Source organism: Lathyrus oleraceus, chromosome 5 (assembly GCF_024323335.1).
Source record: "Lathyrus oleraceus cultivar Zhongwan6 chromosome 5, CAAS_Psat_ZW6_1.0, whole genome shotgun sequence".
Taxonomy (NCBI): domain Eukaryota; kingdom Viridiplantae; phylum Streptophyta; class Magnoliopsida; order Fabales; family Fabaceae; genus Lathyrus; species Lathyrus oleraceus.
In genome coordinates, this window is record NC_066583.1 from 554,274,100 (window position 1) to 554,346,188 (window position 72,089).

At 36.5% G+C, this 72,089-nt stretch overlaps 4 protein-coding genes and 2 pseudogenes across 5 annotated transcripts; 4 read left to right on the plus strand and 2 right to left on the minus strand.

Annotated features, from left to right (window-relative positions):
• Positions 1-12,630: 12,630 nt before the first annotated feature.
• Positions 12,631-14,606, plus strand: LOC127082015 (uncharacterized; annotated as a pseudogene).
• Positions 14,607-15,323: 717 nt separating this feature from the next.
• On the minus strand, positions 15,324-16,285 carry LOC127086335 (uncharacterized). Its single transcript, XM_051027092.1, has 3 exons — positions 16,028-16,285; positions 15,777-15,871; positions 15,324-15,682 (listed from the first exon to the last, which is right to left on the minus strand). Exons 1-3 carry the CDS (start codon positions 16,265-16,267, stop codon positions 15,577-15,579), a joined length of 441 nt encoding a protein of 146 aa, XP_050883049.1. The 5' UTR covers positions 16,268-16,285; the 3' UTR covers positions 15,324-15,576.
• A 10,322-nt stretch (positions 16,286-26,607) lies between these two features.
• On the plus strand, positions 26,608-29,007 carry LOC127082016 (uncharacterized; annotated as a pseudogene).
• Positions 28,060-30,263, minus strand: LOC127086334 (uncharacterized). Its single transcript, XM_051027091.1, has 3 exons — positions 30,006-30,263; positions 29,755-29,849; positions 28,060-29,660 (listed from the first exon to the last, which is right to left on the minus strand). Exons 1-3 carry the CDS (start codon positions 30,243-30,245, stop codon positions 29,555-29,557), a joined length of 441 nt encoding a protein of 146 aa, XP_050883048.1. The 5' UTR covers positions 30,246-30,263; the 3' UTR covers positions 28,060-29,554.
• A 14,252-nt stretch (positions 30,264-44,515) lies between these two features.
• Positions 44,516-45,536, plus strand: LOC127086336 (uncharacterized). The gene is made up of 2 exons (XM_051027093.1): positions 44,516-44,766; positions 44,882-45,536. Exon 2 carries the CDS (start codon positions 44,955-44,957, stop codon positions 45,387-45,389), a length of 435 nt encoding a protein of 144 aa, XP_050883050.1. The 5' UTR covers positions 44,516-44,766; positions 44,882-44,954; the 3' UTR covers positions 45,390-45,536.
• A 14,749-nt stretch (positions 45,537-60,285) lies between these two features.
• On the plus strand, positions 60,286-61,186 carry LOC127086337 (cytochrome c oxidase copper chaperone 1). Of its 2 annotated transcripts, none has more exons than XM_051027094.1 (2): positions 60,286-60,579; positions 60,702-61,186. In XM_051027094.1, the coding sequence occupies exon 2, from the start codon at positions 60,712-60,714 to the stop codon at positions 60,970-60,972; it is 261 nt and encodes an 86-aa protein (XP_050883051.1). In that variant the 5' UTR covers positions 60,286-60,579; positions 60,702-60,711; the 3' UTR covers positions 60,973-61,186. The 2 variants fall into 2 exon arrangements, with proteins under 2 accessions (XP_050883051.1, XP_050883052.1); XM_051027095.1 differs by having other exon boundaries at positions 60,419-60,579; positions 60,699-61,186.
• Positions 61,187-72,089: the final 10,903 nt, after the last annotated feature.

Genomic DNA, 72,089 nt, shown 5'->3' on the forward strand with positions numbered 1-72,089 from the left:
TTGCTCGCTAGGCGAGCCAAATCCTTCGCCTAGCGAACTCTTCGCTACACCACTCGCCTAGCGAAGTTTGCGAATACCAGAAATTTTGGGCTTCATTCTGAGCCCAGTAGGTCGCAAAAACTATTATAAATACCAAGACCTCATTCAGAAAAAGGGGAGACAGTAGACGGTGCACAGAGGAGAAACACAAACCCACACAGACAACAAACCCTGGAGGCTAACCAAGAGAATTCAGAGCAACCCTAAAGGAAACCCTGAAGGAAACTCATCTGCACAAAGGTTACCTCCGCCCAACTCAATCCGGCACCAACCCTAAGAGTGATCTGCCAATTCAACGTTGCAATTCAATTGCAAACAGGTTTGCCTTACCACTACCGCTTTATGCTCCCAATTTACATGTGACACAATGATTGAACTTATAAATATATCTTAGTTTTTGCATGTGGATTTAAGTATGCATGGATGCCTTGAATGTTTAACCATGTAATTTCTGTAATGGATGCCATAGGGTTTGGAGCTTGCTGAAATCGTACTGTTATTAAAATCAAAACCCGCAGCCGTTCGCTAGCACATCGCTAAGCGAACATGCAGCGAGTGTTCGCCAAGCCTTCGCTAGGCGAGGCAGTAGCGAACATGACAGTCGCTAATTTTTTTCTGTTCTGTTCTGTGTTTATCTGACATGTCCTATCATAGCTGTGTATTATTTGCCTGACATTATTACTGTTGCGATTCCTTTGTTCGGTGCAACTATTGATTGCACCCCATTTGGTATTCTGACCTGTTTGCTGAATTTTGTGAGGGCTCACATATTCCCGAAGAAGGTAGCTTGCTAGGTATTCCACTTTATTTGTGGGATACCCTTATGGAGATTCATCCTAATTATCTAACTGATTACAAATGTTGCCTTTGAATATATGATATTGGCCCTCTCTTTGTTGCCTTACGGTATTACGGTTATGTCCCGCGAATGTGGGGATACACTTAGCAAAGACCCTTCAATGAAATCATCATGTCCCTGTAAGATAAATCATAGTCCCTCGGATGTTGCCTGCGAATATATGATTTTGTCCCTCGATGACCCTCCGTGGTAGCCTATGGTTAAATGATGGTCGTCCCTTCGAATGCTAAGGTATCCTTACAAACGTTGCCTTCAATGACCAATCGACGACCCTACGATGTCCCTTTACATCCAAAGGATAAGACTACTTACTTCTCAATAGTAAGGACAGTTTTACCCTCCTAAGGATAGGAAATACCCACAAAGACCTTGGGTAGGTATAACTCTTAAATGCTGACTCACAACTTAAAACACTTTTCACACCTCACACTTTGCAAAACATCTATTAGAAAATCACCACTTGGTATACATTCGTACTAGAATCATTGCCAAGTTATATTTTTCTAAACAGCTTTCAAAATTAAACGAGATAAATACTTTGTATACATTCGTACAAGAATCATTACAAAGTTAAACTCTCTTTTCAAAATATTTTCTAAACAGTTCTCAAACACTTTTTTTTCAGACAAGAAAAACATAAGTGATTAAGCAATTAAGAGCCCATGGATAACCATGGATACAAAGGGTGCTAACACCTTCCCTTTGTATAATGTACCTCCCGAACCCAAAATCTAATCAAGGTTTTTCCTGTTCTTTTCCGCCTTTCCTTATTGGATAAAAGAAAAGTCGGTGGCGACTCTTGCTATCCGCGACATTTGCTTTCCAAAGCAAAAACACACGAAGTCAGTTCACCGTATGACAGACAAGCCATTTTACCCGCTCAATTAAACTGTGAAAAGAAGTTAGTTGAGGAAGTTATTGAATGTTTACAAAATTAACAGAATTTATGTTTGTAATATTTGAGTTTTTAATGATATTTTCTTAAGCCATTTGAACTTGAGTCTTAATATTTTATGCATGTCAGTACGTTGCATATGCATGTTAGAAGCTTGATAATTATTTTAATTTTTTAACATGAGCTTAATGGTGAATATCAACATGATACATAGTTGGAAAATAATTAAAACACTTATTTCATAATAGTTGAGTTTCAGTAAAAAAAACAATAGTAAAAAACATTCAATTCTAGAAGCTCTTTTGAAACATTAGTTCTAGGAAGCAACAACAATGAATAAAAACAAAACATAAACTAAACTGGAGCTTTGCTTTCATTATAACACACTTGCAATTAAAAATTTATGTAGATTTTTAGCATATCATCAACCACTTTCTTTATCTCTTCATTATCTTTTCTCTTTGGCTCATCTTCAACCTCAGGTTCAAAATCCATCATCTCATTAGCAACACCTTCAATCTCATGTTCAAAATCAAATATCTCATTAGCAACAAATGTGACACCTTCAACCTCCTGTCCAAAATCTAGCATCTTAATAGCAACACCATCAACCTGTCCAACATCATGTTGAGAGTTCACTTCTCCCTCAGAGTCATTTTGATGGAAGTCATCCACTTCATCTTCTTCAAATGAATCTTCAACAACACAAAGTAGTAGATCCTCTGAATCAGATTCAATACCTAAATCAAAAGATGGCATTTCTTCTTTCATTTTTATGAAAAAGAAAATGAATAATAGAGATAGGAGTACGAACAGTAACTTCACATTTATAAATAAACTCACTAGAAAAATTAATGATACACCACCCATTTTTCAATAAATACTAACCAATCACATTAGTTGTTAATATTAAAATCTTGAGTATTTCAACGGTTTTCAAAAAATACTCCTATTTCTAGTGTCTGCACATTAAAAACTGACTCACTAAATGCAAAGGATAGTATTTGGTATAGTGTCATTAATTATGAGTTAAAAAGTCACTTTTGCTTATATTTTGATCACAATTATAATGATCAATTTTTGCTTATAATATGGGACGGAGGGAGTACCTTTAACCACAATTGAAAACAAAAATCATGGTGATATACAAGGTCAATCACATTATTATCATGACAAGTGGCAAATTATTGGTGCTGGAATTCAAATCATTTCACTCCATGTACATTTCACTATGGTTGTTACATATGACCGTTGTAACATATCCTTTAGTAAGTGCCCCAAAAAAATACCCAAAAATAAACTTTTACCAAGGTTAACACGATGATCATTGTAAAATTGGTGTTATAAAATGTCTATTTTGTAGTAGTGATGGGTTGACTCACACATACTTGAGGTTAACACATATTTCTTTCATTTTTCCAAACTTATAATTTTGCTAAAAAAAATATGTTTTTTTATATTATTTCCTTTTTACGCGTGCGTGCGCACACACACACACACATCTTTCTCTCTCTCTCTCTCTCTCTCTCTCTCTCTCTCTCTCTCTCTCTCTATATATATATATATATATATATATATATATATATATATATATATATATATATGTGTGTGTGTGTGTGTGTGTGTGTGTGTGTAATTTTTGTGCGTCATCTTCAATCTTTTTCTACACATACACACAAAAATTATACATAATCATTTTTATTGGGTGTCATCTAGATATAGGATTGATAAGGTTCAATTTAGGATATTTGTAATCAAATTGAATTGATAATTCTTTGGGGGTTTCATTGATAAAACTAGTTAGGGTTTTTCCTCCAAGATCAAGGGTGAGTTAGGGGTTTTGGCACAAGATTTTGCAATTTCGCTTTAGTCAAGTGAAAGCTTTGAAGAAAGGAGTTTTCTTTCAAAGGAGTAGTGGTAACCAGAGGACCAATTGGAAGTCCTGGGTCACTTGATCTTGCTTAAGATCAAGGGAGGCTAAGAAGATAGAATCAACATCAAACATATAGTTTGAGGGTTTTTATTGCTATTTTTTTCTCTTGTATACTACTTTTGCAAAAGTTAATTCAATATCTCAATTCTATTTGGAATTGGGGGCAGACGTACCCATAATGAAAATAATTGGGGAACTGCCTAAATAAATCCTTGTGTTCTCTCTCTCTCTCTCTCTCTCTCTCTCTCTCTCTCTCTCACATACACACACACACACACACACACACACACACACACACACATACACACACACACACATACACACACACACACACACACACGCGCGCGCGCATATACACATATACACATACATACTCACCCACTCTCTTTACAATTTGATATTTCATTGGGAATTGATTACAAAGTGTTATTTATTCAAACGTTATTTTGGAAAACATATTGATTTTTTCTCATCATTATTATACATTTTGTTACAGTTTATACGCATTCTGATTCTTTCGATAACGGTTCAGGATAGACGAGTGTCGATCCGAAATTGTTTTCGTTTGACATATTAAATAAATTTTTAAAACTGATTTTAAATTAAAGAAAAATTTATTTGCGATCTATTCACCCCCTCTAGACTGTTGCCCTCGTCTAATAAAATATAGCTACTCAATAATTAAAAAATATGAATATTAATTTTATATATTATTTTTTTGAGTGTGTTGATGTGATGTGGATGAAACATTGTTTTGTCTGTGATGTGCTATTATTATGTATGGTCACGATGTGAATCAAATTAATTATGTTGATGTGATGTGGATGAAACTTTATGTGATTTATCATTATTATGTGTAGTCGCAATATGAATCATATAAATTGTGTTGGTTAAAAGTCTATTAAAAATATTGAAATCAATTATGGTTGGAGATGAATGATTAAGTGAAATGAAATTTAGAATGATGTGCTTTAATGAGACTTTGTGGAAGGTATTTGTCTTTCATGGCATATGCATATTTTTCATGTGTGACGGGTTACTATAGTGGTGTGTTTTCATTTTATCATTATCATGGCAAGGTATGACATATGCCTTTTTGCATGGTGCCTTAGTGGAAAATTATTTTCCCAATTGATATGAGATGAATTCTATGTGGCGCCTTAATGGCAGACTGATTATATCTGAATCATTTAGATTTAGGACCATGCATATTCAAACGTAAAGATATTTGTAAAATAATTATTTTTGTGAATTTGATTTCTCTTAAACTATTATGTTTTGTATGATTTGTTTTATAATATCATATTGTGTGTCTTTTTTGATTTGATATGGATGATGGAAGATTGACCTCTTACAAATAATATATTAGGTACTAATGAGTTCAAGATGTGAAGCCACAAGAATAAAATATTGCATGCAATTAGGGGATTCAATAAAGGGTTTTGAACTTTATAATTTCATTTGTAAGAAAGATTAGTTTAACATCAAAGCTTTATACATGTGGATTTTTAACGTGTTAAATAGTTTATTTTAATAAGAGTTAAATATGTTTGTGATCCTCTCAAATATCTCATATTTCACTTTTAGTCCTTTAAAGAATGACCATCCTAAAAATCTTCATCCACACTTTTGGTCCCTCCTGCTACAACCGTCGCTAATTCAGTCACTAAGTAGTAAATTGTCGCTAAAACCATCATTAATTTTGTTAGTAAGTTGCTGGAGGGACCAAAAGTGTGGATGAAAATATTTAGGAGGATCATTCTTTAAAGAAAATTTTGTAAGGGACTAAAAATAAAAAATGAGATATTTATGAGAACCACAAATATATTTAACCTTTTTAATAATTTTCATTTAATTATTATTTATTTTTAATTGATCATGAATGATTATTTTGTTTAAATAAACAAAAAATGGTCGCATAATATTAAGGTGATATTTATAAGTAATGTCTTAGATGAAAATTTGGGGCGTTACAAAAAAGAACTAGAGAAAGTAATTGAAGAGAAAAATAATGATGAGATTGACTATATAACAACAACAATCAAATAGAAGAGAAAACTTAAGACAAGGATGAAGATGGAGGCAATGAAGATCGATCTAAAGATAAACAAGAAGCTGAACCTGCAATTAATGAACTGTCACTTGTTCTTGTGCATGCACCCACTAAAGAGAAACAAAATGAGGAAGAAGAAATTTAGATTGAAAAAGATCAACAACAGAATTTTGATGAGGAGACTACTAGATTCCCAACATAATTCAAATCAAATGAAGCTTGGGAATAATATTAAATGGGAGAAATACTGAAAGATTCAAACCCAAATATGATGGCTATAGGTATGATGGGAAATTATTGTGAAGCTTGGGAGTCCTTGAAGACTATTGGCGTGCCAAAATATGCTGAAACACCAGAAGATGTTAAAATAGTGAAACCCAAGGTAAAATACTCAAGCAAAGGTAAGAAGAAAGTAGGACCAAATGACATGACAAAACATGTCACAATGCCCTAATAGAAGAGCAACAAATGTCCCCTACATATTGAATTGTACTACCTGATGTTGATTCGAGGAAAAGGAGACGGAATATGTTGATTTCCTCAGACCAAAATAATGAATATTCACAAGCCCCACAATCCAATGACAAGATGAACCCCTAAAAGTTAGAGGATATAAAAGGACCACTTGGAAGAAATAAAGAGAGGTTCAAAAGTTATAAGTATTAAGTGTACCTAAGAGGGGGAGGGGGTGAAATAGGTGCTTAAAAAATTTCTGGATTTTAGAGTGAGTGTTTCTATATTTTTCTGGTTTATGGTTAAGTGATGAAAGCAATAAAGTGCATAAAGTAAAGAACACTGGAAACTATACTAGTTTCCCTTACAATCTGAGAGTACATTTAGTCCCCTTACACACTGTAAGAGATTTCAATATTGTTAGAAATTTGTACAAGCATATACGTAGCCTCTATACACAATCTTATGACTAAATCACCAAGGAAAAACACCTTGTGATTTTACAACACTGGAAAAGGAAATACACTTACGTTTTTCAACCTTATTGTTTCCAACAATCCTGGACAATAAGATATTGTCGTACTCCAAAATTTGCCCTCCCCTTTTCACTTTTCATCTGACCAATGATTTGAAATTCATCGGTACTCATTCATGCCTCATTCATGTGCATTATTCATTCATGTTAATACTTTCTAACTAGCATCACGGATCCAAAAATTGGACAATGAAAACTAGGTTTTTGTATGAGGATTTGAGGATTGTTCACCATATGGAATGCAAACCCTAATTTCAGCCTCATAGTTGACTTTGGTTAACTGTTGACTTTTTGGTCAACTAGTTGACCAAAGTCAACCATCCATTTATAGGTCCATTGGATTTTGACATTGATCAATTTGCATTTGATTATATTATGCCTTGGATCTCTTAACTTATGGTTCTTAATTAATGCATTTTCGATTTATTTCAAATCATGTGCGATAACATTTTTAAATCACATTCCTAACTTTCCATACTATTCATTCAACCATCCATTTGAATTAATGTACATTTAAAATTTCTATACCAATTCAATTCTATGAATAATTCATCCAATACGTTCAAACCATTCCCATGAATAATTTTCCAAAATTTCCATTAATTCTTTATTTCCACTCAGTATAATTCACTACATTACAATCTTACAAACCAAAATTATCTTTCAATTATAAGCCAATTCATTTTTTTTACAACATTCTCATATCAACTCCAATTCATCATTTCCAATTAGACGTTGCTTTCACCTCATTCTTCGGTTTGTATTGTGTAGTGGTAGTGTAACGGATGCTAAAGTTATTCATGTGTTGAATTTCTTAGGTTGTACCTGACCCAAAAATCCTACGGGGAAGATTATATAACAAGTGCTAAGTTGTTCCTTTTGTGATTGTGATGCATTGATTGAGGAAGAGGTGAAGTCTATGCCAATGCTACTATCGGAGCCTCGTTAGAAAATATAGTAGCAAAACTGGGACAATGTTATTTGTCTCCAATTGCTACTGCAATTAAGGCATTAGAGCAAGTTGACAACTTTTTTTTAAAAGAAGAAGATGTTGGTTATGCAAGTAGTAGCATGAAGTTTTGCACAATCATGTTTTAATTATTCCCTCCTTCAATTTTCAGTTTGATTTCAAGGCCAGTACATACGCCACCAATAACCATGTCCAAAGTACATAACAAAAGCCCAAACTAACATCACTCCTTTCCATCTAACAAATAATTAACAGCTAAAGTGCAAATCCTAACACTACCAATTATACACGCCAGACTAAAATGAAGAGGAAATTAAAACCAAATTCAAGCAATTCCTCAAGCCACTCCACACCAAGTATTTCCAAAGCACAAGCATGAGTAACTCCAAATAAACATCCATGCGAATTCAAAGACCAATTAACATTTAAGCCAATTTCATTTTTAATCAAAGACTAGTTAACCAAGCATGAAATTTGAAAATTCAACAAGCATACAATTTGGTCACAAAATTCCACTAACAGTAAAATCGATTTTGCCATTCCACTGTAATTGAAAAGCAAATGACATCAAAATTAAAATCCAAGATAAATTCAAATTGAAATTAAACTCATTATTTCCATTAGTAATACTCGATAACTAATACTAACCTAACTTGTAGAGCTCGCATCAATTAATCAACACAACCATAACTAATTAATAGTCCATAATCCTACTGTAAGACCCCAATTTTGACCATAAGATACCTCATTCTATCTCATCATGTGCATTAGCTTTGGGATCACACCTTGGCATTCTCCTTACCCCTCGTTCATTGGGTTTGCATTGGGAGAGATCACCAAGCATATTTGATTGTATCATACTTTGTTTTTCATTATTTACTAACCAAAATACCAAAAATATGTCAATGTATAGTTTAACTCTTTTGTAGGTAGTATGTGTGTTCACTTATGCTCCATCAAGCTCACATATAGTGTTTGAGACCCTCAATGCAAGGAGATCAATTAAGAGATGGTTCACATTAACTTTATACATCATATATGAATCCCCATGGTCTTCACATATCATTTTGATTAAGAAATTATCAAGAGTTTGAAGTTTGTTTGCCTTGGAAACCCTAATTCATTTGGGTATCTTGTGTGACTTCTTCAACAATTGATCAAATATTTCAATGGATGATTCATATTACATCATCTTAAACATATATGATCCTCCATGAGTCCCAAAAATCAAGAGGATGTCAAGCTAGCAAGTTGGTTCATGGTGGTTGACCAGAGAAAGTCAACTGGTCAAAACTGGGGGTTCCCTGGACCCTATCTCCTACAATTTTTGTCATATGAAAATGATTCCAAAATAAATGTTACTCACAATGACATTACAAACAACTTTCATGTTCAAGTCAAGATCTAGTTTTGCTTGGAAAGTCATTTTTTATGGTGAAAGTTTATAGGTCATTTTGTTTGAACCCTAGTTAGGAGGTCAACTTCCAAAGACCATAAATTTCTCATTTTTTATGATATGAAAGCCATTAAAGTTACATGATCAAATTCAAGATGTCCTATTCAACTTTTATGTTTGGAAAAAGTTCAAATTCAACTTGCAGATGTATGTGCCAAGAGGAAATGTTATAGGTCATTTTGGGCCATTATCATTGAACAAGTGATTTTCTCAACTTATAAAATGAATAACTCCTTCATTCCAACTCCAAATGAGGTAAAATTTGTGATCAAATTGAATAAGTTTGAAAGAGATACAACTTTGATGAAGGAAGTTTTTCCAATTGAAGTCCATAACAAAAAGTTATTCAAGGTGGAAGAAGTGAACATTGACTTGGTACTTAGAAAATTTTCATTTATGTTTGATTTTCCAAACTTCCACCTCAAGATTCATCATGATCCAAGCCTTAACTGGAAAAGTGTTCAACATAAAAGTTGTTACTTTAATCTCACCTTTCTAAAAAGTCCAAAATCATCTCATTTGGATAAATATTGAAGGACTTGCGCATGGGTGTAATGCATGGTATCATTTGGAAGATTCTCATGATCAAATTCATGTCAACATTGCATGGCTTAATGCATTGCTTTCAGCATGACTTGTGCACGATTTTGGACCTTTTCCAATCATTCTTTGGGATTTGTACACGCCCATGCAAGCTCATGATACAAATTACTATTTTTGGATTTCCAATGGAAGTGTGCAAAGAGCATTTGATTTGGCTATAAATACAAGTGCTATGAGCTCAAAACTTCATCAACACCTTGCCCAAGCTTTGCCAGAACAATCCATACCCTTCATTCCATAGAATTATTGAAGATTTCAATTGAAATCGAGTTTGAATTTCACCTTCTGTTTTGAAATTCAAACTCCAAGAATTCATTGCCCCTTTCATCTCAATTGATCACTGCAAGCAAGAGGAAGAGGAATCAAGCAAATCCAAATCAAGATCAAGTGAATTTGAAGCAACTCGAAGGTGAAATTTCAGAAACTTCATCTCTTCGATTCTCTCTCAATTCTCTACTATTCTTTGTGACTGTTGGTTTGTTGAAGTCCTACCAATGTAGGCAACAAGATTGAGTTGCTTTGAGGTCAAATTGAAGCAACTCAGATCATGAACCTCAAATTTCAAATCAATATATCTTTCAATATACTTGGAATTGGAATAAATGGAGGTCAAATTCGTGCCCGTGAGCATTTTTTTCTTCAAATTAGTGTATTCATTTTCCATTTCTCATGAAGTTGAGCTTGAACCAGACCGGTGGTGATCACCAGAGAAGATGATCGGAGTTAGGGTTCCGGTGGTGCGTTGGCGAAGCCCAGACCATCTGATCTGATTCAAATGTTTTAATCTTAAGCGTTCATTGTGATTACAACGTGTACAATGCATTAACCATGGAGCATAGTGTAGGTGTTTAATTGGCTGCATTATATGGTAAAACACTAATGTCTTGACTGATGTCATGACATGTATATGTGACTACATTGTAGTTACTGCAGGACTAGCTAACACAGGATTATTGAATGCTGTGACATTCATACCTGTCAACAGATACTAAGGAACAGAAGTTCTGTTAGAACTTAGTATGCATTTGCAGTCTGGTTATCAAGGAAGAACCAGACCTGGCATAAGGCCTACTGACTGAATGTCAAACTGGATGTTGTGACATTCATCATTGACAGCAGCTACTGAAGATTAGGCAGAGTGGTGTTCTGCTATACTTCAGCATGTAACTTAGTTTGTTCTTCAAGAGAATAACAGAACTAACTTAAGGCCAAATGTGTAAATGTTAAGTTGGACACTTTGACATTTATTAATGTAAGCTGTTACTGTAGTATGGTCATTTTGATCCTGTACAGGTCAGCAAAATTGTACAGTCTGTTTTCTGGAAAAACAGACTCAGCATATGGACCTTGATGTCAAGCTGAATGTCGTGACATTCATGCCTGACAGCATATGCTAAATTGTAGGTTGTGCAGTTTTCTGTTTCAGCTTTTTCTTGGGCTATTCTTCAGGAAGTCAACAGCTTAGAGAAAATCCAGGAAACCAACAACCAAGCTACAATTAAGGAACCTAACAAATAGCCTATTTGTTAGCACACTAATATGTGGAAATTAGTTAGAATCCTATGTGGCATTATTTGTGGAGGTCTTGAGATATTTTAGGAACTAAATGTGGAGATATTTTAGGAACTAAATATGGAGATATTTTAGGAACTAAATTTGGAGATATTTTAGGAACTAAAAGATTGAAGACCTTGTTTGTAGCAGAAAGTTTCTGCTGATGTTGTAACAGCAAAGGAGAAGTTTGCTGCGATTTCTGAAGGCCCAAATCCACTTGGGTGATTAGGTTATAAATAGTTGATTGTAATCTAGTCTTTGTAAGCCTCTTAGAATGAATTTTTAGGGGTGTGTGTAAGGTAAACCTCCCAATCTGTGGGAAGGTTACCATGTGTCTCTCAGTGGTAAACCTGAGAGTGTTTGTCACTCAAAGCCTGTAGGCAAGAGTGATTATGTTCTTGAATGAAGCTGTGAAGCAAGTTCAAGGTGTTTGCACATTACATTGTATTTGTAGTGATAGGAATGGAAACTGGAGGTTTCTATCTAGGAGTTCCTAGGTATAGATTGCATTGGGTAGGTGTCATACCCCGATTTTGCTCCTGAATTTTTTTAGTTTTGTTTGGCATGCTTGGCCCAACCTAACTTTGGTTTTATATGAGGATTGGTTTTGATCCAAAGTCATGGTGTTGTGATTGTGGATACATCTATGGTCTAGGTCATCTGACAACCAAGTTTCTTGTGTTTCCAGCCACTTGCCATTCATGTTATTGGTTCATGGATACTATGCCAAAACCCTAACCTTATGGTCTTATTTCATGGTTTTGTTCATACACATTATCAGTCAAGTTATTTTCTTCTCAAGAGTCAAACATTCAAGCCAATTGTGAAAACAATCTCCAATCATTTTTTCAAACCATTCCAACCCATTTCATCCATTTTAAACCATCACATTTGATTTTACACAAAAAAATACACAAAAATTGACACTTTGACCAATTGTTGACTTTGGTCAACAGTTGACTTTTTGGTCAACTTTGACCAAAGTCAACCCAAAATCCACAAACGCAAAATTTCACCCTAACCAATAATTCATTTTTTATTTACAAAGAAAATACAAAAAAAATGCATTTTTGACCATTTGTTGACTTTGGTCAACGGTTGACTTTTTGGTCAACTTTGACCAAAGTCAACCCTCACTTGCTCTTGACTATCCAACTTGGCCTGACCCTTCTTTTCCAACACATCATCCACATTCTCATTCACTTCACTTGCACACCATGTTACTGACAAAATGCTTCAGCAAGATCTTGTTCATTTTCTTCATAATTCCTTGCTCTATTATGTCCCTTCCTATACCAGATGCAGCAATGGTTCAAACTGTCGCAACAAATTCATCTTCACAGGGAACTATCCTTGCTTTCCCTGAACAAGCTGATATTGCAAGATGTCATTTATCTCTGTCAGATGATCACTTCAACAGAATAAAAAAAAAACGCATGCAGTATCAAGTCCAATAAACATGGTGGTGATTCTTATGATAAGCTTCAGCATAGTAGATGTTGTCCTGTGCTAGCTGCTTGGTTATATTCTGCATATTCTGCTACTGCTCTTGGAACTGGTAGTGGTGATGTTCTAGCACTTGATGTTTCTGCTGGTCAATTGTCTTGGAAAATTAATGATTGTCATCCTGGAGGTGTCAGGGCCATTTCGTCTTTGGCAAATGGATCAACCTTTTATACTTCAGGTGCGGACGGAATGATATGCGCAATAGATTTCACGACAGGAAACCTGCTGGAGAAGTTTAAAGCTTCTTCGAAGGCAGTAACTTCTATATCAGTCTCTCCGGATGGCAAGAAATTAGCTACTGCAGCAGCACAGTTGAAGATTTTTAACTGTTCTAATAAAAAAGATTGAAAAATTCTCTGGTCATCCTGGATCTGTTCGGTGTATGGTCTTCACCGAAGATGGCAAGTATATCCTTTCGACTGCCGCTGCTGAAAGATATGTTGCTGTTTGGAAACTAGATGGCGCTAAAAAGCAGTCTGTCAGTTGTGTTCTTGCAATGGAGCACCCTGCTGTTTTTCTTGATAGCAGGTGCATTGATAAAGGAGAAGATGATGAGGCTGTGTTATGTGTTTTAGCCATATCAGAAGTTGGTGTTTGTTATTTATGGTTTGGAAATAGTATTGAGGAACTACGAAATGCAAAACCCACAAAAATATCATTATCATTGGAAGATATGTCCACCAAAAATTACAAAGGCGCACTCCCTGCAATATATGCAGCAAAGTTACAAAGCATCCAGAAGCCGGCCTCTGGGCAGTTTTTTCTTGTTTCTGGAATGCTTGTAAAACCATCTTTTCAAAATATTCTATTGCACTCCGGTACAGACGTGAAGTTGAGTGTCTCTCGTGATGGCGTTCTTCTTCCAATAAGTCAATCTATAGTCAAATCTAAGAAGAGGACAGATGTACAAAGAGTAACTGCACTAGATCGTGCTAATGCTGAGGATGCCTTGCTTCCAATTCCTAAAGTTTTTGATTCTCACGAGAAAGATAAATCATTTCAAGTCACTTTGGGCAAGGATGTAAAGGACGATTTGCTTACAAGTGGCACTGATTCCATGGAAATAGATGATGGTGTTGTCGAAAGTGAGACTGGTGTAATTAGCATGGAAGACCGGATGAGATCAGTAGGATTGCTTTACAGTGAGAGTGATTGTGCATCAAATTTTGAACTTTGTTCTAAATTGTTGAAGGGTATTGATCTGGAAGCCACTCTTCCAAAGAAAAAGATAAGAGCCACTGTTGATAAAGAAATCACTGATAATTCACGTGTACAGTCATCACCCTCACCAGATTTTAATAGGACCTCGAGGACTTCACCTGTAGTTGATTCACTATGTCAGCCTACCCTGCCGGATCCACTGAGTGAATTGAAGAATGACATATTGCAAATAGAGGATAATTTCTGTATATTGAAGGATTGTTCTGCAGATGGAACTGCTAACTCTACCATTAGAAAACCATCTTATCCCGAATCAGGCCAGTCCTCTTCTGTTTTAGTCACCAGTAGCTCTCCAAAGGATGTGCCAGATCTTCTTTCCAAGGGTAACCGTGTTTCCATCAAGGATACTTGTGCTGCAGACAATCCTGGACAGACAAATAATGATGGACAAGAAGCTGTTGAAGTTGATTGTATCACTGAAAGCATACTGTTACCTTCTCAAAGTAACAGTCGAACAACCGAATTTGGTCGTAATACACAAACCAGAAAAGCTTCTAGAAAATCCACAAATAAAGCCAGTAGCACATAAAAGGCCCAAATTGGACAAATCTAACTTAACAGCAAAGGAATCTACTTCTGATATCAAGGAGACTTCCAGTGAATCCTCCGATTGTAGTGGTTCCGTTCCAGTTTTATCAATTAATATGAACAAGGGAGGACCCCGGAGCCTACTATATGCATTGTGTAAGAAAAAGCAGTGGCCATTGCCTTCATTTGATTCAACAGAATACGAGGACAGAAGTCAATTTCAATCGTGCGAAGGCCTGGAAGGAAGCAAAGGAACAAACTGTTTTGTGTCGAAAGTAAGTTGGTGCATACCAGATGATGGTAATATAGAATGCAAAGGAGAAGCTAGAGCTGATAAGAAGAGCTCATTTGATTCTGCTGCAGTTCAAGCCCTCTACGAGCTTCAACGCCTCAGAAAAGTTCAAATCGTGGATGTTTCCCAATAATCTGTAGCTTTTAGACTCACCGACTAACTGACTGGATGTAATGGTAATCAAGTCCTTCGCACTTCCAGCAACCAACTTTCTGCCTTGAAGTAAAGGAAAGACAGGAAGCTCCAAAGGCTTATCTGGTGCACCAACCATTACAAGTTTTCCGTGAAACTTCGGTAATCCAATTAGAGGCACAATTCGATGATTCGCAGAAACTGTATCAAGGATACCATCTAAAGTGAAGTACTAATTACAGTAACATTAGCACCAAAAGCTTTGGCATACTTAACAACCATGTGACCAAACCCCATATTTTGCTGGAACATCTGGAACATGCCGCCGTGTGACTTCTTTGAAACCAAAAGCTTGTGACCTGTCTCATGATGGAGTTAATTATCTTCTTGATGCACCATGGAGATCTCTTTGCATTGCTGAAAATCACCTTGGAAGCAGGGTAGCAGGAGCTTTGGGAAGATTTTTGAGCACGTCTATTGAAGTACTAGATGTCCTGCAGAGTCCAAGTAATGCAGCAATTATTCAAGGCAAGCATTCAGTCCATGATCAAAAGGCAAACAGTTCAGATAAGGAATCAAAGCAAATCCCAATGCAATTCAGTGCAGATATCCACAGTTGGATAGAAAAATCAAACCAATGCTCCTTTAATTCACTGCAGTAAAATCACAACAACTCAGTAAGATGGTAAAAATTCACAAGCAACAAAATGAAACATTTTCACAGAAGAAGTACAAGGTACATGTTACCTTTTTTCAGAGCAAACACCAAAATGGGATAGACAACAGAGCAGCACAAAAAGAAAGCACTTCCAATTCCATACTCTTTTGAGCTCATCCAAACCCTAGCAATGGGATTATAAAAAGGGAGGAATCAGTAAGAAAGAAAAACCCTAGAGAACACAGAGAGCTGGAGGCGATTTTGAAGAGCGGCCACTGTTCACAGAAAAACTTGGAGGCGAAAATCTCAACCGAAACCCTAAAGTCCCAAAATCGAATACCTGGATTGGGAGGCCAACTTCTTCACGCCTTTCATCGCCGCCGTGACACTTTGTGAGAATTCTTCCTTTTTTCCTTTTATCATTTTCGTGTGTTTGTTGATAGAGACTTTGCTGAGATGCGATTAAGGGGTTTTGGGTGTGAGTGAAATTGAGAGAGACGCAAGCGGCTACGTTGAGAGGGAGAGATTTTCTCTGAGCTTGAGGGGGTTCACGAGGTTGAGGACGATGGCGAGGAATCATTTTCTTTTTTTCTTTTAATTTTTCTCTTATTATTTAATTTAATTTGCTTTTAACACAAAAAACATAAAAATATTTATTTTGTTTTTTTTATTATTTTAAATCTTTTTATTTTTTATCTCGGTTTATATATTTAACATAGTATTTCAGTAACATATGATCATAAGTGGTTTGGTGGAGAAGGGCATTCTGCATATTCTTGAGTGGGGTGGGTTCAATACTTGTGTGTAGCTTTTTTTAGTATTTTTCTTTTAGCATTTTATTTCCTTTTGGTATTTTATTTCTTTTAACATTTTCTTTGTTATGTTTATGCTTTATTATTTATCATAGTTTCATTATCATAGATTTGTTGTCCATTAAGTTCATCATGCATGCAAAACCATTTTTAAACTTATAAAAATCATATTTTTCTCGATTTAATATCGAGCCCATTTTTTACACCCTTGTAAGTCGATTGCTTTTTAAGCATCGCCATCGACCTCACATAGCTTACTCTTGGGCTTCCTTACAATGAGTCGGTTCCTTCGCACCTACACTCATACATTATTTAATGTCTTATTATTTCATTCTTTGATTATTTGACTTGATCATATACTTGTTTATATATCTTATCTGTCTGATTAATAACCATTGCCTACTTGTATGATGTATGAGGCATTTATTCTTATTTGTTTGATTGCCATGAACAATCCCCATTCATAACAAATGTATCTCTCTCCCATGAAATGTATAATATTTATTCTTTCATTCTTTATTCACCTGTTAATACAAGAATTAAAATGAACACTCGATAACCATTTCAAAACAAGATCAAAACCTCGATCCAACGTCGAGTAATCATTTTTCAAAACCTAACAGAACCAGCACGTATTCATCCACCCTTTTGTAAGTCGATTGCTCTATGCATCGCCATCAACCTTGTAAGTCGATTGCTTCATGCATCGCCATCTACCCTTATCCCTAACACTTCTCCTTGCTCCATTCGTCGATTCTTGTTCCGATTAGGTAGCACCCATTAGGTAGAACCCTTTGTATGATAACATAGGTAGGATTCCCATATCCTTTTGCATGCTAACCTTAGGTAGATATTCCCATTTGTAAATCCTAAACCCTTAAGTACATATTGCATGACAACACTAGGGCAGAGCTTCCCCCACTTCTAGACTTTTCCGAGCGTCTCCGATCCTGTGGCATGTAGTCCGTTCTATTGCAAAGAGGTAACTGCCTAAGACTCGATTCAGCGAGCTGCGACACCTACTGCTAGGATGTGAACACATTGCCCACTCTCTTTTGACACAACTGGTGTCCTCCTTTTCTAAGTCCATATTCAGATGGCAACCCCTGTCAAGGGGAACTACGTTGCTCTGATCCTCATACCAGATGAGGTACGTAGGCAGGAGGTCGTGCGAGATCTCTCCGGGCACCCTTTTTTTCTTTTTCACCCTTTTCTTTTTTTGAGTGTGTTGTGCTTGACAGCTATCAGGCTCGAGTTCCCGACTCCCTGTTAGTCTGTGTGTTCACCCTTTTTGTTTTTCCACCTTTTTTCCTTTTTTGTGTGTGTTTGTTTGACAATTGCTAGGCTCGAGTTCCCGACTCCTTGGCAATCTGTTGTTTGTTGTTCTTGTTGTGTGCTTGGAAGTTGATGTAAGTCCATCGAGTGGCATTCGGGTTCCAGTGTGGGTTTGTTGGGTTCGGATGCTGATGTAAGTCCAGTGATTGGCAGTCGGGCTCCATGTTTGCCACCTTTTTGTGTGTAGGTGTCTTGTTTTGTTTGGCGTGTGTGAGCCGAACTACGGCAACTCTGATTCTCATGTTCAGATGAGATACGTAGGCACAAGACGCAATGTCTTGCCGAGTTTGACTAACGACTAACAACTAATCCTTGTTCGCTTTCGCCTTTGTTGCGATCCTTTCTCTCGCCCTCGTTGCGATCGAGACATTCCCTTTCTCTTGCCCTAGTTGCAATCGAGACTTTTGTTCCCGTTAGTGTAGCTGAACTACGTTTTGCTCTGATTCTCATTCCCGATGAGATACGTAGGCATAAGACGCGACGTCTTAGCGAGCACACTCCTCTTTAACCCATAGGTAGCCGAGCTACGAAGACTCTGATTCTCATATTCAGATGAGATACGTATGCAATGGATGCGATATCTGTGCGAGTCATTTTCTTTGACCCCTTCTTTTAGTAAATAGTACATTAGATAAACATACACCCTTTAGACAAGAACAACAAGAGTGGATCCCGTAGAGTACTACGGATGCGTAGGGGTGCTAATACCTTCCCTTCGCATAATCGACTCCCGAACCCAAGATTTGGTTGCGAGACCTTGTCTTTTCCTTTCCTTTCTCTAGGTTTACTTCGAGCGTTTCCTTTCCCTCCTTTGGGATAAATAACGCGCGGTGGCGACTCTTCTGTCATTTTCTTTCTCGCCGGTTGTTTTTTCGCACCTCCGTATTTTTTCGGGTTGCGACAGCTGGCGACTCTGCTGGGGACCCGGTTTCCCTAAGCGAGTCCCTCCTAGCTTTTGTAGGTTTCTTGTTTGTTGGGTGTTTATTCTTTTGTACAGTTATTTATTTTCAGCATTTACCTGCTTTACCTTATTGCATTCATGTACATATGTTTGTTGTATCTGTGGGATCTGTGGGTTGTTTGTTTGTTGGGTTGGGACTGTTCTATGAGAGATAAGCCCACTACCCAGGCTTGAGTGTGCACAGATTTTAGAGTGGATGTTCATGAGGCTTGCGTGGCATGTTGCTACGTTAAGTCGTTCGTGAAGAACCACACCCAGACGAGGTTTCTCTTGGATATATTATGTCCTACGGATGTTCCGTAACGACATGATGTTCCTCTAGAAATTGTCGACTCTGGTGACCATTTCCCGAGAACTCAGTCGAGGCCTCTCCTCCGAGACGCGTTTATGTTAGCTCTGGTGGGCGCATTCTCGCTGCTCAATCCGAGGACCCCGAGACTGGGAACTTGCTTTAGGATATCCTGTTGAGGGGAGTCAGCAGAGGTCTTTTATCCCGTAATAATGCCAAACCTTCAGTGGTAAACGTATTATTCTCGACTGAAGGGCTGAAGCTGACTAACTTCTGTTCTTAGAACTTACCTGTGAGGGGAGGGTTTGATCTCTACAGATACGGTTTCTGCCAGTGGTGCTGTGATGGTGACTTTGGTTCAGCCAAATTTATGGACGTTTATTTCTGGGGCGCCGGAGTTCTGTCCGTGGTTTATCAGCGGGTTCCGTTTATTTCGGATCCCAGGGCTGAATCTGTGGGTGCTCACTCAGATGGTGACTCAGTTCTCCAGACGTGGGTTCAGATGCCAGTTGATCAGATTGACTTTGGGTTTCAGATGGTTGTGATCAGAGTTCAAGCCGAAGCTTCGGATCCTGTGTGCCGAGATGCACAACCTGCCAGTCTTGGCTCCATCCTTTGCATCATAGCATGTTTATTTTCCAAAAAAATAATAATGCATGAAAAAAAGTTAACTCGCATGTGCATATCCTTTTCAGGATCATTCATGATAAAATAGCATCCGCATCATATGCATATCATGCACATATCATCCTTGCATTGCAGACATGCTTGGGAGGGACTTCTCACTCTGGGTTTTGACTGAGACGGGATTGTTGATCATCGTCCGCACCGCAACCAGATTGAATCATCAGAGGAGTATGGATCAAGTCCAAGATGAGTTGGCTGAGATGAGGGCAAACATGGCCCAGATCATGACCATGATGCAAGGAGTTGTTCAGGGGCAAGAGGAGCTGCGTGCCTTAGCCCAAAGACAGGACATGGCTCAGTTCATGACCATGATGCAAGGGGTTGTTCAGGGGCAAGAGGAGTTGCGTGCCTTAGCCCAGAGACAGGAAGCTGTGATTCTGCCACCCAGTCGTGCTTCACCAGAGGGGGTCCTTGTCAATGATCAAATTACTGTTGTCACTATTCCCGTCAACAACTATGTCGTGGGTGAAGATTTGAGGGATATTATAATCAGTGGACAGCCCCTTGCTACAGAGACTGTTAATGTCAGAGCAACTCTTGCTCCGGTTCGCCATCCTGGCTCTTCAAATCCTTCAAGTTCTAAAAAGCCATCCTCTGGGGCACCCAGAAAGGGAGAGGGTGAAACAAACGTTGTGCACCGTCGGAGGAGTGTGAACAAAGGACAGTATCGGCAAGTTGCTGCTGTGACTATTCCAGCCACTCAAACTCAACAACAACAGAGAAGACCAACTCAGCAATATCAGCATCAACAACATCGTCCTCAGCAGCAGGCTTACCGGCCTCCCAATGGTAATCAAGCCAGTACGAGTAATGAGAGGAAGAAGATCATTTTTTATCCGATCCCTATGTCCTATGCAGAGCTGTATCCCTTTTTGATAGAGCGGAACTTGATTACTCCCAGAGACCCGCCGGCTATACCCGTCAACCCTCGGTGGTGGTATAGGCCTGAACAGCATTGTGTGTATCATTCGGGTGCTCCTGGTCATGATGTGGATAGTTGTTTCCAGCTGAAGATGAAGGTTCAAGACCTTGTGGGGTTAGGGATTCTGAGCTTTGAAGACTTAGGTCCCCGTGTTAATCAAGCTTGAAGACGGTAAGTCCCGGGTTGGCGATGGTTGTTCTTCTGAGGTCTTCAACGAAGAGGTTTGATTCAAAAGCAGAAGTTGCTGATGCAAAGGATACTGACAGTTGTTATCCCTGGTGGGATCTATCACAAATGGGTCACTGTGGGTGTTCCTACATTTGTTCAGAAGTCAGAGTAATAATCACTTTGTTTAAAAACCCTTCTCCCATGCCAAAAGGAGAAGTGATGGCATTGTTGGCAACATTTTGTGCAATGATATTTTCATTCAAATAAATGCATGTTAAACATTTGTTTTTTCCAATTGTTTTCCTTTTTTCGCTTTTACATGAAATTGGTGATCACAAAAAACCCTAAAAACAGGAATAAAAACAATCTTTTCATCTGCATAACGATTGTCTTGTTTGATTTCCAAAAAGATTTTCATATCAAAATCATTATGCAGGTTATTTCTTAAACCCATTGAACACAATGATCTGACGTCATCTCCCAATTGTGAATTCCCTGTATTCGAAGCGGAAGAAGATGATGTTGAAGGGATTCCTGACGAGATTTTCCGACTTCTTGAGCAAGAAAAGAAGATCACTCAGCTGTATCTCGAGAATCAGCAGAACAGCCAACTGGGGCATAAAAGAAAAAGAAAAAAGAAAATACAAAGAAAGAAGAGGGTGCAAAATCAAAAGAAATCAGAATATAAAAAAAAGAAAGAAAGAAACAAAAGAAAAAAAATAGCACCCTCAAAGTCCCAAGTTGACTGATGTTGAATTCGATCGAAAAGAAGAGATTAACTGCCATGTGTCATGGTCAGTTATATCAGCGGAGAGTGACGAAAGCACGCTATATGAAGGTCAAGCCTCGTGTGTTCCGAGGGACCCTATGCTCAAGAAAGTCTTGTCTTCCGTGCCCGATTCCAGGGGCAAGTGAACTCCAAGCTATGAATGTACATATGTTGTCAAGAGAGCCTTTTCAGGCGGTGCTTTGACACTTACAACAATGGATGAAGAAGTTCACTCGTCCTACGAATCCCAATGCAGTCAAGAAATACTTCGCTTAAAAAAAAAAGCAAAACAGCTCGCTAAGTCGAACACCCCAAAGGGCGACTTAGGCAAAAAGGAGCGTCTCGGTGGATTGAAAACCCGAAAGGGCGATCCAGGCAAAAGTTAGAGACATTGAAAAAAAAGAATTTGCATCCCGCTAGATTGAGCACCTCACACTGGGGCAATCTAGGCAAAAATTAGGGATTTGGCAAGTAACTGCATCTTGACAAGACTGTGCTCTATATCTGTCATCCGTCAGGGATTCTCGATGCGTCGTCGACCGAAGTTCCGAATACATCGAAATTCAGAATGGTAGAGAAAGGGTCATTATGTTCAATGTAGCCCTCTCCAATATACATCACCGATTTCAAACTTGTACAGATCTATGGAGTCTCGCCCTTTGCAGACTACCATTCCATCACATCAATTTGAGCTTTTATCCAATTATTTGCACTCTTATTTGTTTCAACTCAACAAACGTTTTGCATGTTTTAATTGATAAAGTATCATTGTTTTTCAAAATAAATAAATTTTTCAAAATTGTTCTCAAACTAAGTGAATATTCACAATGATGGAAGGATACTTAGGAGACCCACAGTGCTCTCCCAAGGGCGGTATGATTACCAACAGGTAAGACAATTGTTCGTATATCGAGCATGACTGTATCTTTTCCCTGTAGAACCTCTCATGGTTTCTCCTCAGCGAGACTGCCCAGTGTAGTGTTGGTTGAAGTTGTTCATCTTCATGTCCCCGGCAGTGCAGTTTTTTTCTTCCAAGTCCCTATTAGCACCTATAGTGGGGCATCCCCAGTAGAGTGCTGTTTGAGCCCTATTGTGGGGCATCCCTAGCAAGTTTGCTGTTTGGACGCTTTTTGTGGGGCAGTCCTAGGCAGAGCATTTATTGAAGACTTCAACTTTCCTCTCTCCAGCAGAGCAGTCTTCCTCCCTCCCCCAGCATGGGTGCTATTCTTGGAAGATTCAGTATTTGGTGGATTGACATCCAGTACTCCATCATGTCCTCAGATAGATCCCCAGCGGAGTTGTTAGCATGAGGAGCTTTATTAAGGCCTATCTATCTTCATCAGAGATCTGGTTGCTTCTGAGTATCTCTGATTTCCAGCACGAGTTGTTGTGGCGCGTCCGCCAGTATGTTGAACTCTTTTCTCCGGTTATGACTGACGATCCCTCCGGAAACCTCTGGTGGCCTTCCTCCCCAACAGGATGGTGTTGCTCCCTGATATCCCAATCTCTAGTGGATTTTCTCGGCTCTCTGGTGACTTTGGTTTTCCCTCCGGAAGAGTGGTACCGGATGGTTGATTCCCGGACCTGTGTGTTGAGCACGTCTGTTTGTCAGCATTCATCATACATTTTTAGGTATCATGCATACATGCATAATCATAGCATTCAGATACTCATGATGCAGCTGTTGCCGTGTATCTGTTGATGGTTGTCTCCTGCTATTTGTTGATACAGATCTCTCCAGTAGATCCTCCCTAACAGATTTGAGATCAGTGTCTCCTCAGCGAGCCTGAAGGTTACTGCCTTCCCAGTAGGGTTTGTGTTGATGGTTTTCCCTCAGTGAGATCCCCAAGCGGATCGGGTTCGGAGAAAATCATCCCCAGTAGAGATAAGAATGGGTTGCCTCCCCTAGTAGGGTAATCTCCAAGCAGTTCGGGTTCGATGGAGTGCATCCTCAGCAAGGTTTGTCTTTCCCCAGCAGGGTGGAAGTTGACGTGATTATAAGATCCTCAGCACAGTTCCTGGAGTTCCCCGGTGTTTGTCTCTGGAGGAGACGTGTGTTTATACATTCATCATTTAGATAGGCATAGCATTTTGCATCACTAGTGCATAGCATTTCCATGATCATGGGGCATTGTGTAAAACAAAAAAAAACTCATGCATCAACATTGCAAACATGTCCATTAGCCCTAGGCCGTGGTGACCAGCCGAGATTGGGTTGTTGGAAAGAGTTTAGCATCGCGCCATTGGATCGGCTTCAGAATTGGGTTCATCAGCATGGTTGAGAAGTTGGTGTTTTCCCAGCAAGTGACTCCTTAGTTGAGTGGGTATCCCCAGCAGTGTTACTCCCCGAAGTTGGCATCATTTTGCAAGCTTGGTTCAATTCCCCTAGCATATGTGGGCATGTCTGATCTCTCCATATAGAGTCGACCCCTTAAGCAGAAAGTGTCTACCATTTCCTTCTGCGCTCCCCACTGAGTTACATCCTCGTGGATGACGGTTGTTTCCGTTCCCTCCCTAATGGGATGGGTTTTCCCTATTGAGTTCTTTCCTCATTAGGATGAGTCCTGATTCAGTCTGCCTTTTTGGATCGATCCTAAACTGGCTTCCTGTTGGCTGTCGCCCGTGCTTCCCTGGGGCATAAATGAATAGTCGCTCACTAATCGGCACTCATTCATCTTATCCTCAGCGGAATTTGTTGGCTTCTACCTACGAACCGGTAGTTGTAAGTCCTATCTTTGTGGTTTTCTACCTATTAACTGGTAGCTGTAAAATCCCACTTTCATCCCCTTGGTGGAGTTAACCCTGTGTGCTCATCCTATCGATGACTGGTTACTTTTCCGTGGTTTTCTGCCTACTAACCGGTAGATGTAATCCCCTCTTTGTCGTATTAATAGTCTTGTCCCCTTTGGATACTTGCCCTGATCAAGCAGTATTATCCCCAGTGGGTCTTCCCCTTTCTTTTGGGTATTTGCTCCAAGTCAGCAACTTTATCCTCTTTTGATTGGTCATCTTTGGCATGCGTGCCGGCTCACGTATCACTGTTTTGTTATCTTCGCCAATGCTGATAGACTTGAAGAATTTTCCGGTGTTCAGACCGAGGCGGTATCCAGACCGATGTGGCGTTCAGGCCAGTTTCCGATTTCAGATCGAAGAAGTTCTCAACAATCAGGACGAAGAACTTATGGTATTCAGACCAGTTTTCCGGTGTTCAGACCGAGGCGGTATCCAGACCGATGTGGCGTTCAGGCCAGTTTCCGATTCCAGATCGAAGAAGTTCTCAACAGTCAGGACGAAGAACTTATGGTATTCAGACCAGCATTCCGGTGTTCAGACCGAGGCGGTATCCAGACCGATGTGGCGTTCAGGCCAGTTTCCGATTTCAGATCGAAGAAGTTCTCAACAATCAGGACGAAGAACTTATGGTATTCAGACCAGTTTTCCGGTGTTCAGACCGAGGCGGTATCCAGACCGATGTGGCGTTCAGGCCAGTTTCCGATTCCAGATCGAAGAAGTTCTCAACAATCAGGACGAAGAACTTATGGTATTCAGACCAGCATTCCGGTGTTCAGACCGAGGCGGTATCCAGACCGATGTGGCGTTCAGGCCAGTTTCCGATTCCAGATCGAAGAAGTTCTCAACAATCAGGACGAAGAACTTATGGTATTCAGACCAACATTCCGGTGTTCAGACCGAGGCGGTATCCAGACCGATGTGGCGTTCAGGCCAGTTTCCGATTTCAGATCGAAGAAGTTCTCAACAGTCAGGACGAAGAACTTGTGGTGTTCAGACCAGTTTTCCGGTGTTCAGACCGAGGCAGTATCCAGACCGATGTGGCATTCAAGCCAATTTTCTCGATATCTAAATCAAAGTGGTGTTCAGACTAGATTTCCGGCGATCAGACCAACATTGATACTCTCATATTCCATTGCTTAGTGTTCAGACTAATATGCGGCGTTCAGGCCATGGGTATTCCTGTGTTACCATTTATTTTGGTATCCAGGTCAACTTGCTGTTTCGGTACTCAGGTCGATTTTCACCGTATCAGACGGATTCTTCTTTTGAGATTGCTTCTTTGACGATGCTGAAAGGCATTGTTTCATAGGGATTCATGATCAAAATCCGGGTCTTCTTAGTATTTAACCATCTCCCACTATGATCATATGAAGAACGTCCTGCTTCATATTCTCTAGTTGAAGACGCTTAAATAGGGGCAACTGTCATACCCCGATTTTGCTCCTGAATTTTTTTAGTTTTGTTTGGCATGCTTGGCCCAACCTAACTTTGGTTTTATATGAGGATTGGTTTTGATCCAAAGTCATGGTGTTGTGATTGTGGATACATCTATGGTCTAGGTCATCTGACAACCAAGTTTCTTGTGTTTCCAGCCACTTGCCATTCATGTTATTGGTTCATGGATACTATGCCAAAACCCTAACCTTATGGTCTTATTTCATGGTTTTGTTCATACACATTATCAGTCAAGTTATTTTCTTCTCAAGAGTCAAACATTCAAGCCAATTGTGAAAACAATCTCCAATCATTTTTTCAAACCATTCCAACCCATTTCATCCATTTTAAACCATCACATTTGATTTTACACAAAAAAATACACAAAAATTGACACTTTGACCAATTGTTGACTTTGGTCAACAGTTGACTTTTTGGTCAACTTTGACCAAAGTCAACCCAAAATCCACAAACCCAAAATTTCACCCTAACCAATAATTCATTTTTTATTTACAAAGAAAATACAAAAAAAATGCATTTTTGACCATTTGTTGACTTTGGTCAACGGTTGACTTTTTGGTCAACTTTGACCAAAGTCAACCCTCACTTGCTCTTGACTATCCAACTTGGCCTGACCCTTCTTTTCCAACACATCATCCACATTCTCATTCACTTCACTTGCACACCATGTTACTGACAAAATGCTTCAGCAAGATCTTGTTCATTTTCTTCATAATTCCTTGCTCTATTATGTCCCTTCCTATACCAGATGCAGCAATGGTTCAAACTGTCGCAACAAATTCATCTTCACAGGGAACTATCCTTGCTTTCCCTGAACAAGCTGATATTGCAAGATGTCATTTATCTCTGTCAGATGATCACTTCAACAGAATAAAAAAAAAACGCATGCAGTATCAAGTCCAATAAACATGGTGGTGATTCTTATGATAAGCTTCAGCATAGTAGATGTTGTCCTGTGCTAGCTGCTTGGTTATATTCTGCATATTCTGCTACTGCTCTTGGAACTGGTAGTGGTGATGTTCTAGCACTTGATGTTTCTGCTGGTCAATTGTCTTGGAAAATTAATGATTGTCATCCTGGAGGTGTCAGGGCCATTTCGTCTTTGGCAAATGGATCAACCTTTTATACTTCAGGTGCGGACGGAATGATATGCGCAATAGATTTCACGACAGGAAACCTGCTGGAGAAGTTTAAAGCTTCTTCGAAGGCAGTAACTTCTATATCAGTCTCTCCGGATGGCAAGAAATTAGCTACTGCAGCAGCACAGTTGAAGATTTTTAACTGTTCTAATAAAAAAGATTGAAAAATTCTCTGGTCATCCTGGATCTGTTCGGTGTATGGTCTTCACCGAAGATGGCAAGTATATCCTTTCGACTGCCGCTGCTGAAAGATATGTTGCTGTTTGGAAACTAGATGGCGCTAAAAAGCAGTCTGTCAGTTGTGTTCTTGCAATGGAGCACCCTGCTGTTTTTCTTGATAGCAGGTGCATTGATAAAGGAGAAGATGATGAGGCTGTGTTATGTGTTTTAGCCATATCAGAAGTTGGTGTTTGTTATTTATGGTTTGGAAATAGTATTGAGGAACTACGAAATGCAAAACCCACAAAAATATCATTATCATTGGAAGATATGTCCACCAAAAATTACAAAGGCGCACTCCCTGCAATATATGCAGCAAAGTTACAAAGCATCCAGAAGCCGGCCTCTGGGCAGTTTTTTCTTGTTTCTGGAATGCTTGTAAAACCATCTTTTCAAAATATTCTATTGCACTCCGGTACAGACGTGAAGTTGAGTGTCTCTCGTGATGGCGTTCTTCTTCCAATAAGTCAATCTATAGTCAAATCTAAGAAGAGGACAGATGTACAAAGAGTAACTGCACTAGATCGTGCTAATGCTGAGGATGCCTTGCTTCCAATTCCTAAAGTTTTTGATTCTCACGAGAAAGATAAATCATTTCAAGTCACTTTGGGCAAGGATGTAAAGGACGATTTGCTTACAAGTGGCACTGATTCCATGGAAATAGATGATGGTGTTGTCGAAAGTGAGACTGGTGTAATTAGCATGGAAGACCGGATGAGATCAGTAGGATTGCTTTACAGTGAGAGTGATTGTGCATCAAATTTTGAACTTTGTTCTAAATTGTTGAAGGGTATTGATCTGGAAGCCACTCTTCCAAAGAAAAAGATAAGAGCCACTGTTGATAAAGAAATCACTGATAATTCACGTGTACAGTCATCACCCTCACCAGATTTTAATAGGACCTCGAGGACTTCACCTGTAGTTGATTCACTATGTCAGCCTACCCTGCCGGATCCACTGAGTGAATTGAAGAATGACATATTGCAAATAGAGGATAATTTCTGTATATTGAAGGATTGTTCTGCAGATGGAACTGCTAACTCTACCATTAGAAAACCATCTTATCCCGAATCAGGCCAGTCCTCTTCTGTTTTAGTCACCAGTAGCTCTCCAAAGGATGTGCCAGATCTTCTTTCCAAGGGTAACCGTGTTTCCATCAAGGATACTTGTGCTGCAGACAATCCTGGACAGACAAATAATGATGGACAAGAAGCTGTTGAAGTTGATTGTATCACTGAAAGCATACTGTTACCTTCTCAAAGTAACAGTCGAACAACCGAATTTGGTCGTAATACACAAACCAGAAAAGCTTCTAGAAAATCCACAAATAAAGCCAGTAGCACATAAAAGGCCCAAATTGGACAAATCTAACTTAACAGCAAAGGAATCTACTTCTGATATCAAGGAGACTTCCAGTGAATCCTCCGATTGTAGTGGTTCCGTTCCAGTTTTATCAATTAATATGAACAAGGGAGGACCCCGGAGCCTACTATATGCATTGTGTAAGAAAAAGCAGTGGCCATTGCCTTCATTTGATTCAACAGAATACGAGGACAGAAGTCAATTTCAATCGTGCGAAGGCCTGGAAGGAAGCAAAGGAACAAACTGTTTTGTGTCGAAAGTAAGTTGGTGCATACCAGATGATGGTAATATAGAATGCAAAGGAGAAGCTAGAGCTGATAAGAAGAGCTCATTTGATTCTGCTGCAGTTCAAGCCCTCTACGAGCTTCAACGCCTCAGAAAAGTTCAAATCGTGGATGTTTCCCAATAATCTGTAGCTTTTAGACTCACCGACTAACTGACTGGATGTAATGGTAATCAAGTCCTTCGCACTTCCAGCAACCAACTTTCTGCCTTGAAGTAAAGGAAAGACAGGAAGCTCCAAAGGCTTATCTGGTGCACCAACCATTACAAGTTTTCCGTGAAACTTCGGTAATCCAATTAGAGGCACAATTCGATGATTCGCAGAAACTGTATCAAGGATACCATCTAAAGTGAAGTACTAATTACAGTAACATTAGCACCAAAAGCTTTGGCATACTTAACAACCATGTGACCAAAACCCCATATTTTGCTGGAACATCTGGAACATGCCGCCGTGTGACTTCTTTGAAACCAAAAGCTTGTGACCTGTCTCATGATGGAGTTAATTATCTTCTTGATGCACCATGGAGATCTCTTTGCATTGCTGAAAATCACCTTGGAAGCAGGGTAGCAGGAGCTTTGGGAAGATTTTTGAGCACGTCTATTGAAGTACTAGATGTCCTGCAGAGTCCAAGTAATGCAGCAATTATTCAAGGCAAGCATTCAGTCCATGATCAAAAGGCAAACAGTTCAGATAAGGAATCAAAGCAAATCCCAATGCAATTCAGTGCAGATATCCACAGTTGGATAGAAAAATCAAACCAATGCTCCTTTAATTCACTGCAGTAAAATCACAACAACTCAGTAAGATGGTAAAAATTCACAAGCAACAAAATGAAACATTTTCACAGAAGAAGTACAAGGTACATGTTACCTTTTTTCAGAGCAAACACCAAAATGGGATAGACAACAGAGCAGCACAAAAAGAAAGCACTTCCAATTCCATACTCTTTTGAGCTCATCCAAACCCTAGCAATGGGATTATAAAAAGGGAGGAATCAGTAAGAAAGAAAAACCCTAGAGAACACAGAGAGCTGGAGGCGATTTTGAAGAGCGGCCACTGTTCACAGAAAAACTTGGAGGCGAAAATCTCAACCGAAACCCTAAAGTCCCAAAATCGAATACCTGGATTGGGAGGCCAACTTCTTCACGCCTTTCATCGCCGCCGTGACACTTTGTGAGAATTCTTCCTTTTTTCCTTTTATCATTTTCGTGTGTTTGTTGATAGAGACTTTGCTGAGATGCGATTAAGGGGTTTTGGGTGTGAGTGAAATTGAGAGAGACGCAAGCGGCTACGTTGAGAGGGAGAGATTTTCTCTGAGCTTGAGGGGGTTCACGAGGTTGAGGACGATGGCGAGGAATCATTTTCTTTTTTTCTTTTAATTTTTCTCTTATTATTTAATTTAATTTGCTTTTAACACAAAAAACATAAAAATATTTATTTTGTTTTTTTTATTATTTTAAATCTTTTTATTTTTTATCTCGGTTTATATATTTAACATAGTATTTCAGTAACATATGATCATAAGTGGTTTGGTGGAGAAGGGCATTCTGCATATTCTTGAGTGGGGTGGGTTCAATACTTGTGTGTAGCTTTTTTTAGTATTTTTCTTTTAGCATTTTATTTCCTTTTGGTATTTTATTTCTTTTAACATTTTCTTTGTTATGTTTATGCTTTATTATTTATCATAGTTTCATTATCATAGATTTGTTGTCCATTAAGTTCATCATGCATGCAAAACCATTTTTAAACTTATAAAAATCATATTTTTCTCGATTTAATATCGAGCCCATTTTTTACACCCTTGTAAGTCGATTGCTTTTTAAGCATCGCCATCGACCTCACATAGCTTACTCTTGGGCTTCCTTACAATGAGTCGGTTCCTTCGCACCTACACTCATACATTATTTAATGTCTTATTATTTCATTCTTTGATTATTTGACTTGATCATATACTTGTTTATATATCTTATCTGTCTGATTAATAACCATTGCCTACTTGTATGATGTATGAGGCATTTATTCTTATTTGTTTGATTGCCATGAACAATCCCCATTCATAACAAATGTATCCCTCTCCCATGAAATGTATAATATTTATTCTTTCATTCTTTATTCACCTGTTAATACAAGAATTAAAATGAACACTCGATAACCATTTCAAAACAAGATCAAAACCTCGATCCAACGTCGAGTAATCATTTTTCAAAACCTAACAGAACCAGCACGTATTCATCCACCCTTTTGTAAGTCGATTGCTCTATGCATCGCCATCAACCTTGTAAGTCGATTGCTTCATGCATCGCCATCTACCCTTATCCCTAACACTTCTCCTTGCTCCATTCGTCGATTCTTGTTCCGATTAGGTAGCACCCATTAGGTAGAACCCTTTGTATGATAACATAGGTAGGATTCCCATATCCTTTTGCATGCTAACCTTAGGTAGATATTCCCATTTGTAAATCCTAAACCCTTAAGTACATATTGCATGACAACACTAGGGCAGAGCTTCCCCCACTTCTAGACTTTTCCGAGCGTCTCCGATCCTGTGGCATGTAGTCCGTTCTATTGCAAAGAGGTAACTGCCTAAGACTCGATTCAGCGAGCTGCGACACCTACTGCTAGGATGTGAACACATTGCCCACTCTCTTTTGACACAACTGGTGTCCTCCTTTTCTAAGTCCATATTCAGATGGCAACCCCTGTCAAGGGGAACTACGTTGCTCTGATCCTCATACCAGATGAGGTACGTAGGCAGGAGGTCGTGCGAGATCTCTCCGGGCACCCTTTTTTTCTTTTTCACCCTTTTCTTTTTTTGAGTGTGTTGTGCTTGACAGCTATCAGGCTCGAGTTCCCGACTCCCTGTTAGTCTGTGTGTTCACCCTTTTTGTTTTTCCACCTTTTTTCCTTTTTTGTGTGTGTTTGTTTGACAATTGCTAGGCTCGAGTTCCCGACTCCTTGGCAATCTGTTGTTTGTTGTTCTTGTTGTGTGCTTGGAAGTTGATGTAAGTCCATCGAGTGGCATTCGGGTTCCAGTGTGGGTTTGTTGGGTTCGGATGCTGATGTAAGTCCAGTGATTGGCAGTCGGGCTCCATGTTTGCCACCTTTTTGTGTGTAGGTGTCTTGTTTTGTTTGGCGTGTGTGAGCCGAACTACGGCAACTCTGATTCTCATGTTCAGATGAGATACGTAGGCACAAGACGCAATGTCTTGCCGAGTTTGACTAACGACTAACAACTAATCCTTGTTCGCTTTCGCCTTTGTTGCGATCCTTTCTCTCGCCCTCGTTGCGATCGAGACATTCCCTTTCTCTTGCCCTAGTTGCAATCGAGACTTTTGTTCCCGTTAGTGTAGCTGAACTACGTTTTGCTCTGATTCTCATTCCCGATGAGATACGTAGGCATAAGACGCGACGTCTTAGCGAGCACACTCCTCTTTAACCCATAGGTAGCCGAGCTACGAAGACTCTGATTCTCATATTCAGATGAGATACGTATGCAATGGATGCGATATCTGTGCGAGTCATTTTCTTTGACCCCTTCTTTTAGTAAATAGTACATTAGATAAACATACACCCTTTAGACAAGAACAACAAGAGTGGATCCCGTAGAGTACTACGGATGCGTAGGGGTGCTAATACCTTCCCTTCGCATAATCGACTCCCGAACCCAAGATTTGGTTGCGAGACCTTGTCTTTTCCTTTCCTTTCTCTAGGTTTACTTCGAGCGTTTCCTTTCCCTCCTTTGGGATAAATAACGCGCGGTGGCGACTCTTCTGTCATTTTCTTTCTCGCCGGTTGTTTTTTCGCACCTCCGTATTTTTTCGGGTTGCGACAGTAGGGATTAAGTGATGAGTTGTAAACGGGGGAGTTTAACTCTGAATTGATACTACTAATAGTGGATCTTCTTCCTGGCTTGGTAGCCCCCAGATGTAGGTCATGTTGGACTGAACTGGGTTAACAATTACTTGTGTATTTACCTTTTGCATGTTATAATTGTGCCAGTTATAAAATAAGGTAAACCTGTAATGCTGTAACAGATGATGTTCAAATCAACAGTAAGACATCATGCTGATAACTATGGAAGAAAACAACTGAAGTGAGTGCTAGGTTTGACTTCTGTTGAGTCTTTCTTCCTGAAGCACAGAACCAGGGGTTCTTACATTCTAGGGCGACATAGAATGAGATGTCGTGACATCTGTGAACCTGTGCATATTAGTACAGTGGCTAATAACTATCTTGCTGTATTAGTTACAATGTTAGATCAGATGTCATGTCGTGGTGGATAACATCTGAATTCTGACTACACCAGAATTTCAATTGGTATCAGAACAGGCATCCTGTTCTGTCTCTGGATGAGATCCATGGGTGATACTTTCTGGTATCTTGCAAGAAGTTATGGTAGTACTAATGTTGGAACCTGTGAAAGGTTCTGTACTTTCCCTGAATGGTCCCTTGAAGTAGGTGGATGGACTGTTCATGACAGGAATGGTGTGTACCTGTCTTTGGAGGGTGGCAATTGGCCTGTGTGTGGGACAGCTGTGCCAGTATTGAATCACATTCAAACGTGGTATGGTCTTGGAGGCTGATCTGGTAAAGTGTGTGTTCATAGGTTGAGTTGTATTATGATTTCCGCTGCATAATACCTGGCAAAACTCAAACTCTGATGTTGTTTCCCCTCATGTGGATGTAAGGCTGCTGTATTCAAGATCTCATCATAATCTACTGAAGATGTCAAAGATACTTGAGTCCCCTCAAGTCCACTCATCATGACGTTCTCACTTCAGGATGGTAAGAATCACTTAATCATTGATTCTTTTACTCACTTGAGTAGGGTGTATGAAGACCTTGAAGACCTTCAAGGAAGGTTTGTTCCAAGGAGGTGGAACTAATGTTCTATGCGATGTTAGAACATGTTGTTCAACAAGTATGCAGCTACTGGTTGAAGAGCAGATGTTTTTAGGTATCAAACAAAGGGATACTTCTGTTTGGAACCTACTCCTGACCTGGAAGAGGAGACATCTGTGTGTGCTAAGTTGACAAGGGAAGGGTCAACTGTATGTGTGCTCAAGAAGGTCACCTTTAGAAGTCTGATCTCTAAAAGTTGAGCTGGTTGAGATGTGGCAGTGTGCAATCTCCTGCTGTTTGGCATATTCCTGTAGATTGAGCAGGGCTGGATAGGTGTTCCCTGAAGTACTATGCTGTGTTGGAAGACAAGTCCCCTGGATGTTAGCAGTCAATAATGGGGTAACCTGAGTGCTGTATCATCTACGAGGATTGGAACCATGAATCATGTTATTCAAACACCACGTGCAGAAGTGGCAGTTCTGTCAAGGAGTAAGAATATGAAGATTCAGAGGTTGGTTGGAGTAGTATGCCCTGGCAATGCATAACTACTATCGACTGGTATTGTGTGTCTCACTAGTACTTATGGTCAGCTGGAGTCTGATTGGAGGAGTTAGTTGCCACTGGTAGGGATAGTGTATGTCATGTTGAGACATATGTGTACAATGCATGGATATTGGTGTGGAGTATCCATGATTGTTAAGTTGAGGGGGAGTTTTGGTTAACCTCCTCAAGTCTGGTCAGCCTAGGGTCTGGTTGGCTGTTGACCTGTGTCACATGGGTTCTGGTGGTTGTGTGACACATTTGCAAGGAAGAATTCATCTCTCTCATTCCTAAGGGTGAATTTAATCTGGGAAGACTTTCAAAATTGTCTAGGTGCTTGCAAGCAGAAGATGTTGACACAAGAAGAGTATTTTCAAAGTATTCTTATGGTGGAAGTATCTGAAGGGATGATTGGGAAAGGATTTAGGATCAATGTCTACTTGTGCCAAGTGCAAGTGTTTAATTGATTATCCTTGGAGCTCAAGATAACTGATGTTCTTAAAGATGTTGGAACATCACTTCTTCAAGACCCTGTGCAGAATCACAGGAAGGACAGTACATTGGCTTATGATCTATCTCTTTGGTGGCAGCAAAAGCATATGATCTCTGAAAAGGTTTCCTGGCAAGAAACATGTTCAGCCTTGGTATGTACAAGAAGAAGAAGACATCATAGTCTTGATGGTGGTTACTTGGATCAGTTTATTTCTGATCTAGGTAAGGAAGTGCATTAGCTTATGCACACTGTGAAGTCAAGAACAAGTGGCAGCAGTCTTGACATCATGGAAACAGCCTTGCCTTAGGATGTGGAATCCTTGGTAGAGCTGAAGGGTTAGTTTCTAACTGGTCCTTCTGAAGACTCATACATCAGAGTGTCTGATGTCTTTGGAGAAGAAGCAGGGATTCATCAAGGTGTGAGCTTGGATGACTTAACTGCAAACCTGCAGGATGGAGGTTGTTTACTCAAACTTGGTTCCACAATCAAGTCTATGAGAACATTGAACTCTTGTTCTGTGAAGGGAGGAAGTTCTTTCAAGTGGCAGAAGAAGGAGCTGAATTCAACAGCTGGATGTCAAAACACAATGTTGTGACATTTGGTTCAACATCAGATTCTTAGTTGGTGAAGTGGCACATCAACTTGAGATAGAAAGGTCTACAGGGTTGTAGATTGGATACTTCAAAAAGCTTGAAGTTCAAGTCTCACTTGGAAGGTCAGAATATCTTTGGGAGAAGTCTGATAAACTTGGGGAGGTCAAAAAGCAGCATTTGACCTTGTCATATGAGGATTCATGAAGGAGGTAATCAACCAGTGGCATTTGGTCTATCTCAGGAGTGAGTTCGAAGAATCAAGATAATCCATATGGCAGCTGATTATTCTTGAGGAAAGTCTGAGACAAATTACTTTTGAGCAAAAAGTAGTAAGTTGAAGACTAAAGGAGGTGTTTTCTATTCATCCCTTGGAGCTTGTGGTAGGAGTTCTGAGCTATCTATGGAAGATTATCTCTTGTAATGGGATGAAAATGTATATGTCCCAATGTATGTCTGGGTTCTTCTTGATCAACCCGGTGACTCAGTGATATCTGAAGACTATCAGATGGTGTGCCTTGTCCTGTTATGAAGGATGTCCCAGCTGATGTTAGAACATCTTGTGAAGTGGTCTTCTGTTCTGGTTAGAAGAGAGATTGACACAGAGTGTGAATGTGTTCAGCTAAGAGGGTTGAACAGAGGGTGTGCTCTTGAAGACATGAAGATGCGTCTTATGTTTTCCATTCATCAAGTGGTCTGGAGTCTCTTTGAATCAGGAAGTATGTGAAGGTCCAACTTTGGGATGTTGGATATGCCCATGTGTGATCTCCAAGCTTCAAGAGGAGAATGGGTTGTTCATGACAGGGGGAGTTCTGTCCTTGCACTGCAAGTAATCATCAAGCTTGTGGTCTATGTGTTCTCAGATAACAAGGTTTGGAAACCTGTTAGATAGTGGGATAAAGTTGGTATGTGTCAAGGCTGAGTGAGCAGAAGAATGTCTGACCGGATGTCATGACAATATGGAAGCATATGCCAGTAGGACATTCTGGCTGGTACAGGTGCTGGAGTTACAACAGCTGTTATTTGATGAATGCACAGATTTAGGGGGAGAAGAAGTACCCTTGTGCATGTGTGTATTACTAGTAGCCATAACTAGTAATTGTTTTTGCTCCTGCTGCTGACTAAACTACTATTATGTGGTTTAAACTGCTGATAGTTTGCCTTGTTAACAAAAAGGACAGAGTATTCACAAGATGTCTTAACATAAGATATCTTATGTGCCTGCTGGAGTTCAAGAAAGTGTTCATGCAGGAGTGGATCAAGATGTCAGACTCAAAGTCTTGGAATCTGATATGGCTGTACCTACTGTAAAGCAAAAGTGGGTGATTACTTGATCGAAGCTGTGAAGCAAGATCAAGTGGATGTGAACTTGGTTGAAACTGTGAAGTAAAACCAAGTCTGGAACTCTGTCAGTGTGCTCTGGCTATGTTGCTGGCTTTGGCAACATTTTTGACAAAAAGGGGGAGTAATAACCACCAATACCCCTGACAAACAGAGTGGGTCTCTACAACAGACTCTCATGACAGATCTGAAGATTCCCCCCTGCAGCTGATGTTGAAGTTTAGGTGCAACTTCTAACATGTGTGTGCTGCTATGCGAAGTTTTTATTTAACTTCCATGTGTGTGAGTGTGCTGCCACTCTGAGTGTATTAGCTAGTAGTATTCCGCTGCCATGAACTCTGTTATGGGGATCAAAGTGTTTTAGCCAAAAATTTGCCAAAGGGGGAGTTTGTAGGTGTTTAATTGGCTGCATTATATGGTAAAACACTAATGTCTTGACTGATGTCATGACATGTATATGTGACTACATTGTAGTTACTGCAGGACTAGCTAACACAGGATTATTGAATGCTGTGACATTCATACCTGTCAACAGATACTAAGGAACAGAAGTTCTGTTAGAACTTAGTATGCATTTGCAGTCTGGTTATCAAGGAAGAACCAGACCTGGCATAAGGCCTACTGACTGAATGTCAAACTGGATGTTGTGACATTCATCATTGACAGCAGCTACTGAAGATTAGGCAGAGTGGTGTTCTGCTATACTTCAGCATGTAACTTAGTTTGTTCTTCAAGAGAATAACAGAACTAACTTAAGGCCAAATGTGTAAATGTTAAGTTGGACACTTTGACATTTATTAATGTAAGCTGTTACTGTAGTATGGTCATTTTGATCCTGTACAGGTCAGCAAAATTGTACAGTCTGTTTTCTGGAAAAACAGACTCAGCATATGGACCTTGATGTCAAGCTGAATGTCGTGACATTCATGCCTGACAGCATATGCTAAATTGTAGGTTGTGCAGTTTTCTGTTTCAGCTTTTTCTTGGGCTATTCTTCAGGAAGTCAACAGCTTAGAGAAAATCCAGGAAACCAACAACCAAGCTACAATTAAGGAACCTAACAAATAGCCTATTTGTTAGCACACTAATATGTGGAAATTAGTTAGAATCCTATGTGGCATTATTTGTGGAGGTCTTGAGATATTTTAGGAACTAAATGTGGAGATATTTTAGGAACTAAATATGGAGATATTTTAGGAACTAAATTTGGAGATATTTTAGGAACTAAAAGATTGAAGACCTTGTTTGTAGCAGAAAGTTTCTGCTGATGTTGTAACAGCAAAGGAGAAGTTTGCTGCGATTTCTGAAGGCCCAAATCCACTTGGGTGATTAGGTTATAAATAGTTGATTGTAATCTAGTCTTTGTAAGCCTCTTAGAATGAATTTTTAGGGGTGTGTGTAAGGTAAACCTCCCAATCTGTGGGAAGGTTACCATGTGTCTCTCAGTGGTAAACCTGAGAGTGTTTGTCACTCAAAGCCTGTAGGCAAGAGTGATTATGTTCTTGAATGAAGCTGTGAAGCAAGTTCAAGGTGTTTGCACATTACATTGTATTTGTAGTGATAGGAATGGAAACTGGAGGTTTCTATCTAGGAGTTCCTAGGTATAGATTGCATTGGGTAGGGATTAAGTGATGAGTTGTAAACGGGGGAGTTTAACTCTGAATTGATACTACTAATAGTGGATCTTCTTCCTGGCTTGGTAGCCCCCAGATGTAGGTCATGTTGGACTGAACTGGGTTAACAATTACTTGTGTATTTACCTTTTGCATGTTATAATTGTGCCAGTTATAAAATAAGGTAAACCTGTAATGCTGTAACAGATGATGTTCAAATCAACAATAACACATCATGCTGATAACTATGGAAGAAAACAACTGAAGTGAGTGCTAGGTTTGACTTCTGTTGAGTCTTTCTTCCTGAAGCACAGAACCAGGGGTTCTTACATTCTAGGGCGACATAGAATGAGATGTCGTGACATCTGTGAACCTGTGCATATTAGTACAGTGGCTAATAACTATCTTGCTGTATTAGTTACAATGTTAGATCAGATGTCATGTCGTGGTGGATAACATCTGAATTCTGACTACACCAGAATTTCACATAGTGGAACGCGCGCGTGTGGTCGTCAGATCTGCCACCTCAATTAATGAGGGAAATCTGATGACCCTTGTTTTTTTTAATTTCTTTTTAATTTTTAATTTTATGTTTGATCCATTTATTTTCTTTAATTCATATTAATTTCATTTTTAATCCAAAAAATATGGGACTTTCACCAAAAATCTTCAAATATTTTTCTCTTTCATTTTCTGAATTAAAATTATTTTTTGGATTAACTTTGATATTTTTCATGAATTAAATGTTTTCGTGCATATTTTTAATTGTTTAAAAATACTTCTGATTTTTCAAAAATCATGAATTTTTTTGTCTAAGGTCCTTTGACCTTTGTTTGACCTAGAATAAATCTCTTGGACATTTATTTGGTGTTTTGAAGAGATTTTAGATTTTAACCAAATTAAATTGAATTTAAATGCATTTTAATTTGATTTTTAATTAATTAATTGTGTAAAAATTATGTTGAGCCATTTTTATGGTCTTATGATGTTTGACTATTTATTTGGGCATTGGTCAAGGTTGATTTGACTTCTATTGGATTAAAATCATTGGATTTAGGGGATTGATGAAATGGGCATTTCATCTCCCAAAATGAATGAATGATTTTAATTTGATAAAATTCCTCCCATGACCAATTTGTGTTTCTCCATCTCCCCTCCCTCTTCACATTCATTCCCATTCTTTCCCATCCCTTTCATTGACCAATGAAATCTCAATATCCTAAGGCTAATTGGTTCATCAATGACTTTGTGTCATATGAACCAATACAAGTATGGATGAGATAGGTCCTGAAGGAGAATAGCGATCCAAAACGTAGCGGAAATTAAAAAATTTCTCCTTTAGTGATCCTTACGAATGGGCATGATCAGTGATAAAATTGTTACCTCTTGTGGTTATTGAAACCTTTGATGCAGATATAAGGAGTAATTTCTTTAAAAATTTCTGGATTTTAGAGTGTGTGTTTCTTTATTTTTTAGTTTACGGTTAGGTGATGAAAGCAGTAAAGTGAAAAAATTAAAGAACACCACAAGTTATACTAGTTCCCCTTATAAATTGAGAGCATGTCTAGTCCACTTGCACACTGTAAGAGATTTCAATATTGTTAAAACTTTGTACAAGCATATACCTAACTTCTATACACAAACTTCTAACTAAATCACTAAGACAAACCACCTTGTGATTTTACAACATAGAAAAAGAAACACACTATCTTTTTCTAACCTTTTTGTTTCCAACAATCCTGGACAACAAGATATAGATACAAATATTTGAGTTTTTAATATAGATAAGTTTGGTGCAGTAGGATAGAAAAAATAATAACAGTAGAGTTTCTTCCCTTTCAAAAATGTGGTATATCATAATATATCTTTTAAGTTCTTAATAACTTTCATGTTATTTGAATATAAAAATAATGCACAAGTTCTTGATGATTGAAAATAATAGATGCAGTGAAATACTCAATAAACAATTTTTTGAAAAGAGGTGAGTTTGATCTGAGAAAATACTTCTTATTTACATGGAAACTTACAACTTTTGACAAGACATTTCTATTGATAAAATATGATAACGTGCATTTTTAAATTGAAAAGATACATATGACTGTGCCATGAAAATATGCAATGTGTAAACGTATTTTTCTGAAAAAACACCAGTGTTAATTGATTGAGAGGGTCACTCGATTGCTTCTTCGAAATGTTTGATTTTTTTTTGAAAATTTAACTAGTGTCAATCGATTGCTCATCCCATGTAATTGATTGACGATCTTAAAAAATTTACAAATTTGAATGGTGACAATTGATTGATTCATCCATGCAATCAATTGTCTTGTGCAAAAATTGATTTTTTTTTCATTTTGAAAATTATGCAAAAATTTCTAAGTTCAAAATGCAAACACATGGATTTATATGAGATGTCATGAATGTAAGTTTATCGCGATCTCTAAGAGGGGGGCGGGGGTGAATTATATTTATTGGAATTTTCTCGATTTGAAGTGTTAGCACTGATTTTGTTACTTTTTAGAATTGATATGAAAGTAAATATGCTGAAAAATAAATGCAGAAAGTAAAAGACATAATGATATATCCTGGTTCACCTCACAATCCAAGAGTACATCCAGTCCCCTTACGCAGTAAGAGATTTTCCACTATGTCAGATATTTGTACAAGTCTTCCACCAAGACCTATCCTATAAGCTTCTAACATAAGCAACACAAAATAAAATAAAAATAATCCTCTCTTTTTCATTTTTTTTGTTTCCAACAATCCTGGACAACAAGGTATACACAAATCTGAGTTTGTAACAGAAGTTATAGCTCTTGAATCAATTATGTATTAATTGATCTTCTCTTTGTATTGATCACAATCCAAACATATATACCTAAGTGCTCAGAATAATATGAATGAAGCTTTAATGAATATGTATGAAAGTTCATCCAGAAAGTTTCATATTTGAAAGTGTAGAAACTTGTTTGGATTATGAGATGTGAAAGTTGTATATCAAAGAATCTCTTTTGAAATATAAAAGTTTTGTGTCTGAGAGTTTCTATTTTGAAAAATGGAAACACATGTATATATACATGCAGTATACCCTTCTAAAAGAGTGTATAATCATGAAATATTGTCATGTTTAATGTATAAAAGTTGAAAAATGTTGGAATCGGATTTTTCATGAAAGAGTGTTATTGCTTTAGTGGTAACTGATTAACACAATAAGCGTAACCGGTTACAGATGAAGCAATATGTAAAATTTTAAATTTTTGAATGTGTAACCGGTTACTAGAATTGGTGTAATCGGTTACACCTGATAATTTTTCAAAAACTAAAGTATTTTTACGTTTATGTAACTGATGCGAATTGTGGAGGTTTTAAAGTGCTGTTACAACGAGTTCAAATGCCACAATTTACCAAAAATAGAATGTTTGAAAAAATCTAATGCAAAATCATTTTTACATTTATGTAACCGGTTAACCAATTTGTGTAACTGGTTACACCTACTATCAATTTGAAAAATACTAAAAAATTAAGTTTCAAACAAGTTTCACATGATGTTAAAATGAATCCATGCACAAGATGAGAGGATCATGATAATTCTGAACAATTAAGATATATATACTTGAATTGTAAAGATTACTTAACCATCTCCATTCTTCCATTGACTTTCTAAAGCTTATGATCATTTGAACATGATTTCTCTAGTCTTCAAGCTTTGACTTTTTTTTATTGATGTGTTTGTCTTTATCAAAACTATAACCAAGGACAAGGAGAACTCTTCTTCACAATGGATTAATTTTAGATAGTTTGAGAACTTAAGGTTATATGAACTATGAAATACCATAACTACCATCTTATTCACTTATCTGTATCATAGCCATTTAAGTAGCTTTTATCATCCTCGTGCATTTGATCATGTCTTCACACTATGGATTGTCTTCATCAAAGTCGTCTTCATTGAAAGCTTGAATTTCCCTAAATTGTAGAGACTTGAGAAACAACAGAGAAAAATATATCATTTGAAGAAGAATAAGTTTGAACTAGTATTGAAGAGTTATTTTCATTCTTTCTCCATTGAAGAAGTGATGAGCTGTCAGACGTGACAAAACTTGCCTCATATTGATTGAAAGAAGTAAAATGTTACACTTAGGTTTATATTTCCTTTTCATATATATATATATATATATATATATATATATATATATATATATATATATATATATATATATATATATATATATATATATATATATATATATGTGTGTGTGTGTGTGTGTGTGTGTGTGTGTTCGTGTGTGTACGTGTGTGTAAACTATTTTGAAAAATACTGGAATTTTCCAAAAATTTCAGTAACAAATCACAAATTCCCAATTTTTTTGAAGAAATACCAGAATTTTCAAAAATTTTGGCAGGAAATTTCTTTTACACTATTAGAAATTTTGAAATTTTCGATAAACTACCATATTTTTTGAAGTTTCCGATAAACTATCACATTTTCCGAAATTTTCGATAACCTACAAAATTTTTCGAAATTTTTAATAGTGTTTATTGAATATGAAGTATGAAAATTTTTAAAAATCCAGAAAAATAAGGCAGATAGATATCGAATTTATCAAAAATCCGATATATTAATTTTTTTTATAAAAAAAAGATAAAAAGTTTATACCAATAATTTAAAATTGAATTATCGAAAATTTGACATGTTACAATTTTTTTTTTTAATAAACTACCGAAAATTCCGTTCACACTTTTGACTTAAATTTGTTTATGGACAATTTAAAAATTATAAAAATACGTGGAGGTGTCAGATTTAATTAGGGGATTTTTTTTATAAAATAATCATGTTTTAAAAAAAAAATCAAAACTAACTATATTTAAAAAAAAAAATACCAAAGTAACCATGTTTAAAAAATAAAATCGAATTGTACATAGATGCAATGCATGATGGCGCATTCTTATAGTAAGAGTCAAAAATCGAAAGTAAAAGTCTGACGCATGCATTCATTTTATATAAATGATGGCGCGACATTATAGACGTAGATAAAAGTCAATTCACCGTACGTATAACCCATAACACTTATTCCTACGGAACTTTACCGTAGGTATAACAAATTATATGTCACAAAAAAATGTCATAGGTACAAGTATTTTTTACTATACCTACGGTAAATTGACTTTTATCCACGCCTATAACTGTCACTATAAACATGCACTTTTATCTATGATTTTTGACTGTCACTGTTACGCATGATGTCTATGTAATGTTCAAATATTTTTTATTTTGATAAAAAACTTTAAACATATGATTATTTTAGATTTTCTTTTTTAAAACATGGTTATTTAAAAAAAATCTACGAGCCAACAGAACCCAATGTTTTGGGTTAAGTGACCATATCCCAACCAATAGCATGACATTTTTCACATGTCCTAAATCAAATTCTTTTGAACTCTTTTAGTCCTATTAAGAAAAAAATTTAAGAATACAAGCAAACACCATTGAATACATAGATATAGCTTATGTCAACTTTTAGCTAAAGTGAGCTCCCTATAAAAGATAGTTGATTACATTTTCTGAATCCCCTAAATAAATAAAAAATTGTATTAATTTAAAAAAAAAATCTCTTCCTTCCATTATCTAGTTGCTTTATTTCAAAGCTCTTCCCTTTCCTCCAAACTTGCAAATAAGACTTTAAATATTTTATGACTTTAAAATATTAAAATAATATGAACCAAAACCACACACCATGGAAACTACATATGCCAAAAATATAGCCTTAAGTAGATAATGTATTTTTTTAATTAGCCATTTCATAATTCTTTTAGGAGTTTAATGGTAGTGCACTGTCAATCTAAAAAAGTATTACACATGCATCCGATCAAAATATTTTAAAATATTAAATTATATAAATAATTTAAAATTTAATAACTGACTTAACGAGATACATGATTGTCATTAGTTGATAGTGTAAAAATAATTTACACCGTTAATGCACCATCATTTTTCTCTTCGGTGCCACAAATAGATATCACAAAACCACTTTTATTTTATTTTATATTAATATTATTTTCTCGTCTAATGAAATGACAATGGGATATATTAATCTAATAAGAGTGACACTTAAACAAATAAGAGTGATGAGTATCACCTAATTAAACAACAAAAAATCTTGCGAGTTGTAAGTATTTATTTAAAGTAAATATTTGTCACAAGTGTGATTTACCAAAATATCAAGATTTTAAGCAACACAACTACCCCCTCACATACCGACATCAACGTTGAAAAACAATAAAGTTTAAGATAAGAGTAGTGGCTACAAATTAAGACCCTACGTGGTTCCAAAAACATAATATAATGACGCAATGTTCTTGAATTATCTTCTATAGATCCATTTCCATGACCCACCATTTTTTCAATTCTTTAGTTCAACAAGAAAGGAAGCAATCAAAAAAAGCATGAAAGTTTGGAAGGTAACAGGTATGGAAAGAAATAATTAATAACACATTTATGACAATTATTTATTATTAATAATTTATGCAAATTCAATCATAATATTTAATCTCTTTCACAAATTTCATGTTTGATGAGGAAGAACCAAGAAGCATAATTGAGTTGAAAGTTGGAAACTTTAACCAACCAAAGACCTTCAAAGTGGTTTTGGAGAAATGGGTTCATCTTGTTTTTTCTTGATATGTGTTCTTCATTCAACAATAGCTTTAACATGTGGATCATTGATGGTTTTTTACTCCAAAGAGATACATGTCTTAGGACATGGTTCAAAGACAGCAATTAACCTTCAAGGGTCAACACCACATGATCAGTTATTGATTCAAACATCAGATTCCTTCTCTGGATTGTTGTTGTTCACTATTGGATTTCTTGTGTTCATGGTTGCTTGTGTTAAGGATATGGAGTTTCAAAGTTTCTTTGCTAAAGGGTGTGTGTTTCTTCATATTTCAATGGCAGTTTGGAGATTTTACTTTGTAGGTAAGGTTGAAGATCTTGCTTGTGGTTGGTTAAGACATGTTGTTGGAGATATTGCTTTGGCTATTTCTTGGGTTTTTTTTCTTGTTTATGTGTGGAGGGAGAAATATGATTGATTAGTAGTTAGTTACTTAAAATAAAAGTAAAATGTAAATTTGTGTGTGGTTTATAGAAAGAACATGTATGGGTCTACAATTTTAGTGTAAATTTTTGTTGTAATCTGCATCCATAGTATTGATCAAATGTGTTTATTTATTTGCTTATGACTTTTGAGTAATGTTTCATGAAGCCATATCTTTTAACTTGTTATATTATCATGTACATCATTTGATATTTTATTATTATGCTAGATCTAGATTCTTCAATTCAACTACATAAAAAAATTATCTCAAATGAACATCAATATGGAATGGAATAAAAGTACAAGTTGTTGTTCTCATAATTCTTTTACTTCAATCTTTTTTGTTTTTATCATGCCACTTGTTTGTCTTGTCCTTGTAAATTTTAACATTCTCTCGAAAGAGATTCTAAAACTCTTCGAGTTCGTGAAGATGAAGAATTGTGGATTCCCTTGCATGTGTCAGGTCAAAGTCAAGTATTCAATTAGTGGTCAAATTATGCTCCAATTTTAAGTGTAAAGGTCAAGGCTTTCCATATATCATATGGTAGAGAGACATGGCAATAGGTTTAAAAGGTGTTGTGTAGATCCTAAGTGCATTGTTTAGTTTAATTGGCCAATTCTTTCTCGGGAAATTCAAAGCCTTCTCTAATTTTTTTTATAATTTTTATTTTCAATTGAACTAAAATTGTAATTGATTTGTATCGGGGGACTCTTAATACGATTGTGCATATCTTTAGCAAGGTAATGCGGAAATGGATCTAAAAAGTTAACATTCAAACGCTTAAGTCTAGTACAAAGTTCAAAAATAAATAAAGTTTATGTTTGAAAAGAGTGTGTGTATCTTATGCATTTGGTATGCCACTTATATATGATGGACAATTTTAACGGGTTTCACCTCATTGGACTTGACACTTGAAACTTATTCGTATTGGATCTTTGGTCAGCGCAAAACAGTTACCTCCAAGTCTTGTGGATGTTTTATCAATCGGGAAGCCTTTCGAAGTCAATGTCGTATCTCAACATTAAAGTCGATCGTAAGGGGGAGTGGAAAGGCCATAAGGCAGTTGTATGAGTAGTGGGGGACAAACGCATTGAATGCATTTCCCATCATTGAGATGTTTCGCTCATTTTCAAGCACGTGACCTTAGGCTCACAAGTTAGGGAGTGATGGTCATCTTTAGGGTATTCGAGTGCACTCAAGTACAGTTGTATTCTCAAGGTATGACCTAGTTGTCGTTATGTCTCCTCATATTCATTTGTAATGATGTACATTGGAAGGGTCATTGGGGCATAGTGAAAACCTACGCTTCTCCCATCACCCTTCCCAGATTTCCCATTTGTTGGTTTAAGCGCCCCTCTTTTGGATAGAGCGCCCTTTTCCCGAATACACCGCTCAGATCTATCGTGTTTCCATCCATAACGCTAATTGTGCGGGTACGTGTATCGAGTAAAAAACTACACATATGGAGTCGTGGGAATTATTTGCATTCCCTAAATTTCATAGAACCAATTACCCATTCCCATAGTAGTTGTTATATTTCAAGAAGTGTTGGATTGAGACCTTGGGTGGCTATAAATACCTCAATATTGCGACAGAGAGAGGTCTAACTATAACAAATAAATACAGATAGACAAAAGTTTCTCACCCCATGTGATCTAGCTAGCTCTCAACCTCACAACAACCTTAAAGCCTTCGAAAGCTCTTAATCACTAGGGGTTGTCATACATTTGTACTTTTAGCAAGTACAATTGAAATTAACCATGGCCACACAAATAATTTACTCATTATTGCTCTTACTATTTTCTAACGAGGATGTTCGAGCAAAGTTCCGAGAAGATCACCAACACCATCGTATGAGGTTTCGTCGGGGAAGAATCTAGCTCCTATCAGAGAAGGTATGCATGGTGTATGTTAATAACAAACTTCGCACCCATTGAGGCTTTAATAACCTCAGAAGGGATCAGGAACCCAAAATCATCTTTTTGAGAGAAGACACGATTGATGTTTCCCCCCACAATAATGGTCTCATGGTCTTCACAACTTAGCATGCCAAATGGGATGTAACGCGAGTTTTGTTAGACCCCGACAACTTAGTAGACATTGTGTTCTAGAGTGTCTTCTATGGGATCCAACTTGACTCCAATAACATTGGAGCTTTCCAAGGATCCCTAGTTGGCCTTTCAAGCGAGCAGGTGCAGGTCAAGGTCCACATCACGCTCAAAATAACATTCAACTCAAAGGAAAATTATAAACCATTAAAGTGAAATATCTTGTGATAGACACAACATCCCCTTACAATGTCTTCCTAGAAAGGCTCGCCCTCAACCTCTTAAGGGTGGTCTTGTTCGTTGTTATGGGACGACCAAAATCCCCTTAAACTGACCACCCTGAGATAGTCTATCCTAAGCCAAAACCCCTTGGTTGGATATGCGTTTATGTTTCCAAAATATTCTCCTTACTATATGACTATCGTATACCTTGCTACAAGAGATATGTGCCTCATGAACATCCAACAATCCTCTGTATTCCATGGTTGAAAGATAGTGAAGTTATTATTCCTCTCCCATATATATATATATATATATATATATATATATATATATATAATATATATATATATATATATATATATATATTATATATATATATATATATATATATATATATATATATATATATATATATATATATATATATATATATATATAGGGAATGACGTCATTTTAGGTAACAAGTTTCAAACACAATTTGAATATTCTTTACCCCTTCACATATTGACTTGAGCGTCAGAGTACTAACCTTGCAAGTACATCCCCCGCTCCGTCGCTTCATAAGCTTTTTTATGCCACAACTTCCACATCTCTCCCTACTTCTGGTTCTGTAACAAAATAATGGATTCGTCTGTGGGAAACGACTTTTAATTCACGCATTTTCTACAAATCTCTATCTATGAATTCAGTTTCTAGTGTGAAATTCTCTTCAACCTCATAATGAAGATCTAGAGAATTGAGCACAAAGCTCAATTGCGTCCAATTAATTCGAATTCTCCACCTATTATTATTCACTGATTCTCAAAATCTTCGGATTTCCATATTCTTTGTCTCTTCATATCTTGAAATGGTTGGATATATAGCTACTCATTCCCCTACTGCACGTGAAACTGCTCTAGCTGCAATTGGCGCAACATAGGCAACCGTCAATCAACAAAATGGGACTCATCCTCCTCCATGAGGAACAAATCACGACATTGATGTTGCTCCACATCCAAATTTAATATTTCATCCTCCGGGAACAAGGATTTTCAAAACACCACAACTCAGAGTTCTAACTCCCCCTCATATTGAGAAACCTGAGATGTTGCCTAGTTTCCGCATTCTTGAAGCAAACCTAGGTGTTAAAGGTTCGAATGAGCTTCTCAATGATATCTATAACATTGTTCAGCAATAAAAATCTAAGGAGATATTGGAAATGTTCCTTTGCATAGAAGAAAGCCTACACAACACTCAGCCCCGAGCAAACACAATTCAAGAAGCAACATCTATAAGAAACCATTTCATCGGTCTAAAATCAGACGCTTCTAGGAAAGCAAAGTCCAGAAGTCCAAAGATCGGTCAAAAAGAGGAAAATGAAATCCCCTTCCTTGGAGCCTAGGTAGCAAACGAGGTAGTCACACTCCATCCTCATATTGTAGTGAATCCCGACCGACCAGGATACATCCTAAGTATCCTATATGTTCCAGGATCTTGGAAAGTAAGATCCCTAAGCCAATGCAAAAGCCTCATAAGCTAGGGGGATACAATGGGAAATGAGACCCGGACAAACAGGTTAAACTCGTAAATGACTGAATCAACTATTATAGTGCATAAGATGCTTTCAAATCCAAACTACTAGCACTAACACTAATTAGACTAGTGAGGTTGTGCTTCAATAGTTTCCCTGATGAGTCTATCGAATCATGGGCAAACTATTGTGAATGGTTCACCGCTCACTTTACTACCTGAAAGAGGCAACCAATTGATATAGCCACTTTAAGCAGCATCATGCAAGGAGCGAATGAGAGCATGTGGTCATATATCGATCGATTCACTCAAGTGGCGATAAAAGTAAAGGGAACCGAGGAAGCACTCTAACATTGGATCTTTGAGAATGGCCTCCTCCGCGACCATCCTTTTCATACCAAACTGGGGGAAATAAGGTAACGACGACTCAAAAGATGCTAAACTTGGCTCAGCCATACATGACACTGGAAGAAAAGCTGAATACTCACTTCGAAAACCTGACTTTGACCGCTGACGTGAGCTTTGTAACATCCTAAAACCCCGTCTCTTTATATATAAAAGATAAACATGTAATTTCTCAAATATAGGTGTTACACATGCTTAACATGCATCCTTCATCAACGTAATAACATAAAGTATGCAGTGGGGTAAAACATCAAAACTTCAAATAATTCATTTATCAGTATCAACATATATTACCTAATTAAATAATCAAAACGACTTAAGAAAACATAACTTGTTAAAAAAATAACTCATCCCCGGTGTTACATACCAGAATGGAAAGCGGAAATACTAAGTAAACTCAAGAAAATGATAAATAAAATGAAGTATACATCTATGCCAATCCTTCCACACAGCAGGAACTAATGGTCCTTTACCTGAGTATATGTATCATCGACCCAACATGCCACACAAGCAAACAAAAAGGGGTGAGAAATACATTCATAATGTTAACGATGTAATAAACATTTAGGATAATATCATACACAATATTCACAAACATATGAGTTATTCACAACTACAATAATCACCTCATAATGAAAATACATGTGCAATGCGATTAACACCTCGACTCTAATGCATATGGCATCACTTATGGACATCATAGCAATGTTACTGATTTCATCTGCTCACTGATGGGTTCCCTTCAAACCCTGATTCGTCACTAGTCCCCTCTTCTGAACCAAAGACTCGTCACTGGACCGAGGTCCATACATCTATCACCGACACACATGATGCATGATATGCAACAACAATATACAGGTGCAAAAATCACCACATCTTACTCTTCGAATCATAAATAATCTCCCAATAGGGCCACCGCGATAGTTTTTATCTAACTACACTTCTCAATATATGCATATAATTATAACTCGACAATATATATATATATATATATATATATATATATATATATATATATATATATATATATATATATATATATATAACACTCACCAACAAGGAAAATATTATCGTATGTGCTCAACAACACACATCAATAGAGTAATATAACAAGTACATCCAAACTGATAAAAATAAGAGATGTTTGGCTTTCTTTCCTTGAACAACTCATATGATGTCTTGTTTAGAATATGTCTAATATAGATTCTATTATGAACATAACATGTTGTGTTTACACTTTCTTCCTACAAGTACTTAGAAAAGTTGTTCTCATGGATCATGGTTCTGGCCATTTCTTGTAAATGCCTGTTCTTTCTCTCTACAACTCCACTTTTTATGGAGTTATAGGAGAAGAGAACTCATGGAGAATTCCATGTTTTTCATAAAATAGTTCAAATGGCTCATTTTAAAATTCGCCGCCATGATCACTTCTTAACTTTAAAATTTTGAATTCCTTTTCCGTTTGTACTTGCATGCAGAAGACGTTGAACACATCATATGATTCATCCTTGGTTCTTAGGAATTTAACCCAGATCCATATGCTATATTCATCCCAATGACTAGACCATATTTATTCCCATTGAATGATGCAGTACTAACAAGACCAAACAAATTAATGTGAAGTAGTTCTAAGGGTCTAGAGGTAGAAACAATGTTTTTAGATTTGAAAGTTTTATTGATTTTTTCTACTTAGCATGCTCCACAAAGAGCATTTGAGTGATAATTGAAATCTGGAAATCCTTTCACAAGTTTAAACTTGTTAATTTTAGATATTAATCTCTAGTTAGCATGACCTAACATTTTGTGCCAAATTTACTTCTCATCACTCATAGATAAAAGGAAAACTACATTCTGATCAACCAATTAAAAAGATTGATTTTATAAACATTGTTCATCTCCCATTTGAACATTATGGAGTTGTCAGATTCGTTTATGACTATGCAATTGTTCTTATCAAACAAGACTTCATAACCACCATCACAAAGTTGACTAATGCTCAGTAGGTTATGTTTGAGTCCATCTACAAGCCAAAAACTATTAATTGAAATAAAGGAGTTACCAATAGTATCCATATAAGCGATCTTTCCTTTTTGGTTTCCTCCAAGTTTAACAGTTCCTCCCTCTTTCAGAGTTAGGGTTTGGAACATAAGCTTTTCTTCTGTGATATGTCGTGAGCAACCACTGTCCAGGTACCATGATTTTTGCTTTGCTTATCGCTTTAAACAAATATGCAGTAAATACAATTTGAGATTTAGGTACCCATAATTGTACGACTAGATTTGGAATTATTCAAGATTTTTTATTTAAAAGTTTATTGTCTTAAATAGACCTCTGCCTTAGGTTATGCACCTCTCAGAACCCTATCTTCTGCTATCTTAGGTTTTGTCTTCTTCAAAACCTTTGACTTTAGAGTCATAGGTTCTGGTTTCTTCAGAACTTTTGATTCCGCAACTTTAGGTCCTATCTGAGTCAGAACCATTGCATTTTCAGCAGCAGGTGCAAAATAAAAGCCAAACCCTTTTTAAGCATAGCTTAAAGAGGAAGGGTTTGTAGGTTTACTTAAGGCATCAAACCTTGGAATAATTTTTTTTTGTGAGTAACTCAAACCTTCCCATTTGCTTCTACTTACTCCATAAATCATGAAAGCAATTTTAGTTCTATTGGAGCAATTTATAAGAAATTCTTGAGGAGCCATTTCATGCTCATCAATATGTTTATCATACACTTAATTTACTAGAGCAATATGATATTTCTCTAGAACATAATTTTTACTTTGAATAGACTTTAGCTCATCTTTTAAAAGATCATATTGCTTTTTTGCCACTTTCATGTGTCTGGCTTTCTCTTGACATCTTGCCATAAGCTCTAGAACAAAAGTAATTAAATTAGAACGAGATAGTTTAGAAAATACCTCATGCTTTTCCTCAGACTATGAGCCAAAATTTGAGTCAGATTCTGCTTCTGAAGATGTAAGAGTCATCAATGCAAGGTTAGCTTTCTCTTCATCTTTTTTCAAAGTCTTTTTTGTTGTCAAGTTTATCCTGTGTTGCCATGAGAAATTTCCTGAATTTGATCTTGAAGATATCCTTCTGAAAGCTTCCCTTATTTGACTTGTTCTTTTGTATTTCATGACATTCAGCAACGAAGTGACCAGGATTCTTACAGTTGAAGTATCATTTATGGTCATCCTTCTTTTCTCTGGAGCCAAATCCTCTGAAGCCACTGCTTTTGTTAGAGAATCTTTTTTTCTTCCTAGTCAGATGCTAAAATCTTCTAAGGATGAAGGTCATTTCCTCATCATTTGAGTCATCTTCAAAATCTTCTGCTTGAGAAGTTTCTTCAGACCCTCATACTTGAGAAGCCTTTGCAGTTTTAGACATAGATTTCAAAGTAAGAGGCTTTGTCTTTCTGACAGGTTCGTCTCTATTGAGCTCAATCTCATGACTCTTAAGATTACTAATGAGACTCTTAAGACTTAATATGTTTAAGTTTCTAGCCTCTTGTATAATTGTCACTTTTGGTATGTATCTGACAGGTAGACTCCTAAGAATCTTCTTTACATGATCAGACGTAGTATAGTTCTTGTTCAGAACCTGAAGTCCAGATACAAGAACTTAAAACCTAAAGAACATGGTTTCAATGTCTTCATTCTCCTTCATTCTGAACAACTCATAATGCTGAACCGAAAGGTTAGCCTCAACTTTCTGAACTTGTTGATTCCTTTCATAAGTAACACATAAGGAATTGAAAATGGTTTTAGCAATAGATTTTTCAATGATTTTGATGCACTCTGAATGAGGTAGAGCATCAACGAAGACTCCTCTAACTCTATGATGTTTTCTATAGACCTTTTCTTGAGCTAGTGTGAGAGCTTTTCTATCAGACACCATTCAAACTTCGTTGACTGGAATATCAATGACATCTTCTAGAATATTCCATAACTCATTATCAAGGCTTATGATATGAGTATACATCTCGCTCTTCTACCATTCAAACTCAGTATAGTCTCCACTGAAAGTTGGAGGTCTCGTTGTATATTTATTCTTTTATGGATTTCTATAATCATGGTTTATAGCACTATGTGAAGTAGAAGTACCAGTATATGCTCCAGAAACACCACACATATTTCAATATGTTTTCCTCATGATATTTTTTGTACCATTGTTAAGTGTTAAGTGTAATGCCCCAGACTACTTTTAGGATTACCAACTGCCCCACAAACCAACACATCTCTTTAAAGCATGTTTTATCCTCACTCACACACTTCCCGGGAAACTTCCCAGAAGGTCACTCATCCAAATATTACTCTAAGTCAAGCAAGCTTAACTATGGAGTTCTTATTTGTTAGGTTACCGAAAAGAAGATGCATCTTGTTTTCGCTAGCCTGACAGATAAGAACTCCATAGTAAAACGTGCTTGACTTGGAGTAGTATTTGATGGGTGGTGTCGCACCTCGAAAAAATGAGAACACGACTTAGCGAAGCGCAATCGCACGCTCGCATGATGGACTAAACAGAGTCGCCACCGAACTTTATTTATTCCTAAAAAGGAAAGGGGAAATATCGATAAAACCCAAGAAAGAATGACAATGATTATGGTCGTCGCAACCATATCAGGGTTCGGGAGTCGATTACGCAAGGGGAAGGTATTAGCACCCCTCACGTCCGTTGTACTCAACGGGAACCATTAGGTTAATTGTGCGCGTTAGTGTTAGCTTGAAATGTTAGGCTTCTCAAGATATTAGGTGGGAAAGAAAGATAGGATCAAAATAAAAGAGAAGATGTTTTTTTTGGATTTTTGCAATAAAGGGGACTAAACCTATGTTTTTTATTAATGGGCCTGACAAGATTTTGCAATACTGCTCCTACGTATCTCACTAGAGAACTCAAGGCTTACATAGTTTTGGGTAGAAAAATATTTGTTTGTTGGTCGATTTTAGCGAAAGCTATATTGTATTAATCGACGAAAACATTGTTTTACCCAAAATAGATGAGGAACAGACGTATACCACACATCGAGTGGATTTACAAATCAACATTCGGAAAAACGTCACTTATCTCAACTCAACAATTGTGGCCGAAGCATTGCTTTGCATCATCTTAAGACAAGATGTCTTTCGTTTATGAAAAGGGTTTTTTGATCAACCGCACGACGGCGAAAAAAGGAGTTTGATTGGTTGTATGTATTTTTGGGCTTGAAAGATGAGTATTTATGACTCACAAGCTCTTACAACTTGGGTCTAATACTCGGGACTACATCTGGACCTTTCACCGAGGTAATCTTTTTCTTTCAATTTTATTGAGAAAATGTTTGAATATTTACAAGTATTTTGAAGAGAAGACGAATACTTATGGCTTGCAAGCTCTTACAACTTGTGCCTAATATTCGGGATTACGACTGAATATTTCATCCAGATAATCCTTTTCTTCGGATTCACTTATGAAAATGATTTGAATATTTGAGTGTTTTGAAGAGAAGACGAATACTTATGTCTTGCAAGCTCTAACAGCTTGGGCCTAATATTCGGGATTACGACTGGGTATTCCATCCAGGGTAATCTTTTTCTTCAGATTTTAATGAGAAAAAAAGATTTAAATATTGGAGTGTTTTGAAGAGAAGACGAATACATAGGGCTTGCAAGCTCTTACAACTTGGGCCTAATATTCGGGATTACGACTGGATATTCCATCCGGAATAATATTTTTCTTCAGATTTTATTTAAGAAAATAGTTTGAAATTAAATTAAAAATTATTAATGTACGAAGGTTTGAAATTATTGAAAATTAAGTTGGTATTGTTTAAAAGTTCATTGTAAAAAGACCCCAAAAATAAGTCAAGTGTAAATAAACAAATAAGTAAAAAGGTATTTACAATACACTTAAAAATTTAAAATGGAAAAAATAAAATCTACAAATATTTTTAAAAAATGGATTAAATAAAAGGGTATAAAAATAAATAATAAAATCAGAAGAAGTTATAAAAAGAGAATCAATAAAATGAAAATTATAAAAAAATAAAAATAAGTGAACTTAAAATTTGCTAATATCAAGGATTAAACCCATGACAGAGTGGAAAGCAGAGAGTGCATCAACCACCCAGCCATGAATGACTAGCTGAAAGATAAATGTACTAATTAATATAAGTAACAAAATTCACTGAAAGTTTTAAATAAAGAAAAAAACAGTTGGACCGGGCCTAGAGCGGGTCGGATCCAACCCAACTCAACCTAACTAAAACCAATAGCAAGCCAACAACCCTAGAATTCCAAACGGCCGCTCACACTCTATCTCTTCCAAACAACATTCTGACGTTCCAAAAGAAAGAAAGAAACGACTGTCCACTCTCTATCCCTTCCTCACGATCTGTTTCAATGAATCCAACTACAATCCTTCCTCTCAATCGATTTTGGCCCTCATACAAACTCAATCGTCCGCTCACACGCTCATGCTTCCGGCCACTTCAACGGACACACAACGATCCGGCCTTACCCAACCGTGATAATGGCCATCTCACCCAAACGCGATTACGACGGCCAACACTCAACCACAACATTTACATCGATTGCAATTTTTTTATTAAAATGCAAAACTGAATGGAATAGGTACAAAGTGGTTTTAAGGGCACAAGAGGACTACCTTCTATCGGAAATGAGGAAAAGAGGCAATTTTGTCTTGCTTTCAAGTAAAATGATTTGTCTCTTAAATTTCCTTATTTCACAATCCCTTCTATGAGCTTCAGTGTGAAGCTTAATGAATTCAGAAATTTTAGATGATGTTTGGGTAAGAAAATTATGCAGTAGTGTCTTAGTTTTTTTTATGTTGTTGCCCCTCTTGTTCTTGCTTACTGATGATTTTATATGGGGAGAATTAGGTTTTATCTGATGTTGCTACTGCAGAATAGAAAGTTGCAGAGGAATCAAATTTCTGCAACACTCTGTTTTTTTGTTTTGTTATTTTAGTGCAATTACTGATGTATTATGCAAGATGACTGTGACCACCTTCTTTAGTGAAAACTGTTCCATAAATTTATTGATGCAGCAACATGTTACCTTTTTTTGGCAAATTTTCTTGGCTATACTTTTTGGTTACATCAAGTTATCTTACTTTAACTCTTTTTGAATCATGGTTGGTTTTTACATGAGTTTTTAGGTAATATTTGTAACTGAATTTTCTCTTGTTTTGTTTGAACATAACAGGACAGAGTTTGTTGCCACAAAGTCCTAACAACAATATCAATTTATTTTCTTCTCCTTTTTATTTTTGACACTATTTTATTTGTTTGCATTTTTTAATGTAAATATAATACTGTTGTAAAGTAGAAAAAAATATGTAATTTATTTGCATTTTTAATATAAATATAATATTAAGATTATGTGATACAATTTATTTTATCCAAATTGGTAGAAACAAGCACATTATTATCAAGTTGACTCAATCCAAATTATAAGTCAAATGGAATTGTTGTTACTATTAACCAACCTAAAAACTTTTGTTAAAATCTTAAAAGCAAAACCATGGAAAACCAAAAAGAACTTAATTTTTGATAACTTTATGCATTAAAATGGAATGATTTATGAATATGAACGTTTATGAATGAAGATCCTATTTTTTATGTGAATTGGTAAAAAAAAATCTAATGAAAATTAAATAAATGTCAATGAAATGAAATTTTAAAAAATGGAATAATTTATGTCAATGATTGGATGCAAATTGATAAATACAAATGCTTGAAATGTAAATGAATGCCTTTAGGCGGGGCAAAATTTAGGGTATGACAGGTGGCCTTCTGAGAAGTTTTATGGAAAGTGTGTGAGTAAGGATAAAACATGTTGAAAAGACCCGTGTTGGTTTGTGGGGTCAGTCGATTATCTTGAAAGCAGTATGGGGCGTTACAAATGGTATTAGAGCAGACCTCTCCCAGTACGATGTGGTTTGGGGATGAACCAAGTGAAAGCTGGTAGGTATTTAACACCCGAGGCCGAAAAGGGTGGCGAGGGGTTACATGTAACACCCGAGGGAGAGGAAGTGGTTGTCGGTGCATGAGGCATGTCAATGAGACACTCCTAGCAACTTCTAGGGGAAAACCGAATTCACATCAGAATGAGAGGGATCCGAAGGTTGTGTAGGTATGAGACTGCATGGTTGAAGGAAAGCTTATAATAACTAATTGATATTACACATACCAACAAAATGCATCTTCTTTTCGGTAGCCTGACAGATAAGAACTTCATAGTTAAGTGTGCTTGATTTAGAGTAGTATTTGATGGGTGACCTTGAAAATACTCGTGTTGGTTTGTGGGGTCAGTCGGTAATCCTGAAAGCTGTCTAGAGCGCTACATTAAGCACAAATCATGCTCCGATGCCAACTGAAGGTGAGAAGAAAACAAGAAGGGGGTTGGATTGTATTGACTTTTTCTTTTTTTTAAAACTATTAAGTCATATTCTAAATACAATGTTATAAAATATGAGTTGTTTAGAGATAAGCAATGGATATAAAGTGTAAGAAAGAGTTACAACACACAAAGTTATCCTGGTTCCCTTCATAACTCGAGAGTAAATCAGTTCCCTTGTACATACAAGAGGTTTTCACTATAACCACACAAGATCACAATTTTCTCAAGCACACAAGCAATATACTTCTTTGCTTACACACATAAGTATGTGACTTCTTTGCTCAAACACACAAGTCTGAGATTCCTTTCTGATTCACACAAGTATGAGACTTCCTTGCTCAATTACACAAGCTCAAGTCTTCCTTGTTCACACACACAAGTATGAGACTTCCTTGCTCAAACACACAAACTCAAGACTTCATTTCTCACACAAACAAGTATGAGACTTCTAACAATTAACCTAGCAGATTAATGATTATTGAGTGAATACATTTGATATACAATCAGAGATGTATAAATAATACAACACAATAAGACTTGTTTAAGACTTAGGGATTTCTAAGATATACAAGGATAATAAATCCTAAGTTTAGCTTGTGCTAAAACTTTGAAGAGTAGTTTCTCTTTAGTTGTCAATCATTGTTTAGCATGTTCAGCGTGTATGCGTAGTTATACACTTATGTATTGATCTTCAAGTCTTTTAGTTCCTTAAATAATAATAAAAAGAGTCGTGGAAGATGAAATAGTATAGTCCTTTGAGAAGTTTCAAAAGAAACGTTAGGAGACGTTGGGATGTTTCACCAAACCATAAGGTTGGGTGAAACCTAGTTTGAAAAACTTTTGCTACAAACGAAATTAGCAGTTGTAACCCTCAAACTCTATGAAGAGCTAGAACTTAGGTCATCACGTGATAAAGTATGTTCAAAGATAAATAGTGACATATCGGTGTCACATTGGTCCCTGCGCTTTGACTAGCTCAGATTCTGATCACTATAAGCAAATTTCTTCAAAGTTCGTCCTTCAGACGTTGATTCCTTCAGACTCTGATGCCTGAATGTTGACTTCTTTTGGAGATGACTTCGTCAGAGTCAATTCTTCAGCTTCTGATACATCAGAGTATGATATTCACGCTTCTCTTTGGATGTTCAGAGTTAGAACCAGTACTTGAATTTCATATGAATTTTAGTCTATGGTCTTGCACACTTGAACAAAAATTAGTATACCCTATTGTTCTTTAAATACCTTGTTATCATCAAAATCCATGGGATGTGGGTGGGACAAACAAATTTTGTTCCAACATATTATTGATACAAATATTTTTATAAACAGGAAAAAACGTATTGTTAATACAAATATTTTAACAAGCGTCAATTTTTTATAAAGTTTGCATTTGAAACGTTGAAACTAGATATTACCAATAAAAAATCGCGATGTTTAGCTACTATCAATATTGTATACAAAGAGATATTTCAAGCACTATGTTAGATGATAGAGGACTTTTTTTTTTTTTTTGTTGCTACAATTTTAATTTACATATTTTAAGTCTTTCTTTTACTGTGGTTCTAGGGTTTTATGCCAATTGAAGTTAGAGAACCGACCATTCAATTTATTCACTTCAACAAGTTTTTAAATATTCAATCACTATAAATATTTTTGTTTTCAATCTGTTTGATATTGCCATCCTTCCTTCTTAGCAGCATTGCCGATTCACTATGAAAACTGCAATGAGACTAATAAGTTGTTATGATTCAAATAATGACATTTGATTATGGGTATGTTTCACCTTTGGTAAGATTTTACTATAAATGTTTGTTTATGCTTTCTTATGCCACTTGATAAATTTATGCATCTTTAAAAACACCATGTACTTATAAATTTTTATTTAAAAAATTGGAACCATTCTTATATATATGGACAAAATAAGTTACAAGTTTATTGATGTAATAATGAAGCTCATTTTGGACCCACATTTACAAAATAATTTTGAGATATTTAAACATATTCTTTTTAAATATTTTTAATGTAAGAAATCACAATTTAACAAGATAACAAAACTAATAAATTATCTTTTCAACGTGTAATTAGTACATTTTCATAATTTATGATACATATTTTCAATTGTTTTTTAAATATATAAATAGCTATGATCTATAATACTATTTCACAGAGTCCGAACTCGTACGATAAACACAAATGTTTTACTAAATAATTATGAGAGAGTACGTTAATCAAAATTATTTTGATAGATTTAATTGGTCCAAATTATTCTTAAAATAAAAACATATTTAATATTTTTGATAGCATGGATTTGCCTACTCTCAAAATTTTCCTCCAATTACTCAGTAATGTGTTGTAAAGTGTCCGATCGAGATCGGACGTTTGTGATTTAAAACGGTAATTTTAAAATTATTAAATAAAATTAAAATTTGTCTATTTTACATTTCTCATAAAATCAAACCGTCATAAATATCGTGATTGCGTGATTGTCTGGAAATTCTAACCATAGAAAAGTCTAACCATAGAGAAAAGAATTAGAAAAGAGCTTCTTCAACCCAAACGCAACAAACCCTGCCGTTTCGACGTTTTAAAGCGATCAAACTGAAAAAAGGTTCTCCAAACTCTTGAATGAATGTTCTTCTTCTCATAATTCTTCACCCTCAAAATCCACTTTTCATTTCAATTTTTCTTAATCCATTCTTATTTACTTGTTAATTTTACTGTTGTTAGCAGAGAATATTTAATGGGAGCCGCGCAAGTGCAAAACGGCGTCGCCGCTTCTCCATCCTCCGCCTTGAACCAAGCAACAGCGACTGCAACAACAGCAGCAGCAGCAACAGCGTGTGAAGTGTCGAATGCGCCGAAGAAGAAGAAAATCTGCTGTGCTTGTCCTGACACGAAGAGGCTTCGGGATGAGTGCATCGTGGAGAACGGAGAAGACGCTTGTGCCAAATGGATCGAAGCTCATCGACTCTGTCTCCGATCCGAGGGATTCAATGTTTGAGAATCGGTATTTTTATTGGAATAATAAGAACTACACTTTTTGTTGTTGTTGAAATTAGATAACAGGTCAAAATAAAATTTCAAGGGATTTAGGGTTTATCAAATTTTGCTTAAAATTCTTAATTTATATACGCCTCCTGTATTCAGGAAATTGGGATTTTTAGACCTAATACACCATATTCTATCAAAATGTTGGTCCATTTAATCTGATATAACCACTGATATTCATCCTTACTCTATTACCGGTAGGTTTTATAATCATTAGATTATTATGAACAAATAAATTCTGCACTAAACTCAATTGAAAGATTAAGAATACAGCTTAGACCTTGTGATGCATACTGAGAAAATATTAGATTAAACCTTGTGATGCTTGCTGAAAAAATATTTACTGCTATAAGAACTTGATAATTATAGTTTTTATTACTAGAGGTTTGCATTTTCTAGTTTTTTTTGCTGCAGGCTTAAGAGCTGTTCTTAGGCTTGTTACCACAACTTATTTAATCAGGATCTTCACCAGTGGAATGGGTGGGGTAGGTTGATAGCTAATAGAAATGTCGTGGAATCGATGGAAAAGGATTATGAATTGGCTTAGTATTAACAGAGATATCTTTGGTTTAATTTTTGGAAGATTCGAAAAGTAATTTTAAAGGGGTAGAATTGATTTTTAAATAATTTTGAGGTATTCTAAGTTAGAATTGATTATTATTGATGCTATAATTTATTGTTTTTAAATTTAAATATGATTTTTATATTGTAATTTATTGTTCTAACTCAATTTTGTATAAAATTATCCAAATATGTAAATCATTTTATATTCAACTCAATTTTAATTTTAATCAGAATTAGTTCATGACATGAGTCTCTGGGTCAAGTGCAATATTGAAGAGTTTGTGCAATAGAAGTGTCGTCTACTTTACATGCTGGCGCTAGTGTGTTTAGAGACGAGTTAGATGGCTAGATTATATTATTTCACACTAATATTAGATCACCAAATTTTTTATTGTTGAGTTTAGATGGCTAGTTATGGGTCTTGAAGCTGTTTGTGACGGTGAGTAAAATACCCAAAAATGAGAGGTTGAATTGTGTGTTAATTCTTTTTTTTTCTTCTAAAAACTCAACTTCAAAATCTGATCTTAGAGTTGATAACAGCGGAATGATAAATATTCAAAAGAAAGAAGTAAAACAACACACATAGTTATTCTGGTTTCTCTTCTAAATTGAAAGTAGTTTAGTCTCCTTGTCTAACAAAAGATTTTCACTATAATTAAATCGATCACAATTTGTTCAAATAAACTAGCAAGAGATTTCAACTGCTCAACCACAGTAGAAAGAGACTTCCGCTCAAGCAAACTAGCAAGAGACTTCTGCTCAAGCACACATGCAAGAGGCTTCCACTGCTTAATCAAATCAGCAAGAGGCTTCCTCTACTCAAACAAACCAGCAAGAGACTTCACTACTCAAGCAAACTGACAAGAGACTTCAACTACTCAATCAAATTAGAAATAGACTTTCGCTCAAGCAAACTAACAAGAGACTTATGTTCAATCACACATGCAAGAGGCTTCCACTACTCAAGCAAACTAACAAGAAATTTTCATTGCTCAAGCAAATTAGCAATAGACTTCTTATACTCTTTAAACATATAGTTTATGAGAATAAATAACAACTATACTTAGTGTAAATCAGAGGTATACAAGTGATACAACAACCACAATGATTCTTAACACTTAAAAATTCTAAGATATACAAAAAATAAGAAATCTTAAGAACTTGTGCAGTAAACAGATAAAAACGGTAGCTCAAAGTTATTTTTGTTAGATTATTCTTGAGTTGTTAACCTTCCTTCAAATCTCTAACTCCCTTTTATAGAGGCAGAAAAAGAGTCGTTAGAAAGCAGCTTGCACAAGTGATCTTTGTAAAGCAGCAATTCCAAAAGAGAGACGTTGAGAGATGAATATGTTAAGATCTTTATCCATTGTGTAATAACTTGTCAAATGCTTCTTTTTCATACTAGGTACTACCTCCGTTTTTTATTATAAGTCGTTTTGGAAAAATATTTTGTACCACAGTATAAGTCGTTTTATAATACCAATGAACCATTAATGTTATTTTTTCTATTATATCCTTAAATATTTATTATTCTCCCTCCTTTCAATTATGTTAATTTATCTTTCCAATACCATTAATGAAGAACAATTTTATAAAATCTTTCATAAATTATCTTTTTCATACCACGATTATTACATTTCTTAATATGTGTGAAAAGTCAAAAATGACTTATAATAAAAAACGGAGGGAGTATATACCAGACGTTGCGGTAGACTTACGAGGTCACGTCAACTTTCCTTGAACCTTGCACTAAGAAACTCTAGTTGATTTTTTCTACAGGTTTTGCGTTGACAAGATTGGTCTGCTTGGAGACGAGTACAGATCAGAGGTTGAGCACCTTTAGCTAAAGTCTTTAGAGTATGAGTTGTCACTAGAAGCTGAGATATCGCGTTCAAATTCTGATCCTTCAGAAGCTGAGACACCACATTCAGAGTCATCAAATTCTGATTTTTCAGAATCTAAGACTTTTAGTTTATCTACATATGCTTTCATCAGGGTCAGTTATGAGTTGAATTTTAAGTTTATGATCTTACACACTTGAACATATATTAGTATATCCAATTATTATTTAAGTACTTTGTTATCATCAAAACTAAAGGGTTATGAACAATTTTATTCCAATATTTTGGAGCAAGGATTTTTATAGGATCCTTATTCATTGGCGATCTACGTCGGCCAAAGGCCTATACGGAAGGATCCATATGTTCAGCCTAACTATGCAAAGTCCAATAAAATTGTTTGACGTATATAATCTAAACACACGAGATTCAAGGTACACTTTTTTTATCTCAATTTTTCACTTCACTCATCTTGGACTTTGTAACTGACATAGGCGTTGGAATGTTAATTTTGCATGCCTACTCCCCGCCACCGTATTGCAGATCAACATCATTGCTTCAAGAGTCCAACATCGTTAATCAACATCAATTATGGTTCTCGCACATAACATTGACGTTGTATGTGCGAATCGACTCCTAATTCTTGAAATTCCACGATAAAACTAATTTTATCCCCAACCCTGGAGCAAATAACTCTTCCTTCAACATCCTTGTTCCAACTATCGATTTCGATGATTATAATTACGAAGTTCGAGAATGAAACCTTACGATAGAGACAATCCCTTTGTTATCTCCAAATCCCATCCTATATGAAATGAAACCCATAAGAATCCACGAATCATCACCGTCGTTGTTGAAGAGATGAACCTCTACAGCGAATTCGAAATCCTTCTTTATCATGTCGATAAGTCGTACTGCTTTAAAATGCTCAATTCATAATTGAAGCTTGATTTGCCCATATATAGCTCGAGACAAACACAAAAATAAATCCTCGACGTACAGGCCGAAAGCGAAGGAAAAGGAAAACTCCACAAATCTAACAAATTTGCCAACCGCCTACGAAGGGAGACATATCGGCTGAATTTATTCCTACTGTCAGGGAAGGTGAATTCACACAAACCAACTCAATAACGAGGCTCTTTTTCTAACGGACAAAGTCGTGAGGGTTCTCACACCCAAAGCAAAATGCCACATATGAAAACCTATATGAGTCAGTCCCACAAACTCGTTGTAGAGAGAAAGTGTATCACTCCAACTTTATTAATTGTTTTATTTTGAATTATTGGTAATTTATGATGATATTCAATGTTTTATTTAATTATCGGATGTTGGTGCGATTTAAAATGAATTATTTTAATATGTGTTGTTGGGATGTGGTAGAAATAGTAGGGTGTGGTGAGATGGTAGTTTGTGGTAAGAGGAGGGATGTGGTAGAAATAATATGTGTTATTTGAATATGTGTTGTTGAATATGTGTTATTTATTATTATTGATAAAATAATAAATTGAAAAATAAAGAGTATGGGTCAATTATAGGATTTGATGAGAGTTTGTGGTAAGAGGAGGGAACCTATAGTTAAATTGGGCAAAAATAATAATTAAGGAAAAATAAGGAGGTTACTATATATATAAAAGTTGGCAAAAAAGCTAGATTTTTGGGAGATTTTGTCAAGACGTGAAATTAGAGCAAAATAGGCAAAGAGGGAGAGCAAAAGCTTGAGGTTGAAGAAGAAGATCAAGGATTTTTGTTGAAGATCGGGTAAGGGTGAAATTATTTTAATAATAAGGGGTATGGTGGAAGGATATAATGAAGGAACCCTCAACCTCCTTAGGATTGAGTGTTTTAAATCTCAATTCTGATGTTGTGTTATAATTGTTGATTGTATGATGAAATTGGTGTGAAATCTGTGTACCCTACCTATGTATGCTCATGTTTTGTTCTGATGTTGTTGATGATGTTATGCCATTGATTGATAATGAAAGTTATAACCTTTATTGTGTTGTTTGGTAATTTAGAGATGATGAGTATGATGATGTGTTGTAATATGATATTGATTCATGAGAACTATGGAGTAATTGATGAATTAGGAAGCTATAACCATGAGTAATTGGATTTTATTTGATAAAGATTTTCGTATAATATGTTTTTGGCACATGAGGTAGTGTATGGGAGTTTAAAAACTGATTTTTGGGAAAATTTTGTAGTATGTACCGACCTGTATAGGTCATAGGTCGACATGTGCAGTTAACGTATATCACATAACGTACATGCTTTAAAAATGAAGTACATGCATCGACTTGTAGATGTTATGTGCCAACCTGTAAATGTCATGTGTAACGCCCAGACTATTTTTAGGATTATCGTCTGATCCCATAAACCAACACGAGTATTTTCAGACTGCTTTATCCTCACTTACACACTTTCCAGGAAACTTCCCAGAAGGTCACCCATCCAAACACTACTCCAAGTCAAGCACGTTTAACTATGGAGTTCTTTATTAGATTATCGAAAAGAAGATGCATATTATTGGCATATGTAATACCAATTAATCCTTATATGCCTTCATTCAACCATGTGGTCTCATACCTGCACATCCTCGAGATCCCTCACATTTTGATGTGAATTCAGTTTTTTCCTAGAAGCTGCTAGGAGTGTCTCATTGTCATGCATTATGCACCGACAACCATTATCTCGCCCCCGGGTGTTACATGTATCTTCAGGATTATCGCCCCATACTACTTTCAGAATTAACGTTTGACCCCATAAACCAACATGAGTCTTTTGAGCAGGCTTTATCCTTACTTACACACTTTCCGGGAAACTTCCCAAAAGGTCACCCATCCAAATACTACTCTAAGTCAAACAGGTTTAACTATGGAGTTCTTATTTGTTAGGCTACCGAAAAAAAGATGCATCCTGTTGGCATAAGTAATACCAATTAATCCTTATATGTTTTCCTTCAACCATGCAGTCTCATACCTACACATCCTCAGGATCCCTCTCATTCCGATGTGAATTCGGTTTTTCCCTATAAGATGCTAGGAGTGTCTCATTGTTATGCATCGTGCATCGATAACCACTCCCTCGATATCGGGTGTTACATGTAACCATTCTCCACCATCTTTAGTCTCAGGTGTTACACGTCCACCGACTTCCACTTGGTTCGTCCCCGAACCACATCGTACTTGGAGAAGTCTACTCTAATACCATTTCTAACGCGCCAGACTACTTTCAGGATTACCGACTGACCCCACAAACCTACACGGGTCTTTTCAGCATGTTTTATCCCCACTCACACGCTTTCCGGGAAACTTCCCAGAAGGCCACCCATCCAAATACTACTCCAAGTCAAGCACGCTTAACCATGAAGTTATTATTTGTTGAACTACCGAAAAGAAGATGTATCTTATTGGTATATGTAATACCAATTAATCCTTATAAACCTCCATTCAACCATGTAGTCTCGTACATACACAACCTCAAGATCCCTCTCATTTCGATGTGAACTTGGTTTTCCCTATAAGCTGCTGGGAGTGTCTCATTATCATGTCTCGTGCACCGACAACCACTCCCTCGCTATCGGGTGTTACATGTAACTATTATCCTCTCTCTTTAGCCTCTGATGTTACATGAGTGGTTGTCGATGCATGAGGCATGGCAATGAGACACTCCTAGCAGCTTATAGGGAAAAACCGAGTTCACATCGAAATGAGAGGGATCATGAGGTTGCGCAGATATGAGACTGCATGATTGAAGGAAAGATAATAAGGAATGATTGGTACTATCTATACCAATAAGATGCATCTTCTTTTCGGTAGTCTAACAAATACGAACTCCATAGTTAAACGTGTTTGACTTGTAGTAGTATTTAGATGGGTGACCTTCTGGGAAATTTCCCGGAAAGCATGTGACTGAGGAAAAAGCATGCTGAAAAGACTCGTGTTGATTTGTGCGGTCAATCAATAATCCTAAAAGCAGTCTCGGGCGTTACATTATGTGCCGACCTATAGATGTTATGTGTCAACATATAACTGCCATAATGTTGTTTTGCACTATTCGGTGATTTTGGCCATAACTTTTGATCTGTATACCCAAATGACGTGATAGTGATAGGTGAATTGTTTAAGTATTATTCTTATGCCTAATGTATTAGTGACGTTTTTGTACAGATGTTCGGTTAATGAATTGTTGACATATCCCGACGATTTTGGTCATAACTTTCATTCCGTAAGTCCAATTTTGATGTCATTTGAATAGTTGGAAAGCTAATGCTCAGACCTATAGCATGGTAGTGATTGTTAAGATATTTGAATATTATTCAAGTGGATACTATGTTGATAAACATACTAGTTTATATGTTTGGTTGATAAATCGTTGCATTGTTATAATATCATGGTATGATAATAATGTTGTTATGTCGATGATGTTATGATAACGATGTTAAGGTGTTGATGAGTTGATGTTGTTTGTTGATATTAATGACGTGGTAAAATGAATTGATTTTTGCATGATGAATGATGTGATGCATAAATGATTAGATATGTGTGAGGATCCTTTTGGTGAACCTTGTTGTGTTAATGCATGTTAATTGAGAGTCATGCATCATAGTGTACGAGCTTTGGTCCAGTTTTGATGAGCCTCGATACTATGGTGATGGATCGGGTGCGAGTAGTTTATTCCCATTACGGGGGATTATTGAAGCGTTACATATGTTGATGGTAGCAATTTAGTGTGCTCCGATTCTAAAAGGGAATCTAATCTTATGGTGGGGATCGGGGAGAGAAATGAACCTGAGTGTTCATATTTGGTACCGCATGCATGTCGAGTCAGTGTTGAGTACATTGTATAAGTGTTGCATTTGTATTGATTGTTATTGATGTGTTGTTGAATGAGATGTTGTTGCATATGATGTTAATGACAATTGAGATGTTGTTGCATGTGATGTTAATGATAATTGAGACGTGGTTGTGTATGATGTTAATGATAATTGAGATGTTGTCGTGTATGACGTTGATGAGAATTGGGTGTGGGAATATGATATGTTATTGTGCATGATTTTGTAGAATTTGTACTATATTATTCATGTTATATCATTTATTATTGAAATGGATTCTCACCCCTTCTGTTTGAATGTTTCCTTTATATAGGCATTGTGCAGATACTCAATAGTAACATAACTGTAGTAAGTGGAGGGTAGCTTTTGGAGCGGTTTCCCATAGTTTTGTCATTTTTATTTAGTAGGGTCTTGCTTTGGTCAATATAAAATCAGACTGAGGACGTTTGTTTTCACTTCCTTTGTTTTGTTGAAGTCGTTATTTATGATTGATGAGATTTTGCTCTTGCGATGAGTTGAATTTATAACTCTTTTGTGGCGTTATGAAAGTTGGAGTTTTTAGACTATGTGCCTTTAGTTGAAATTGATATGTTTAATTGATTTGATATTGATTCCACTGTGATGATACCCTAAGTGAAGGTGAACATGCGATGACAAATTTATATGATGTTTTGTAACCCGTGTTACAAAGCAAGTTTTTTTTATGTATATGACACCCCTGTGGTTGTGATTTTAATTGAATTATGCGATAATTGTATGTGGGGTCTATAAGGGTGTTACATTATTGGTATCAGAGCAAGTTGATTCATCTTACCAGGTTTTTAAATTATGTTTGTTCCCTAGTATGCGACATGTGTGTGAAAATAATGTCAATGCTTGTTTTGTTTTCCATTTGCATGTTAGGAATAAAATAAGTGGAAGATGAGCATTTACTTCTTTTGGATGTTCCAACGGTAGAGAACTTGGACATCATGTTGCTGCATGCAAAAGTGCAGTGTTGGCTAGTTCAACTGTTTTTAAAATGTTGTTCTTTTCTCGAACCCGAAGAGAGGTCAGATTCGAGGATGATGTCGGTTAGCAAATGGTGTGATCTTTGAAGGAAGACGATCGGGTGTTCTCGCTGGTCGCTTCCTTGTGAGGGGGAATGTGATGTTTTGGCTAGAGATGAGCCAATGGTGTGTTAAGTATCCGTACGTGTTCCTTCAGGATGTGTGTCGTTTGTATTTTGTTGGAACAAGTTGACGTTATTCTTAGGATGAATTATTTAGAGTTAAACCAAGTGTTTACCAATTATTTTGATAACTTGGTACAGTGTGTCGCTGATTGCAAGAGCACAAGCAATGTCGAAGTTGTGTTATTTTTGACACTGAAGATATTGTGGATTCAAGATTCATGTATGTCCGTTAAATTGGGATGTCTTTAGGGAAAATGGTTAGGTATTATTGATGTTTGCTTCTTAGAGAGTAGAGAGCAATGTGACTGCCAATGTTATGTCAGTGATGTGTAAGCCCTGATGTTTTTCTGAAGATATTTGCGACTTGCCTCCAGAGCGTGAATCTGAGTTCGATGGAGGTGAAGAGTTGGCGTTTGTATCAACTAAGTAAGTGAGAGAATCCTTGAAGGATAAGGAGCAGGTGTTATATTAGCTTCCTTGGAAGCCAAAGGCAAGGGAGTAGTTTGTGATCTTCCTGCAATGTGTGAATTTCCAAAAGTGTTTCCTGAAGACATCAGTGATTTTCCGCCAAAGTGCGAAGTGGATTTTTCTATAGACTTAGTACCTGGTACTAGTCCGATTTTAATGTCTCCTTATAGGATGTCTACTTTAGAGTAGGGTGAATTGAAAAAGCAACTAAAAGATCTACTTTAGAAGAAGTTTGTTCCTCTGAGTGTTTCGCTGTGGGGTGCGTCGGTGATTTTAGTGAAGAAGGACGTTAGTATTAGGCTATGTGTGAAACATCTGAGAATTGTATTACAAACATTGAAATAGAACCAGTTGTACTCAAAGTTTTCCAAGTGCGAGTTTTGGTTAAGAGAAATGACTTTCCTTAGTCATGCGATTCTAATGGTGGTATTGATGTGGATCAATCGAAGATGGATGTTGTGTTATAATGTGAGACTCTGAATTTTGTCACTGAAGTTAGAAGTCTTTTTTTGAATGGTTACTAGAGGAAGTTTATTGAAGGTTTTTCAAAGTTAACATTGTCGTTAACTCAATTGACTCGAAAGGATCAAACTTATGTTTGAGATGTGCATTATGAAGAGAGTTTCCAAGAACTCAAGAAGAAGTTAACGTTTTCTCCGATTTTGATTTTGCTGAATCCAAATGAGTCCTTTGTTTTTATATTGTGATGCTTCGAAGATGGATCTGAGAGGTGTATTGATTTAAAATGGTCAGGTTGTGGCTTATACTTCGATACAATTGAGATTTAAAACACACACATATTGTAAATTCCAAAAATCTCTTTTTCCCGCATTCAAGTTTTCAATTGTCTTATGAGAATTCGAAGATAGACTGAATTATTCTTAATATTCCTGCATGCAGGTTCTAAGATAGTTTAAAAGTGCTTGAAATATTACTAGAAAAATGTTTGTATGCACGATTATAATCTTAATCCATTTAATTTAAAGAAATAATTTATATTTTCTTTAAATTTTTTTGTTAATCATAATAAGATTTTTCATAATTTTTTTCTTCTTCTTCTTATACTTCATTTTTAAGAATATTTATATAATTTTATAAATATATATATTTTGTTCCTCTCATATTTGACCTTCATCTTTTATACCAACATATTTTACATCACTTCTAAATCTTTTGTTTGTTAATAAGATAAGATGTAAATTAAAATAGAGATTATATTACTCCATTCCAATTTATTTATTTCTGAAATAAAAAGTTGTTTTTAAATTTCACTAAACTAAATCATCACTTTATAAAATATTATTTATAAGCATTTTTATCACACTCCATAAGAAATAATTGATAAGAGATTTATATCCGCCTATTTGCTTTGAGAGAGATAGAAATAGTATATAAAGATGAAATTTCTACTCACATTATTTTTGTTGAACACGATGTAATAGATATAATAGTCAGGGATGTAAGTGAATAAGAAAAAATAAATTAAACTAACAATCCAAACTAAACCAAATTAAAAAAAATTGATTGTTTTTCATTCGGTTCAAAAATCAAATCAAATCAAACCAACAAAAATCAAAATAGTTTGGTTCGGTTCTCGGTTTTAGTTTTTATGAATCGCACCATAAAAACTTGCTCTTATCAAATTGCTGCTACATCTGTCCGCCACCACTGATTCTTTTGTCAAAGTCATTCTTATAGGTTATAACTGTCTTATTCGTATTCAAGTTTTATTCGTGAGTTTTCATTTTTTTTATCTTTTATATTTCTTCTTCAACAAATTTTCTTATAGTTTTGTTACAAAATAATTTTAACGTGTCTTTGAGGTGTGAAACATGTTAATTTGTATTGAAATCTTTTTGTTTTTATTATTGTGTTTTATTTGTTAGCCTTCAAACCCATTCCCAATATTCTCATGTAAGTTTCAACTTTTGTATTCGATTGTAAACTTATTTTATGATGCAATGAAAATTATGTCAATACTTCGTATGGAGTAAGAACAACTTACAAGTTGTTTGAAAATTAAAACATGAAATATATTATTTGAAAAAATAATAACATAAAATATATTCAAAAACTTGATAGAAAATAATACACAGATAAATATAATATTTTAAAAAAATATTGTAAACGAATCAATCAAACCCAAATAAACCGAATCAAATCAGTTAGTTTAATTTGATTTCATTTTTAAA

Excerpts from the sequence above, each read along its gene's own strand:
- LOC127086337 (XM_051027094.1), top strand. The coding sequence starts at position 60,712 with ATGGGAGCCGCGCAAGTGCAAAACGGCGTCGCCGCTTCTCCATCCTCC.
- LOC127086335 (XM_051027092.1), bottom strand. The coding sequence starts at position 16,267 with ATGATTCCTCGCCATCGTCCTCAACCTCGTGAACCCCCTCAAGCTCAG. Across the intron at positions 15,872-16,027 it reads AAGTTGGCCTCCCAATCCAG|GGTTTGGATGAGCTCAAAAG; the intron begins GTATTCGATTTT and ends TCCCATTGCTAG. Across the intron at positions 15,683-15,776 it reads GGTGTTTGCTCTGAAAAAAG|TGAATTAAAGGAGCATTGGT; the intron begins GTAACATGTACC and ends ATTTTACTGCAG.
- LOC127086336 (XM_051027093.1), top strand. The coding sequence starts at position 44,955 with ATGGGTTCATCTTGTTTTTTCTTGATATGTGTTCTTCATTCAACAATA.
- LOC127086334 (XM_051027091.1), bottom strand. The coding sequence starts at position 30,245 with ATGATTCCTCGCCATCGTCCTCAACCTCGTGAACCCCCTCAAGCTCAG. Across the intron at positions 29,850-30,005 it reads AAGTTGGCCTCCCAATCCAG|GGTTTGGATGAGCTCAAAAG; the intron begins GTATTCGATTTT and ends TCCCATTGCTAG. Across the intron at positions 29,661-29,754 it reads GGTGTTTGCTCTGAAAAAAG|TGAATTAAAGGAGCATTGGT; the intron begins GTAACATGTACC and ends ATTTTACTGCAG.